We start from the raw sequence: 72089 nt of genomic DNA, 5'->3' as shown, positions 1-72089 counted from the left end.
CAATGCCTGCCTACAATAGGACAAAAAACAGGAGAAAAAGTGAATTCTTCAATGAGGGACGTGCAATGGTCAGATCATGTAAATACTGTTTATTGAAAAAATTCACTTTAAGCACCAATCCAAAAAAGATATACTGTAAAAACAGGTACCATCACCAATTTAAAAATGACAACTTAGTCATACACAGACGCAGATGGCCACCTAACACAGCCTACCAATCACACCACGCAAGTAGACTCATGCATAATAATTAAATGAAGATAGTTGAAAATGAAATTATATATACTGATTAGCTGGAGTCCTTAAATTCCAAGGAAAAGCAGCAGCAAGTAGCATTGAGTGTTCCCTGGATGATGGGTGTTGTGGTAACAGACGTAGTAGGCCCAACAAGGATCTCTGGGGAACAGGGAACCCAGAGCAAAACACTGGGAAGGAAGAGGGGAGGGGGAGGGAGAAAGAAAGGCCAGTGAAGTGGAAGACAGGGACAGAGGGACCAGGGGCTGACTCAGCAGCAGCTAGGTAGCATTTCAGGAATACACAGCTGTGTAATGAAAGTCTCTCTGGGTCAGTAATAGCTCACAGCACTAGAGGCCAAAATGTGGAGGAGCGGAAGATGAGAGTGCAGGGTGCAGGGGAGTGGTGTTGGTGAGTCCTGAAATGAGCTAAATGGCTCGCTGGGTGGACCGGGTATCCTGTGGTGGAACCAGGTGATCATAGGAAGTAACTGTCCCAAACTTGGAATAAAGACAGGTAAGATCTCACCCGGTGCTGGCTGCAATCCACGTCAGGAGCAGGGAATGAAGCTCTCACCATCTCCCACTTGTCAGATGCTTGGTTGCATGATGTTCCGTCCTCCAGAGGGTCATCCACGGTACACATCCATTGGCGATGTTATGGGGATGAAATTAGGGAAGGGTAGTCCCGGGAGAATACAGCGGGCAAAACAGAGTGTATTAGTTCTTTTTATCACCGTTTTTTTTCTGATTCTGCCTACAATAGGGGAGCTGGCAGTGATTTGTATATTTGGGTTAACAGAAACTTTAAAGGCTGCCTTAGAATTTACCCTTCAGGAATAGTATAATTTTTTGGATTATTTACTAAAGGAATAAATAAAAATAAAAATGCTGTGCTGCCAATTCATAGAAATGCTACCTTATAGCAAAAAATGCATCACCATTAATGAATAAGTGTAATATATAATGACCAATAAATAATAAATAGTACAATAAACATTCAAGTGATAATAGTTAATAAAAGTGAATGTAGCGCTGGTAGATTTTATCTACTGCTGATAGGAAAATTTAGTGGGTCGTTTATTATAGGAAGTTAGATTTGCCTCTGTTCCAGCTTGGCTGACGTTGCATGCAGTTCCACATTGTGCCGGTGGCTGTCGTTGTTACCATCGGCAGGTGTTGGAAAAGCAACGTGTTGAAGCGAATGGGTGCTCCCCTGAACCGGAGATAACTCGGTGGAGGTGGTCCTCCGAGTTGCATTCTGGGAGAGGGTATTTATGGGACAGGCGCCATGTTTTAGGGTTCGTTTTTCAGCCACCTGCTGGCCCTCCTGACCGATAGGTATGCACTAGGAATACCACCTCATGGTCCTCCGTTCCGGAGGCCCGCGCCGCTGCGGCGTGTGGGTGGGCCCAGAAGCCTGTCTGGGGCCTACCACAGCAGCGGAGGAATGGTCCTGAGCTGTCTATCCTGAGTGAAGAACCTGGACAACCAAGAAGATCCCAGGGGAGGACCCGTCATGGAAGGATCATGCAGAGTGCTGGTCTGGAGAGGGGCCTGGTGACTCGGTTGGAGGACGCATTCCGAAGTAATCTTACAGTATAGTACTGCCGGGTTGGCTTAAAGGTTCAAGTACTGTATCTGACATTCATCACAAACCAATACATCCTGTGGCAGAGGATCGTACGGGTTTTATTCCAGATAAGTCTGTGGCAGAGATTTGTGTTCACGCTACGTGCTGGCTGCTAGGCAAGTGAGAGATGTCTATCCAGGCAGGCAAAGATTGAATCCTACGAAAGGGGGACTATTTAATTACAAGTGTTCAATTACAAAGAATGTTCTGAAGAAAAACAACAGAAAGGTATTTGAGCTTCCCTGCAGTTTTCCTACTACCTCTTTCCTGCTACTTCTCTTGTTCGTTTTATTAAAGCATTGGAAAACCTACTCAAGTGTTTGGTGCTTATATCGTCCAGAGGTAAACGCAACGGAACCCTAGACCCGGTGGCGGTGAAACAGAGGTGTAGAGAGTGAAGGTAACAAGCCCGCTTAAACCAGCAGCTCCACCGAGAGCCATTGCTACATGAATAAATGTGACTTCCAGCTTTAATATTTCTTCAATCTTCTTCCCAATCACCTCAGTGCTCTGTGTCCTCACCTTAATGGTGTAGTATATATGCATGTGTAATCATATCCAGCTAGCTTTTTAGATTTGCATTCCGGGATCCCAGGTGTCTCTTTAGTATGTTCTCCCACTCACTAGCGTGTTCTTGTAGACTTAGAGAATCCTCCTTAGTAATGGAGTTGTGGTCCCTTTAAGAATGTTTGGCTTATGTGCTATTAGGTACTCGTATATCATGTGGGACAGAGGGGATAGCCCAATAGTGTAGTATGTTTAAAATGCACTTTATTACGCTCTAAAATATTGCTTACATGGGTAAAAAAATCAAGAAGCATAAACGGGGGTACCATTCTTCCTGGTATGACGTCATTTCCGGCCCACACTCCTACAGGCTCCTTCCTACGCGTTGTGTCACGAAGCATGTGAATCCATCAGGACAAAACGTGTTTCTCTGATTTGATACTAGAACACGATTGGTAGCACAGGAGTTACACAATCTCATACACATTTGATATATTATTTACTAAAGGAGTTGAAATTCTTCATTTAAAAATTGGAAAATTAGAGGATTGGTTAATTGAATTGAAAATCGATACATTATTTGGGTGAATATTCTCAGCTACTGTAAATCAGGCTTAATGTGATTCTGTCCCTACAGGGGGCCAGGGGCGGCCTGTCCATTAAGGGCACACAGGCGCCGCCCCCTCTCTCCAGCCACCCTTTCTATGACTAATGGATAGATTCATGCATAGCATGAATCTATCCATGGCTGCTGCTGCCACCCCCTATTCAGACGTCCAGCCCATTTTTGGACACTGGGTGCCTGAATTCCAGGGGCGGGTTTTTTTTTTTTTTGAGCACCTGATTAGAGCCACAGGCTCTAATAGGCTTCAAAAAAGGTGGACTCGGAACACAGAGAATTGCGTTCGCAGTCCACCCAGATATGTTAGAAAAGCAAATGAATATTTGCTTTTCTAACACTGAACCGCCTCTCCGCCAATCAGGTAGCGTGGGTCTAATACCCATTACCCGATTGGCTGAAGGCAGAGGCGCTCCGATTGGACATCTAGCAAAACGGAACAACAGAGGAGGGGGAAGCATGGAGGAGACAGGACCCATCCCACAGCTCACCGCCGTCACCTGCTTGCTGACCCGCCACTAAGATGGGGTAAGTGCCGGGCAGACAGCGGGCGGGTGAGGGTCACAGTGACGGCATTTGATGGGCACAGTGGCTGCATATGATGGGGCACAAGTGGCTGCATATGATGGGCACAAGTGGCTGCATTTGATGGGCACAGTGGCTGCATTTTTTGGGAACAATGGCTGCAATTGATGGCACATTTGCTGCATTTGATGGGCACAGTGAGGCTGCAATTGATGGTTTTTTTTTTTCAGTATTATTCAGTTTGTTTGAGCCCCCCCAAAAAAATTTTGAGCACCAGCCACTACTGCAGGGGGCACTTCCAAACAGAAGGCAGCCTATAAAAAGAGTAATTTTTTTAGCCTTTCTGGTGGCTCGTGTTTTTAAAAGCCACTGCGTCCCTTGTACCCAGCTGCTGCAGGAATTCGACCCTTTGTGTGGGTCAAATACATGTTTTCCCCCCTAGTGGTTCCTCCTTATAGCTCATATATCCTGGAGTGATGAACAAGCTAGAGGGAGGAAACACAATATGCAAGAGGGAAACTGACACTTTTTACCTGAAATGTGCTTTTTTGCTATATAATTACTTGTATTGATCTGTTTTTGTCATTGTTGTGTTTTAGTGCTGCTATTCTTCTGTAGCTACCTGTCTTTTTGCACTCACTTCAGCATTGGCTGCATATTACCAGCTTTCACATGGCAGCAATGCTGGATTATACCTATGAAATATGTAATAGAATAATCACTCATAACCACCAGTTTGGTGATAGGGTGACAAATACACAGTTGGGAGAAAGTTGTCACCCCATATCAGTTAGTGCCTGAACAAGGACTCGCATGGCAGGATCACCAGATATTCTTTTCACGAAAGTTGCAAATGTATGAAGATTGAAAGCGTCTTTAAAAAAAATGACAATAAAAATGTTAATGCTTATATGCTATTTTATTGACCTGCTTTAAATATGCTTTAAGGTAGATTGACCACCACTTATGTGAGCAAACATGACCACCACCACTAATGTCAGCAAACATTAGAACATTAATAACTTGATACAGTTCAATCAAAAACAGAAAAAAATACATATAGGCACAGAACAAAGTTCTTCTTTAAAGCAGGACTACACCCAAAAGTGGAAGCCCCTCCACTGCCACATTTGCCACTTTTTGGGGGGGAGCGGATACCTGTCAAAGCCAGGTACCCGCTCTCACTTCTGGGTAAGATTGCCGCACAACAATCTCGGCGATCTACAGAATAACCAGCCCCCCCCCCCCCGCAGGACCATTTAGAAAGTGCAGCGCAACACGCGCATGCGCAGTAGGAAACAGGCTGTGAAGCTGCAAGGCTGTTTCCCTTAGTAAGGATGCCAGCAGTCAGCAGCTACAATATTTGTATTTGTATGAATTCTGTATGGCAGTTCACTCTCTGCAGCATCTGATTCATTACACTATTGGTGGTGAGCACAGGCATCTCCATACACTCCGTACAGTGCAGAGATTGCCTTCATATTATTTCCTCTGCTGGTCAACTGTTCTTAGTCTATAACAGTTTTTCTCAATATTTTTTTAGTCAAGACACCCTTTAAAATTTTGTACAATCTCGAGGCACCCCATTATAAAATATACAAAAACTAAACTAATAGTTTTACGTAATGCAGCAACATCCACACATGCAGGAAACCAAACATTAGAGGTGATTAATTCTTCCAAAGCAAACACACCTTTGCACAGTAGTACCCACTAATATTGCAATATTTTTCTCCCTCACTCAGCTAATGTGACCCCAGTGCTAACAGAGAGGGGCAGTGGAGGGGCAAACAAGGATGCTGTGCAGGCGCCGAATGTGCTTCTTGTTAATTGAAGGCATTACTGGTTGTTGACACTGGCAGCTGGAAGATGTAATGGTGCTGTCAGAAAAGGCATGTCCGTGCAGGTGGAATTTCGCAATGCACGTGTATGCGCACTGGCGCACACATAGGCACGTGCACATACACGTGCGCACATATGTTACTAATGCTGGCACCAAGCAAGCTATTTAAACTGGCTGCAGTATGGACTCATTGATGTTTGGTCTGCAGCTTCTGTGCATTGTTCAGTTTCCTGTGCTGACCTCTGATCCTAATCCGGCTTGCTCCTGACTAACGTTTGTCTGCTTGATACCCCGACCTCGGCTTGTCTTGGATTTCGCTTCTGCCTCCTGTCCCTTTTAGATTGATCTTCCATTGCTGACTCGACTTGTGACACAACAATCCTGTTGTCTGCTATGCTTGATCTACCTGAACATTACCAGCCCGGCTCGTCTGACCCTGTACCTGCTCATCCAGTCTGCTACAGCTTTGACTCAGCAAGCCTCACCTGCTTCCTGCTTCAGCTGCTTACTACAGTCTGCCAAGTTCTGTGCCAGCTCACCTACCACCAGCCTGCCTGCTGTACATCCACCTGCTGACTGCTGCCATGCAGATTACCAGACTGATTACAGGTGCTCCTACATTACTGTGCTCCTGTGACTGCTGTCTCACTAAAGTGGTAATAAACCTCAGTTAAAGAAAAAAAATCCTCTGCAAGGCAATGTCATAATGTGCTAGTATGCATCACATAATAGCACTTTATGAGAGACCTACCTTAAAACGAAGCCCTCCAGCGTCGCTCTGTCAACGCTGAGAGGGCTTTTATCTTCACCTGGTCTTCCTTCCAGGTTCGCGGCCTCTGGTTACATGAGTAACACAATGGGGCACGATGATGTTACTCCACTGTTTACGGCACGGGCTTTGAAGGTCTGGCACGGAATGCCGGACCTTCAGAGCCCATGCGCCGTGACGTCACCGGCTGTATGTACTCTGAAAATCTCCTAAACAGTGAAAGTTTAAGAGATATTTACAGTACCTACAGGTAAGCCTTATACAGGCTTACCTGTAGGTAAAAGATGGAAAATTGGGTTTACTACCACTTTAAATGTTCCTAAGGCTTGTTTTCTCTTAGGATGGAATACTGCATTTGTTCTGTGAAATGCAATAAATAAAAAGTCACATTTCACACATATTACAAATATTATGGGTATTATTTGTGACTTTTACATGAATGCTGAGACATTTGCAAAGCAAAGATTTTATTAATTTTCTTGTGAAAAAAAAAAAGATTTTATTTAAAGACTTTATTGTTTTAACTACATCCAGTTATCAAATACAATATATTTTCTGCTCCTTTAAAGATTAGAATTGTGCAAAACTAACATGCGCACTCACATTCGCACTCGCACAAAAGCTAAACAGTGGTTTGGTACCTAACAAGGCAAACAGTGCCATGATGACCCAGAATATTTGCTTACTGAAAATACCATATACTTTACCTTTTAAATGCATATTTTATAAGCAATATGACTTCATTAGAAACCTACTGAACCAGATTATAGGCTCAAATATAACATGACTGCAGACTGACTTACAAAAATACAATTAAACCTTTTTGACCAAGGTGAGCCTTTTAATTATAGTATTACATCCTATGAACAATCTAGTGCCTTTGTCTTTGCAGAAGGTTGTGAACAAGTCAACTTTTCATATCAAGTACTTTAATTCTATCCTGTTGTGTTTTAATTGTTTTAAAACCATTCAAAAAATCCATGTAAGCTGACCCCTTTGTATGAGAGTGCTGGGCTACATCACTCAAAGTTTTACAACACAGAATAATTGCAGACACATTTATCAGCTAAAGATTTGCAATATGCTATATTCACATTTTTCCTTTTATTATTTTTTTTTTAATTGTTTTATACTGACCTCTTTGTATGAAAGTGCTGGGTCATATGACATAGAGTTTTAGAGGTTCTGCGGGCAAACTAGCATAAGCAAAGTATTGCACAACGCTTCATTCATATCTGTCCATTTATTTATTTTTTTACTACGCTCTTGCAGCCACAGGCTAAAGCCATACAGCTACAGTAAACTTCTCAGCACATCTAAAATGAATTATCATAACAGAGCTGTTTTTGGATAGAAGGTCGCTGTTCGTGGGGTATTTAAAAGCCCTGAGCTAGTACCAAAAAAACATGTATTACAGCCTCCCATTCACAATGTCTCCAAATGTTTGAGTACAATGACAGCAGAGAACAGGGTGCACAGCAAACTGAACCCATACACTGTATCTCCTTATTGCATCGGATTATTACAGATATCCAGAGAAAAGGGCATCCCTGACACTTACTGCTAGCCATTTTGCATTTGCTAAGCATTCATATAAATGTATAGTTGATGATGTTAACCAGTAATTACAAGGCAGGCTTTGCATCAACCTTTAACTGCAAGTATGCTGCCAAAAGATATAATAACCATAACGTTGCTGAGATTAATTTACTGTAAGTGCAAGTTGCTTTATGATAATTTACATCTGAATCTACCAGCTGATCTGCCCATAGTTTATTGTATATCCCAGGTGTTATCATTGTAAGGTTACAGCTGCCCACAATCATTCCACTACTCATCTTGGCAGCTATACATTTCTTAGTCTGTCTAATTTAATGGAGCTCATTGCCCCACATATCAGTTCTATATTGCAGCTAAACGTATTTGCGAACGCAGGATCATGATTTCCATAAACTTTGAAGCTTACACATTGTAAAGCGTCAGCATCCAACACACGAACACATCCATGTGCATTAACGGATGGAAAATACTTCTGGTGGAGGCAGATAAGCCAGTCAATTTAAGCAATTTATTTCCACCAGTTACATAAGTAAAAGCCATTTCAAATGTAGATTTAAATTAACCTCGATGTGTTGAATTCACAGATTACATTTTTTTACACCAAACTAATTTCTCTGTCATCACAATAATGGATTTCTTATCTTTATTTTTTATTAAACACAAGCCGTAATAGTCCTTGGAGCCAAAGATGCTATTTTCAGTCATGGCGGTAAAAGAATAGATATCATTTCTAATTGATCTGTTTATGAGCTCTGATGAAATTTGGCTTTTGTTTTAAACCATTGTTGAATATTTATAGACAGGACGGTGTCTGAATGATACAGGCTCAATCAGTTTCTTTATTTAATAGGGCCCACTGCTCTTCTTCTTGGTAAAGAAATAAGCCTCACTGAGGTCAAGTCAAAGCGCCGGTTATTATCATAACGGAAACCTATTGTTGCAACTGATTTTTATAAATTATACCAAAGGAAAATTCATTAGATTGCCTTTCATAGGCCTTTCTTAGGTTGCCTTTCATTTTCCAACCTCCTTTGAAAATATGAGAATTGGAAGCTTATTGGCTGCTTTAGTCAACACCTCCAAATTTACAATCCAGATTGTAAAGTATATATAAACCCAACTGTGTCAAGTAAAACAAAGTATAGATAAGAAGGTGAATCTTTCAAAGTAATTTCACATGAGCGGTGGGGGATCCATGGACAGATCCACTGCTGAATCGGAGCAGAATGGAACAGATATCACCTTTTTTGCGGTTTCATTTTTTTCATCCTTCCCGAACACAGAGCTTAATGGACCTGTGTTAACGCTGTAGGCAGGCAGTTATAAACAGACGTTCATTCATTTTCAACCTTTTACCTCTGAACTGTCAGATTTAGGTCTGAAAAACTTTAGGATTAAAGGGTTTTTTACCCTAAAAAACAAAAAAGATCGATCCTGTTCCCTTAAAACATGTTATACAGCACAATGCTTGTGCTGTGTAATTTGGTCCTATGTATCACCTAAAAAAACTGGCTGATCCTGCCTGGTTCTGCCCCTCCCTGTAAACTGACCACGGTTTATCATGGCCGCTGAGCCTTGACACCGTGGTCAGTTTTCATGCCTCCGTCATCCGCTGCCCTGCTCTGTGCTCAACCCCGTCCTCTCCCCCCTCCCTCCCTGCCTGTCTGCTCATGACTGTGCCTTCCCTTCCAGCTGCTTTAAAAACTATAATATATTCATGCCATCCCCTCTGTTATATAACAATATGTGTCCCAGTGCCTGAGCTATATAAAAAAATGATTGATTATACCTTATATCAGAGCATCTCCCGGTGCTCACTTGATTACTCGGCTCTCTCTCCTCTCTCCTCCTCCCCGGCTGACGTCAGCGGGAGTGCTCGGCCCTGCCCACTATAGTTCTCAGCCAGGCAGAGGAGAGAGTCAAGGAGTCACGTGAGCATCGGGAGACCCTCTGATATAAGGTATAATCTGCATTTTTTTAATATAGATCAGACACTGGGACACATATTGTTATATAACAGAGGGGATGGCATGAATAGATTATAGTGGCTTAACAACCACTTTAAGACTAGTGCACACAGGCTGAATGTTGGGCCGGCATTGGCTGGTTCACTAGAAAGCGGCCCATGTGTACTGCAACTGATCCGACAGAGGTCGGCTGTCTTCTGTCGAAGGGGCATGACCGAAAAAAGGTCTGCCGATTAGCTCCTCATCAGTACTCTCAGCCAGTGGCTGAGAGCGCTGACCACAGTGTTCTGGTGGGGGGCAGTAGAACAGCAGGGGAGATCACTTTACTAACATCGTATAGTTAGTACAGCAGCTTCGACCTAAGCTGTAAGTTTTTTTTCATTCAGCCCATTGGGTTGTATGAAAAAAAAATAGTAGTGTGTACCAGGCTTTAGATGGACTCAGAAGTAATTAAATGTAAATGTATGAAAGGGTCTTTAGAGATTTTATGTAGTAAAGCTGCTTACTGAATATCACACTATTCCTCAGTTCTGCATTCAGATTGACAGATCCATATCTTTTACAGTTGTTTATTAAAGTTGAACTCTATGCTTAAATAACATGCACAATTTGTTGCACTTGTTACTTGCACTATGTTATCACTAATATATCTTTAAAAGATAAGTTTGGGCTTAAAAAAATAAACCAAACATACATACCTCCATGCTGCAGCTATCACACGTTGAAATACTTCTTCTATATATGATGTTCAGCTACTGCTAAACAGGGGGTCAAACAGAGGGCCCAGGATCTGACTGAACCATTGGCTCAGCTCTAGTAATGATATCAGTGTGCAACCCAGTGGCGGCTGGTGATTTTTTTGGGGGGGAAAACAACCACCCCCCCTCGAGTGGCGGGCGGCATCTCCCCCTCCTCCCCCCACTGTCTGCCAGTCGGTCTTACCCCATCTAGGCAGGTAGCAAGTGGCGGGCAGCAGCTCTCTGTCCTCTCCTCCATCATGGCAGGTTCCAGCGTGCGGCTCCTCCCCTCCTCCTTGGCGTCCAATAGGATCGCCTGTCCTTTCAGCCGAACGGGTGACGGGTCTCAAAACCAGCTTTCTGATTGGCCTGGGAGGAGGATCAGTATTACAATAGCGAATATTCATTCACTGTTGTAACACACCTGGGTGGGCTCCATTCATATTCTCTGCGCCCTGAGCCCACCCTATTTTGAAGCCTATTAGAGCCTCTGGCTCTAATACGGTGCTTCAAAAGAACACCCCCGCCATTGTAATTCATGCATCCAGCATCCTGCAAGGGGCCGGACGCAAAGATAGGGAGGTGGCTATAGATAGGGGGGGCGTTGCCCGTTCGCTCTTAATGGACGGGCCACCCCTGGTGCAACCACCGGCATGAGCGCCTTAGGAAAAAGGCCATGAAGGACCAGACGCACAGCGTGGAGGAAGGCTGCTGGAGCAAGGAATAAGGTATCTTCCTGATACATTCCCATTAATGTTCCTGTACCTGATAAGAAAATCTGTGCAATGTCATGGTTAGTGATGGGCAAATCAGGTTACCCAAAGTAGGATTTGCAGCAAAATGTGCCTGTCTGTGGCAATCAGGTGTTTGTTGCAGTTTACCAGTTTGCTGGAAAATTATCCAGTCTGTCAACTGGTAAGGGTTCATTGGACTTGCAGTTCTCATCTAACCAACCAATCGTAATTTGCTCATCACCAGTCATGACATTTTATACACTGTGCAGAGAAGCATCCTGGTTAATTTACAACTTAAATTGTTCTTGAAAGCTATGTAATTAGGTAAAAGTAATGGTTGTTGCCCCTGTCCCTCCTGTTTAGTAACAGAATTAACTGTCCCTTTGCCAAATAAGAGAATGTGGCTGTATTGTTAAAAATCTCTTGGTGGTGCCCCCACTCAATTAGCCATGGTAGATAATAAGTGGGATCCACAGTTAACAAAATACATGCATCAACTTTTCCAGCATTAGTTACCTATAGTATGTCTAATAGACAAAGCATAAACTGCTCCATTACTTAAATCCTATTCAATTAGTTTATTGAAGCGTGGAATGAAGCAGCAGAAGGAAGGGTAGATGGTCTGAATACTCATTGTGCTTCTCATAACCAGCTTCCATACAGTCTGGCAAGGTAGCGATCCAAATGTAGAGGTTCCATTGTCTTCTCGACAATAAGGTTCTCTGTGGCTGTAGTCCTGGATAGACCTCAAAAAACACAGGCAGCGTTGTTTTACTTTTCAGGTAGCAGGGGTAGAACCTGCATAGTCCTGGGACTCTTTCAAAATGTTCCTCCAATTTTGAACACATCCCTGACCCTACTCGCCTGCCTTTCTCCTCTGGGTTTATCAGGCTGTCCGTCAAAAAAAAAGTGTTCAAGTGGTCAACATTCTTGCCTTGCAGGTCTGAGCTCTGGAGTCATCAATGACAGTATCTGCATGGAGCTTATATGCTCTGCCCATGTTTGTGTGGGTTTCCTTTGGGTTCTCAGATTTCCTAATACAATCCAAATGCATACTAGTGGTCTAATCAACTTACTCCCAAAATTGACCAATGTGTGTTTATATGAGTGTGGTAGGGACAGTAGATCGTAAGCTAATTTGGAGGACAAGACCTGATGTAAATGGTTTTATGTACTTAGTCAAGCACTATATAATATGTTATAAATATAGGAAATAAATATTCACGGCTCACATCATAGTCATACGATTGCATAGCCTACTGGAAAAAAATCCATCAATGCCTGGTAGATAATATGATAGATGAAGCTTCAAGATACAGCAAACCTGGAAGATCTCCTGAAGACAGTTCCACTAGCATATAGCATTAATCAGACAGTGTAAGCTTACTCCACACACATTTGTATACTGAGGGGTTGATTTGCCAAATGCATACAGGCTGTCCATTTTTCAAGGGAATTTTCACACTGCTGCGATGGTAGGGGTGAACAGTAACAGCTGGGAGTGTCCTAATAACATCTTACCAGAAACTGCCTATGCAGGTAAGGGGTGTTTGTAGATAAAGAAAAACTGTGCAGCTTTAACCAAAAGTAAACTAACCCTTTAAAATATTTCTACTCAAAACAGACAATTCAGACTTTAATTGACTATACATAAATCATCTAATACTTCCTATGTTTCTTAGGTTCCACTGGTGAGAACACAAGTATGTCATTATTATAACTGCCCAAATGCCCTTACCTTCATGGATTTTCATTCTATTTTACAGGATTAATGAAACGGGTTGGATAGGAACAACGGTTAATAGAAACAGGACCAGGAGCTATGGTGAGCAGATCCCAATGACTAAGAGATAGAAAAATCTGGAAGGTGACCCATTTATCCAGACACCAGCTATAACAGAAATGTCTTCTTTAGGAAAACTGTCCCTTTAATAACTTTTAAAGATTTAGCTTGGCCCTTCCCTCTCCTGCTTTCCATTGGGGGGGTTCTGACCCTTGAACCCAAAAGCTGATAGTTGCCCACTAGATTGCTCTGGGAACACAGGTTATATTTAAAGCATGCATTTATATAAAAAATAAAATATTGTGACTGATTTAAGCTTGACTATAACCCCTATATTTTATTTTAATAATTGTTCCAATTTGGTGTGACTGATTTGGCATGACCTGCTAAGAATTGTTACTGGAACCTGGAAGTCTCTAGGATAGGATTACCTGAGCACGGGCTTGGCAGCGTCTCAGTAAATAGTGAAATTCACTGCAGCCTATATACCTTTGTGCATGCCATTATATTATGCACTGCACCAATATTTGCATAAAAGCACACATTTGCACTTTTTTACGGCCATAACACCAGAAAAGTGTTGGAAATGCTTTATTGAATCTCCCCCACAGTGTTGGTCTGCTAGGCTTAAGAAAAGTAAGCCCAGGCACACAAATGTAAGCTTTTGCAATAAAAAGTCTGCTTTCAAGGGACCATTAAACCTAAAACATGAACATTACAATCTAAATATGTGAAAGAGTCACCAATAATATTACTAAACATATATACCAAAAAAATTTGAATTTTTTTAGTCTATGTTAGATACTCACTTTGACTTTTCTATGGTATTGCCGACAGTTAGCTGTGTAGATTGCATTCATCTAGACCCTATTTAAAAAGGAAAAACTGTACTGGGAACTATATGGATAAAGTTATAGGATCATTATATCAGCCAGGCAACTAGCATTTTCAGAAGAACAGTCAAGACAGCCTAGATATTTCTCTCTGTATGTGTCCTTTAAATGTAAATATATATATATATATATATATATATATATATATATATATATATATATATATATATATATATATATATAAAATCTCCTGAAATTATTTCAAATTTGCTTCTGAATGTCCTAAAACCTCTTTTTCATATGTAAATTTATGAGAATCATGTTCCTCCAATTATTCTTTTATGGTCCAAGTGGAGCACATTTTATGGGCTATAGACCATTATAGAGGCTGAATGCTGCAGCAGGTAGATAGATGGCAATTTTGCAAATGTCCAGATACAGATGTCATCTGTTTAACACTAGTAGTAAAATGCATTTTGATGGTGTGCCAACACATTTTTATTTCACTGGTAATGATTGTACAGGAATAACTTCTGTGGTTGGTAGGTTTCAGGATTCCATGAAATCTATGGAAAAATTGTAATGTCTTAAAAAAAATATTGATTTTTCCTGCATTTGAAAACAACTCCAGGCTTGCCAATTTTAACAAACAAAGGACAGTTCTTACAATCTTGGGCATCACTCTGATATTTGATACTTGCCTCCTTAAACATTGTTTCTACCACATATTAGGGCTTACTATCATTTTGAGCAGTCTGATAATGTTACGTGTTACATGTATTTTAGCCATCTTTAAAAAAAATATTTTTTTACTGGCAACTATTGAGTGCTGCGTAGGCCTTTGTTCATTTGTATAACATCTATGGACCCCTTTGATGAAACTAGGTATAGTGTTAAAATAAGAGTATTTACATTCAACAAATACAAAAAAGAAGATGTATACTTATTTGCCAAGTATACTATCCTTCCACAAAAACAGAAAAATATGAATAACATAGACAAAACAATAAAATCAACTACATCCAAATGCTTATTTTTATTTAGATTTATTACACTTGATGTTTTCAAAAGTTACCAGTTAAATGTTGTATTTTCATCAGCTGCTAGAAACTAAGGACAAAGTAATATAAAATCATAATAACATAATTTGGCAATATATATGACATGTGACTGAATTATGGAATATGTATTACCCACTACAAACTCTACTAATAAATATGGTGATTTGACCTTAGTAATAACAAATAACCATAGACAGATGCTTTTGCCATCTCATTAAACTTGAGAATCTTAGGTAATCTGTCTTTTCACTTTAAAAACAGCGCAAGATAGTAGTGGTGACTGCAATTTAAAAGCATGACCCAGTTTATTGTTAATTCTTCTTAAATGGTTAAAACAAAACAAATATATATATATATATATATATATATATATATATATATATATATATATATATAGCAAATCCTGATTTTATAAATCAATTATATAAGGGCCTTTCCTATGCAGTGGCAAATTGTAGTTGCTTATATGTGAATTGTGTCTTGAAACAGGTTCAGCCTGCTCCTTAATATAACTCTCATTAGTGCAGTTTACCAAACCCTTCTCCTTTTGTTTTGTTATTGTGTTTTCCAGCTCATAGCAAAACTAAAACAAGATAGCTGAAATAGTCAATTTCAAAACAGGAAATGGATATCAGTCAGCAGCTTGCACCTTTTCCAAGAGATAGTCGGTTTCGGGAGGAAAAAAATAATTGCAGCTTGGCTGAAAAAACTTTCAGATTTTAAATTTCACAAATTTTACATGAAGTTTTTCTAAAACCGATATGATGGTATAAGGGAAAAAAGCGTGATATATATTTTTTTTTACTTGAATGATGTTGAAGTCAACATCCAGAAATGTTTTAATTTTAGTGTCAACACCAAGGATTATACCTGTAATAAACAATACATCAATTTAAAATCAGATTTTTTTTTCTTTTGCTAAATTGGATTGGTTTATATAATTACATCATACAGCATTTTACTTTTCTCCACAAGAAAGATACAGGATGTAAGAGCTCCAGTCATTGACATAACATAAGTGGAATGAAATTAGTGAGGTCTCTTAATTGTTTCGCTGCCAGAAGTGTTACAACATACTGACCTGCCCTGACAGGTATATTTTCGGCTCCGGAAACACCTGCTACGTATTTTTCATTTCTTCATTGCACTTTCAAAGCACAAAGTATTTATTTTAACAACAGATGTCTTTATACAAATGTGGTGGAAGAATAAAATAATTCTACAGAATTCAGCAAATGTCTGCATGCATTGGTCTTGTTTTCGGAGGGTTTTCAAAAGTCTGATTTGTCAGAGAGCAATGAAATATGGATCAAAAACTTTGAAAAAGACTGAAGATGGAATTTCATTGTCATCACCACATTGGAGGGTCTTCATATCTGCAAAGACAAAATCACAGCACATTAAGAAGGTTGTTGTTGCAGGCAGATTGAAAATAAACTGTATTAGTATTTTATGCTTTATAATATAGAGAGTCAGATTTCTAGCTCAGGAGTATGCAGAAACAGGTCATCTGGAGCCCTAAAGGGGAAGTCCACCCTAACACTAAAATCTCCACATCTACAGGTTTCCACAATCTAAGACTAACCTATCTAGCCCTGTAAAGAAGAAATCACTATACATATCTTTTCTGAAACCGCTCCAGTCCAGTTGCAGAAGCTCTGCAGAGGAGACAGCCGACAATGGCTGGGAAATGAATGGGAAGTGACATCACCCATTGACTTACTATGGGGCTTCCGTTGTCGCTGCCTCCTCTGCACCTGCCTCCACAGCAAAGCTGTCAGTGTGGGACCAGACCAGATCGGCTTCAGAAAAGGTATATATTTTTTTTTTTTTAACAGTTACGTTTTTATTCATCTCCAAAGGAGAAATGTTTCAGTACAAAGATAAAAAAGACGTACATTCACAAATATATATATAAATATACATATACCTATACATAGAAATATAAAAGGGGCACAATAAGAGAGGATTACATAAAAGAGGCAAAGAAGAACCATTTCCAGAAGGAAAGTGACAATCTAAGTTAAATAGTCTCAAGTATTACATCAAAAAGCAAGCAAGATCAGTTCAGATCTTAGTTGCATGTATTCATATCACTACAAAGTTGTATTTTAGGAGCAATACCTCCTCCTCAAAGCAAAAAAAAAAAAAAAGGGGGGGGGGGGAGGTATATTTTAGTGGTAATTTAAAGTGTATTCTAAATATTTCTTAATCGATCTAGTGGTGTATAAGTTCAGCGATTTCTCCTGGGCTGATCCGCATCAGAGGCCATCACCTAGACACCCATGGACCCCAAATTTTTTCAAACTTTTTGGGACACTTCCGGCTCATAAATGTGAGCTTATATAGAGGGAGGGTCTTATCAATGAGTGTTTTCCATTGTCCCACTGTTGGGGGGTCTGTCTGTTTCCATTTAAATAAGATGGTTTTCCTTGCATAGAATAGAGCATAGAAAACGAATAGCCTCTTATGGGTGTTCGCGATGAGGGTATCACAGATCCCCAGGAGAAGGACCCGGGGATCCAGTGTAAGTGTCAGGTTCCCAATTAAGTTGATGTATTGCACCACCTCCCTCCAGAACTGTTGAAGAAGGGGGCACGACCACACCACATGTAAGAAAGTACCTATATCCGTATTGCATTTTGGGCACCTATCAGAGTGAGAGGGATATATTTTAGCAAGCCGTTGGGGTGTGTAGTATGCCTGGTGAAGGAATTTTAACTGGATGTACCTGTCCCTGGCGGATATCATCAAAGGAATATATTGTTGGACTCCCTCTTCCCAATCGTCATCCGTCAGGGAGGGCACAGCCAGCTTCCATTTGTTAAATAGCCTAGTCCCCTGGTTATCAGTTCCCAGGGTCACCCGGAGATACAAAGAGGAAAGGACACGGTCCACATGCTTGGAAATAAGGAAGCGCTCCACCATATGTGATTGTAGTTGAATTTCTGAAGGGAATTGAGCCTGAGTTGCGTGTAGAAAAGGTATATTTAGCGATTTTTTTTTTTACAGGGCAAGATAGGTTAGTCTTAGATCGTGGATGTCTGTAGATGTAGAGATTTTAGTGTTAGGGTGGACTTCCCCTTTAAAGTGAACCTGTACTATGCCTCTGAAAATTTAAGGATATAGCTGTTGTTTGTATTCGGGTAGAGGGGGCTTCATTGCACTCTTCAAAAGTTATTTAAAGAGACATCATGATAAGGTCCCAGAAATGACTTACAGCAATAGCCACATATTTAATATGCTAAATTGGAAATCGAGCCCTATTATACAAGTGCATTGCACATGAATGGTTACAAATGTAGGATCCTCAAAATGAAGCTATTCCATGTTATATTTTCCCCCTGAATTATACAACTGCAACCAGTGACACAACTTTGCACTTTTGCTTACCCACTGCTGCTACTGGCTCCCTATTGGCCACTAGATGTAATAGGTGGCCTCAGTGAGCAGTTACAAGGCAAGAGAGTAAGAGGGGTTAGATTTTTATGCAACTTAGCTGGCAGCACTGGTCTGTGCATACTGACAGAAGTCTCCTTGCTGTCAGAATACAATAGCTCAGTGGGGAGGATTCCCCCATCCACATTGAGTGTGTGGATGGGGGAATCAAGTAATTTTTTTCATTCAATCCACTGCTGACTCATCTAGGGACTGCTTTAGTTTAAAACCCTCCTTTTATGTGACTGTCTAAAAATAGTTTAGGTGCCTGTGTCAATGAGCTTTGGGCTTGTGCCAATGGGTACATGCAGTATAGACGTATTTAATTTCTAGCAGCGCACTTTTTTTGAGGATTTGCTAGGTTACTAGGTAGTTACTGTGTATAGTTACGCTTGTGATCCTAAAGCATATATGTTTTTTTTATTACACAACTCAAAAATTAGGCATGCAGTAAATCAAATATGGTTACAAAAGAATTACAGTTCAAGTGAGCAGGTGGGTTCATATGCCCTGCTTTTAATGTTCACTGTGTGCTATACTAGAGTGCAGTCATGTATATGCAGTGGAAAAGTGTACTGAAATCCAATGATGAATGAAAAGGGGTTAGAGGAGTTCAGAGGAAGTCACATGACTGTAAAAAAGTAGTAGGGAACAGATATATATTGCTATAAAGAGATTGACTACAGTTAAGTAGCTGTTGTGGCTTGAACTCCAGCTATGTATGATTTGTATGTATTATTATTTTTTAAGGGATTAGGTTAGATTAGGAATGAAGACAAACTGCCTGGCGACCAAATGGAAATGGCAGGATACAGGAATTCAAGGGACTCATCCTTTCTCTTTTATTTTTCCCATGCATTTAAGAACATTGTTCACTCACTCTAAACAAAATTCAAATTCCCCTAACAAGCTATATCACTAAGTCTTGAAAAGTCCTTAAATCTATATTAGAAGTAATAATAATAATATAAAAGTGCAGTGCAACAAATAAAATCAGCTTAATAAGTGTCCACAAATAGTCCTACAAACACTTAATAAAGACCAATGACGGTATAAAAAACTCCAGATGTCTTGGTACATATAGATAATCCACACCAGATCCTGACTGGTATTATCCTCACAAATGATGGTGAGGAGATGATGTATGAAAAGTATAAAAGAAAGACAAATAGTGCTTTTCTGTATACTAATAATTCAAGATACAATAAAAGATGTCAGACCACTCACATGTACAGTGGATTGACATAAAAAGGTCAAAAGCATAAATGTCCCACTAGTTGTACAGTCTCCAATGCATAGAGAAAGCAAAATGTTGTTCCCCACTCCTAACACAACCGGCCATTACCATGTGTTCAAGATTGGCCACTCACCTTATCCTATACGCCAATATTACCTCAGTCTAGCAGTGAGGTCATGTGAGAAGGTGAGCGGCCATTTTTGAGCACAAGGTGATTGCATGCCATAAGGACATATAATCTTGCTTTCTTTAAACATGGGAGACTGCATGGTTAATAGAGCACTGAAGCTTAAGACTCTTGTGTGCCTTTTCTATCCTATTTTATGGGAGTGGTTTTATTTTACTCTACTTTACTTTTATAAGTATACAGAGATCACTATTTGTCTTCCTTATATTTTGTATAGCATCACCCTGTATGAGGAGAACATCTGGGAAGATCAGATGTTATTCAAGTCCATTTAAAGAGAGGGGGTGTTATCTACTGTACATTATCTTTGTGTGCTAGTGTAGCTTCAATCTAACAGTGAGGCTATAGCATAAGGTGAGTGGCCAACCTTGAACACATGGTAATTGCGTCTCAGGAGTGGGGAACAACATCTTGCTTTCTCTATGCACTGGAGGCTGTATGACAAGTGGAACGTTTATGCTTTTGACCTTTTTATGTCAATCCACTGTGCATGTGAGTGATCTGACATCTTTTATTACAGCTTGAATTATTAGTATACAGAGAGCACTATTTGTCCTTCTTTTATACTTTTCAAACACCACCATAGTCTGTGTGGAGAACACCAGTGAGGATCTGATGTGGATTATCTAATTGTAACAAGACATCTAGAGTTTTCTATATTGTCATGGGTCTTTATTAAATGTGTTTGTACCTCTATCTAACAGAAAGGTCACGCAACGAGGTGAGCAGCGAATTTCTCTATATGTCTGGGTGATTTTGAGGAGGAGGATCCCACCACTGTTGTGCATTGAACACATGAGTTCTGTTGATAAGAAAGGGCTATTTAAGGACACGTATTAAGTTGAATTTATTTGTTGCACTGCACTTTTATATTATGAAGTGATATCACTGTGTGGTGTTATAGCTAGCTATAATGAGATAGATATTCACGTTATTTATTAAAGAGTGACTGCACTAATAATTCACGTTTTATTTTAGTTATATTGGAACTAATGTTTGATTGAGGCTGGGTTCACACTATTGTGAATTGGATGCAGGCTCCCTGCATCCAATTGGCAATAGCTGGAGTATTTGACCGGCTCTCTATGGAGCCAGTTCAAATATCTCCGCTGTGGCTCCGACGCAAATTTGCACAGGAGCCCTGTGCATCTTTTGGTTCATTTCAGGTCTGAATTCAGCCAAAAATTCGGGCTGAAATCGGACCTGAAATGGTGAATGAGGACGCATCGGACCCCTGCTGTAAGCTGCATGCGAAGATAGTGTGAACCCAGCCTAACATGGGGTAGGGAATTAAAACAATGTAAATGCATATAAAAAAATCTCCATGGTAAACTAATTGCTATCTGAACAAATGCTCTGCACAATATTTGTCTTCAATTGTAGAACAGTATCTGAACACTTTCAACTGATTTGGGTTCCTGGCAGGAGTGCCACTAGGTACACTGATAAGAATAGTGCTCCCACCCTATGTGAGTAAACTCCACCCATCATAACCGTGGCTAGGATTGCTGGTATTGACACCAGTGAAAAAAGTATAGAAATACAGGTTCTAGTTCCTGGTAGTTGTAGATACACATCTGATAATGTTCTACTGTTTGTTATGTGGATGAAGTTACAGTAAAATGCTTTTATTTTTTATGTCACATACAAACTATATGTATGCAAAGCAATAATATTGATAAAATGTTGAGAATTATCAAGAAAAAAATATATGGAACTAAGGTAAAGAACAGTAATAGTAGAGCCAAGGCTGAAATTAATAGTTTATATGGTTCTAATGTCTCTTGGGGACTTTGGTGCTGAGATTTCTGAACCTGATTAAAAGAGAAGTATGGCCAAAGCTTTTTAGGCCATAGTTCTCTTCTGGGTCACAAGAGTACACTTATGTCAGGATCCACCCAGATGCCTGACCGACAGCTGGCTCAGCCTCTCAGTCAATCGCTCCCTCCCCCTCCACAGCCTGGCCCTTCAGTGAGTGCTTGAGGGGCAGAGCAGTAAGCTGGTGACTTGCAGTCACCAACTCTCTGCTCAGTGAAGATCGAGAACTGAGTGGTCAGAGGTCATGTGATCAAACAGTTCTCTGTCCTACAGCCAGTGGGAGACAGCTGCAGCATCTAACCAATGCTGCAGCCACGTAGGTGAGTATCTATGCTTTTTTTTTTTACATCCTACACTTCTCCTTTAAGTCTGCATCACTGCAGCAGAACTTACAATTCATACCTTCCATACTAAATGTTTAATTTGATTGATATTATGGAGCACAGAGCACACAAAAGGAATAGTGGGGGAACCTGGAAAACACCCTTTCTGTAGTAAGAGCAGTAAGACATGGTGGGGGTTGAGAATAAGGTAAAAAAAATATGGTGAAGAGATCTTTCTGTATGAACCCTTAAGAGATATAGAAAACTAGAAGGTGTCCCCACCAGACTGATCTATTAGTGACTGTACTTGGAGCTATATTTAGAAGTCTCGATGCCCCAGGTAAACATTTATGATTACACTCATTGTATAAGCTCTTTTATCACGTGGCAATTCTTGCTGTCTTAGGCACAGTTCTACAAGTGCCTTATGGTAACCACAGCTCAAACCTTACTTTCTGTTCGTACAAAGGCAGATTAGGTCACCCTATGTCCCTTGTGGGCAGCCTGACCTGGAATAGATTTAGTAAGCCTTGGTTTTGGCCAGATCCCAGTAGTAATGGCATTTGAGTAAATTCTAAGAGCCCATTTTATATAGAGGACAATTTCATCACTCACAGAAGAACTACTTACAGAGCATTAAGCAGCGGTTGTATGATCACAGTTTACACAACAGCTATTTAATATTTGACTGGATATTTGTCAGCATCAGCCCACGCCTGATACAAAGATTATCATTTACAGAGATTATAAGGCAACTTTGGCTAATAAATAGCCATTTTACTGTCACCCAAAAATGTACCTGTGCTAAACTTAAAACATACTGACAGTGGGAGAATAGGAGGTTCAGGAGAACGCTCAGAATGGAAGTTTTTTGGCTAGGCTGTGGGGGTGCCGCAAATAGCCTTCAAGTTAGCCAGTAAAGGATATTACTTAAACTCCAAAATTTCTACATTAATCGATGGCTAACACTGTACAATATTCTACTACTGCTATAATCTGAATTAAAAAGAGAGATTGCTGTTACTGTATATAATACAAGATAAAAGGCTACAATTGTGAGTTTAAGGAAGGTCTTATATCAATTAACTTTGTTTACTTTTACTTTTTAAATCTAAATTATGCATATTTAAAATGAGATTATTTTACAAAAATCTGTGACTAATTAGAAAATGGATTTTACTGCACAAATGTCGATTAAACATCTACGTTATAGACACTGTCATGGAATGAAATACCTATTTTTCATAATCACATCATAACAAAGTAATATCTAATGTAACCTTTTCTCTTACAGTATCGACCTTTATTCTGTTTTATTAATTTTTCCTTCTTCCAGGAATAACACTGAGAAATACCATTCCAGAACAAGCAGAATACATTTATTTGCATAGTGTGAAGTAGGTATTCTAAAAGTGGCCTGCTTTCATTAGTAAAATTACATTCCTAGCTGTGATCTGAGATAGAAGATCACATGGGGTCTAGGAGTAATGATATGTGTAGGGTTACCAGAACTCTTTTGTCAACTCAACCCAATCAACTGAAGGATGGAATTTATCTTCATTTCAAAGTGACAGAAATAAATAAAAATAACTATCAAAAGAGGCAGTATAGTAAATGTACTTATACACATACACATTTTGTTCTTGAATGATCTCACAAACATAAATGACCGTTCCTCCAACCTACATCTATTTGCATGTCACACAAACCTCCTATAGGAGGACACATGCAACTTGAGTTTCTACTTGCTTAAGTAATAAAAAACATCCATGAGTGCAACAAAGAAAATCATTTGTAACTTGAAATATATTAAAGCTATGTGGTGGGTTCCTTATGATTTACATCTCAGCCTCAGACATGACATACTCCTTTTAAAAAAGAGTAAAACACATGCAACTATCACAGCCGATTATCCTATTTTAATCTACTGTACTATTAAGTGGCCCAGGTGTGCATGAAATCTATTTTCAGACAATTTTGAAAGCTGATCTCCAGCTTTACTGTCACTTTAAACAGTTTGCTTGGGCCACGCTGACCTAAATTAACTATTTCACACACTAACAAGTGCACCTACTGGGCAAGCTGTATAAACTATATGTAGCCTCAGCAAAATACAGTGTACAGCCCTGTGCTCTGGCTGTAGGATGAGACCTTCTCACCCCACGCCCAGAACCCAAAAATTCTAGTCTTTATACCATCACTGGGATTTTCATACAAAACAATTAATATACACTTATTGGGATTTTGTTACCAAAGACATGTAGCAGAATACATTTTGGACAAAATTCATGAAGAAAATATATATTTTTTGACTGATATGTTTTATAACAGAAAATAGAAAAAATCCAGTTTTTTTAATCTTCTGTCTTTTTTCCATTATATAATAAAATATAAAAAACCCAGTGGCGATCACATACCACCAAAAAAAAAAAAACTCTGTGTGAAAAAAATGATATACATTTTCATGCAGGTACAGCGTTGCAAAATCTTCCAGAGTGGTTAAAGTGACAGTAAGGTCACCTTTTACTGATGAGCCTCATCCTCTAGCTGTACATTTTAGTTGCTCAGACATATGGAACAAGTAAATAGGTTGTGAATTTCACTAGCTGGATCCTAGTCAGTAAATACTTTAAGGGTGTAAATAAGGTTCAAGAGGGCAGTATTTTCTAACATGAAGCTAAGATCTAAAACGCAGTGGCATGACCTCAAAGTAGTAGGAGGAAACAGATTGAAGCAGAGGTAGTGAGTCAGTCAAGTAAGTGAAATTATAAATGCTTCACCTAAACACAGGTCTATATTCAAACAAAAAGGTTAAAAACAAAAAAAATCCCTCCTTGATGAACCATTTGGTCTTTTTCTGCCATTATGCTTCTATGTTTCTATATTTTTTGTTTTTATACATGTATAGGGGGCAGCCATTGAAAATGAGTAACACCCCAAAACATTATATATTTTCTGAAAGCAGAGATCCTGGAAAATATAATGTTGGTAGTTGCAAATGTTCTGTTTCACAATATTAACACAAATATTTATTCCGGACACAGCAGCCGGGGAATGACAGCTCTGAAACTGGAAGTGACAAAATGCCTGTCACTTTCAGCTTTATTAACTGAAAAGGATGATCAGCAAATGGATTTTTACCGATCTCCTTCGGCTCTACCAGTCAATATCTGCCACACCAGGCCCCCAGGAGGGGCAGTGCAGCTTAGAATACAAGGTGCGGAAAATGGTCACGCAGGGAAGGTGGACACATTTCTGGGAAGTGATCACTTCCAGTGGAAACCTGAAAGTTGACTTACAGTAGAACTATAGGCATTTTTTTTTCCATTTTGGATAAAGCAAGGGAGGGTTATAAACCCTATCAGATTTTTTTTCCATCATCTGTTTCCCATTGCAGAGAATTACCTTTACTTATTGTCCCGTAGCCAAACAGGAAGTGAGAGGAAATCCCTGCAAATTAAAGGAATTCCTTGGGTCCCCCCAGGTCACCAAACTAGTGTCCCCACTGGAAGATTTCCCCTCCATTACTTTTCTGGGGACAACCCAAAATTTGGGATTATCTCTTATCTTTCACTTTCAATGATAATGGTAAACAGGACAAATAGAGAGGGTGAAACTCCTAAATGGGGACACAGACAGCAATAAAAACTGACAAGCATTCTTATCTCTCTCCACTTTATCCAAAAGAAAAACAATTGTTGCTTTTAGTTATATCTTAACACGTGTGAACAACACAGCCCTGGCTGCTTTAGCAGCAGCAGAAGTGTTAAAAACCTGTTCTGCTATCACTTTAGTCTTACGTCAGAGAAAGGGTTAAAGATATGTACCATGCCACAATAATTTCCTGTAGTAATATTTCATTTTTGAGTGATCAGTGCAGCCATTTAAGGTCTGATTTAATTTTTGCTGCATTATTAAAGTGAACCTGCGAGCAGGTTATGGACATGCAATTATTTCCACTTCACAGGCAGTAAATAAGCTTTATGACAATCTTGCACAAACTTTTGTATCTGCAGGTAGGCACTATGGAGTATTTTATCTTTAAAGCTTATGTCAATGAAAAAATTTAAAAAAAGAAAAACAAAAAAAATATTCCTTACATCACTGCAATACATGCTATTTTTTCCATGTTTTATTATACACACTGTAAGTACATACGCATTGATGTGCCAGAAATATAGTTCACACCTTTTTTTTTTTTACATGATAACACCGTGTATTTTTGGCTCTGATTTGTGTTGTCAGCCATGCCTACTTTATTTTTGATGCATTCCTAAGAACACAGAACTCCTTCTCCTCATCTCCATGTCCCTTCCTTGTGCACAGGTAGAGAGAAAGTTATTAGCTCACAAGATTTCTGGCAAAACCACCAGATATTTTTTGCACATACAATAAAACATCATCAATGGTATATTTAGCAGACCAGAATGGAGCAAATAAGAGAAGCTCATTGTTAGGGTTAACATACACTTTAAAGTTCACAGCAGAAACATTAGAGCAGAAGCACTGAAGTCATTGTCTAAGCTAACTCATCTCCCTCCTTCCTTCCTCACAGCTTTCTAAGCAGGGGTGCTGTTAGAAACCACAGGACCCCATACAGCCAACCTTGCAGGCCCCCCCAAATAAACACAGTTTACTATGCTTCAGTTATGACTGAACACAGTGAGTGATTGGCACCGATCACTCATTGTATTCATTCCAGGGGCAGATCCAGAGTCCAATCTCAGGAAGGGCACTGCCAAAATTTTTGCAGGCAATTTGTAGGGGAAATGGGAAATGGGAAATTAGCGCTTCAATCATCACGGCACCATGGTTAATATGGTGCCAGAATCATTGAAGCGCATTATTGCTCTTATTACATTGTAATATAAAATAAATTAGTTCAACTCACCATAATGCAGAATGGGAGCCCTGAGTGTGTCACTTGCCACCGTCACCTGCCTTCAGATGGGGCTTGTCACTTTCTACGTCGCCTGTTATCAGATGCAGATTGTCACTGCCAGTGGCCAGTGACAGTGTCCCTGTTGTCCCAGAGTGAGGCCTGCACAGTAATGGCAGTTTTTTAGATGCAGAAATGCGGCGATGCAGGGGGGCGGTGAGAGGACAGTGGTGTCTCCAGCTTTCATATTTAGGGGGGCACATGGGAGGACAGGGGCAAAAGTAGGGGGGCCAACTATAAAATGCAATTATATATACATACACACAAACACATATAAATACACAGCGTCTTGAAAAAATATTGGTGGTTGCAGCCAGGTGGAGGGGAGGACAGAGTGGGAGCAGCCAGGTGGAGGGGAGGACAGGGTGGGAGCAGCCAGGTGGAGGGGAGGACAGGGTGGATGCAGCCAGTTGGAGGGGAGGACAGGGTGGATGCAGTCAGGTGGAGGGGCGGACAGGGTGGATGCAGCCAGGTGGAGGGGAGGACAGGGTGGGAGCAGCCAGGCGGAGGGGAGGACAGGGTGGGAGCAGCCAGGTGGAGGGGAGGAAAGAGTGGATGCAGCCAGGTGGAGGGGAGGACAGGGTGGATGTAGCCAGGTAGAGGGGAGGACAAGGTGGGAGCAGCAAGGTGGAGGGGAGGACAGGGTGGGAGCAGCCAGGTGGAGGGGAGGAAAGGGTAGAGGCAGCCAGGTGGAGCGGAGGACAGGGTGGATGTAGCCAGGTGGAGGGGAGGACAGGGTGGGAGCAGCCAGGTGGAGGGGAGGAAAGGGTAGATGCAGCCAGGTGGAGGGGAGGACAGGGTGGATGTAGCCAGGTGGAGGGGAGGACAGGGTGGGAGCAGCCAGGTGGAGGGGAGGACAGGGTGGGAGCAGCCAGGTGGAGGGGAGGAAAGGGTAGATGTAGCCAGTGATAAGGTCCTGTACCTCTATGGAAGCCTGCATCCCACCCCCCCATCCCCCTCGCTCCCCCACCTGGAGGTAAGTTCTTATCTTGGAGGATAATAATAGAATCACTGGCTCCCTCCACCCGACAGCCTCATGGTCCCTCTTCTCCTCTCTTCCTCTTCCTCCTCCTGCTTGGCATGCTGGGGGCTGCAGTCCTCTCAGGGAATCATCCTGGGGCCTGTTGGTTTCCAGGACTTCATGTCCCATAATTCTCTAGCTGCTAGTTTCCCAGCCATTGGTCCTGAATGTAGCTAATAGGAGGGCATTGCCAGGTGAATGTTCGCCTCAAGGAGGTGAAGGAGGTGTGGAAATCCCCCACAGCTGCGGCTCTGCCTGTGTCACTCCCTTTACAGAGCCTGTCAGTTTCGACGCTGCTGCCCTGTGACAGCAACGGCTGATGGGGGGATCGACATCAACACAGCCTGCTCACTATTTTCTCGGGGGGGGGGGGGAATTGACCCATTGCCCCCCCTGGATCTGCCCCTGGTACATTCAGGAATGGAAGAGGCTGGTAAATATGACATATTTCCTGGGCCCTTCTCCCACTATCCATCCTGAAGGATCCTATTGTGTGCTTCAGCTGCTGGCAGGAAGGTGAGGAGGGAAGCCGGAAACACTGCAGGGGTAGGGGGGAAAAAAGGGGGGCCTGGGCAGCAGGGAGAATCTCATGGTGCAGAGTGAGGGTGATTGGTGCGGAGGGGGAAATTACTGGAACTGATCCCCTGTATGGCTCTCTCTGCAGTAGCGAAAGCCAGCGTGAGGGAGAGGAGAAGCCAATTTTCAGCTGCCAATCATTGTCCTTGCCCAAATATGATTTACCCTGCTGCCTGGGGCCCCCTTGCTGGTCTGGGAACATAACAGGAGGACTGGTGGTAGCCCCTTATCCTTGGCCCTGCTTCTAAGTACAGAGGGAAGAAGGAAGCAAAGTGAGCTGAGCTGCTAAAAGAATGAATTAAATCATTTCAATGTTTCTGCTGTAAACTTAGGAGATTAAACTGTTCCATGGTACCTGCAGCTAAAGAGGTTAATGAAGACTCGATTTAAAACTTATTTACAGCTTGTCAAAAATATCTAAATACTCGAAAGACCACACCCTATACATGGCTGCACCTAAACTGTCTTTTTATCAGTACAGTTTAGATTACAAATATTACATCGAATTCAATTAAATAAAACAGCAGGGTGGTCTTAATATTATTATTGTAATGCAATCCTGTATTAGTGTTCCAAGAGAACAAATTGGTAAATGTGAACACAGGAGCCAAACCGGCATTGCATGCTATTATATATTTATGGAGCTACAGTATATGATAAATGCATTAGTAAATAAAATATTAAAATTAAAATGTGCATGCAGATATAGCAGAGCAATCACATTATAAGGTTGTAACTAATCCGGATTCTTATTAAATATCTGTATCAGTATATTATAGCATAGCCTCATTAACGTTCATTTTATAATTGGAATAACATCATAAATTGGACGTTTCAGTTGATGAGCATGCTGTTCAGACAGCACGAATTACCCACTTGAAAAGTGGTTTTCCGTGTCTGTTATCTATTGATCATTTTGTCAAGTCTAATAAAATGCCTTACCCAGGGGGTAAACAGATCTGTTTTGACATCCAAGAAATTGAAGACACTGGGTGTCACTATAAACGCTAACACATTTCATTCTAGCTGTCTTATTATATTTTGGTGGTTTGCATCAATGTTATTACCATAGAATCTTCACCATTTAGTGGGAATTGCGGCTTTTAATAAATTGGTTTAGGAGTTCTTACCAGCCACTGGATGACTTAGATTAGAAGATTTTGCACAACGTAATCACAGTTTTTATTTGGGCCACACCCCTACTAAGGGCTTAACTCACACTATAACGTATTTTGGCTGGGGGGCACTACAACACGCCATACTCACAAGTGAAGTGCTCAGTAGGTATTGGAATTTGCATCCCAATGTGACTTGATTGGGATTCAGGGATGGCAAGAAATATATATACATTAAAATGTTTTAGTATGTTTTGCAAAAACCCCTTGATTCTGTCCAATGAAGACCTTAACAAACTTGTCTTCATTGCTAGGTAAAAAGCAGGAGAAATATGGGACATCAAAGCTATGTTTGTGCTGAGGTATTACTTTAAGATTCAGTAACTGAATGAACTTCCTTCAATGGCCTGGGCAGCTTAAGTCGGGTGCACATGGACCGAATGTTGGGAGACAACAGCCGGTTAAAAAAACGACATTCAGCCCGTGTGTATGTTGGTCTGTCTGACAGAAGCCGGCCATTTGTCGGACGAGCATCCTGGAAAACCAGCATCTAATGCCAATGCCAATGGCACGGAGCGCTGATTGGAGTGTTCTGGTGGAGGGGCTTCCCCCTGTCAGAACACAACAGCTCAGCGGGGGGAGATCACTGAATTAACTAACATGATTAATACAGTGTCTCCGACCGGAGCTGATATTTTTCTTTCGTTCAACCCGGGGGGGGGGGGGTTGTATATTGGTAGAAAATGGCTAAATTATCATTCTTGTATGGATATTGTTACAATGTCCCTTAAATTATACAAACGTATTAATGCCTGTTTTAGACCAAAGTCAACTAATTTACAAATTGAAAGTAACAAGAACATCAGAAAGAAAACCACACAATGAAAACCATAGTCATTATGCAGCTTAGGACTATAGGAAACAATGGTAGCAGAGGACAAGGGCGAGGTCTTTGGCACCTAAGTAATGTGGTTTCCAATCTTTGAATGGAGTATGGGTGGAGGAACTAAAGGTCCACCTCCTCATTCATAGTTCATGGAAGCTATAGTAGGGGGCAGTAATTGTAGGCATAATCGTCACTCTTGATGAGTCCCTCTGACAGCTCCAGCCAATCATATTAACCATCACAGCATCAGAGGATTGCGGCTGTGGGGGTATGGGGTGAGGGAGCAGAGAACTTTGGATTTAAAAAATGTACCTAAACTTGAGCCTCAAGTAATTGCCCTATATTAAGTATATGTTTAAATCAAATCTTCCACATATAAATCACATAAAAATGTAGAGAATAACTGCTACAATCAGACAATCAAAACAGAGGAAAGGTGAATCCCTAAAATTTTGCTCTGTATTGCAAGTTTTTTATTTATTTTAAATGCTAATACTGTATAATTATATTACCGTATATAATATACAGTATACTATATACAGCTATGCATATATTATAATACAGGATCATTAAAGGTTTGCCTTCAGTCCGAAAAATATTACAGTGGCTCAATTATGATGAAATTAAAGCATTTTTCTTTCAGGATGTTTTTTAAATAAAAAGATCTATTAGCACATTATGGCGTATCATGATAAAATATCAAACATGGTACCAAATGACATTTACTTTAAAGACTAACCAACATGAAACAGATATATTATCAGATGAATAAAATAAAGTATGGCTACAGATGAATTAGCTGGAAGATTATTTGCTGTGTTGGAATTTCATCTTTTTTTATGTTTTTATAATTAAAAAAAATCTTCTTAGCTTGATGTTTAAAAGACTTTCACTCTAAGGATGATAAAATATTTTACCTTTGGGGCCATTTTCCTGCATGGCTTTTTGGTTATCTCTTTTTGCAGCCTGATGAAAATTCATCCGTATGAGAAATAGTAAATAAAGCGCCTGAACATTCCATTAACGCTACAGCATGTCTGTAACCTCTGGCACTCCCCGTCCTAGTGTCATGCAATGTTATCACTATTACAGGCTCTTCTTAAGACTCTAGCTTGGTGCTGACCATGACTAACTATTTTTTACATAGCAGAGTACCAACACAAAAGACCTTCAACAAACCAAAAAGCCACATTGCTGTAGAGGCCAAGCAAGATTTGACAATTTAAACTGGAATTTTGATATACTGAAAAATTTGATATTTGGTTTTCATACAAATAAGATTACTTAAATCTTAAACTTAAAACCATCAGCAAATCAACCCCTATCACAAAAATTAAAGCGTAACTAAACCCTCCTATCTCATGAGAATGGTGCTAGCCTCTATTTAGATCTGCAGGTTCCATAGCACTGTACACATGACCAACTATGGCACCAGCCATTTGAGGGCTTGAAGATCAGTTGAGAGTACACATCAGCACACTATGAACTGTGGCAGTTATCAGAAGTATTCCTTGAATGCGGCATACATTGCACATGTGCTAACAATCAGAATGTGAATAACACTGCAGAAAACAATATTGGTACAGCGATGTGAAAAAGTATTTGCCCCCCCCCCTTCCTGATTTTTTTTGGGGGGATATTTGTCACACTTAATTGATTCAGATTATCAAACAAATTTTAATATTACACAAATATAACCTCAGTAAGTGCAAAATGCAGTTTTTAAATGATGATTTCATTTATTAAGGGGAAAAAAAGCTGTCCAAACCTGCCTGGCCCTCTTGCAGAATTGTTTTAATTAAGCCAGGGTTTTCGAGCATGAAAGGCCTGTTTAAGGTCATGCCACAGCACCTCAATCAGATTTAAGTCTGGACTTTGACTAGGCCACTCCAAAACCTTAATTTTGGCTCTTTTCAGCCATTCAGAGGTGGACTTTGGGTGTGTTTCAGATCATTGTGCTGCTGCATAACCCAAGTGCACTTGAGCTTGAGGTCACAAACTGATGGCCAGACATATTCCTTCAGGATTTTCTGGTAGAGAGAATTTATGGTTTCATCAGTTATGGCATGTCATCCAGGTCCTGAAGCTGCAAAGCAGCCCTAGACCATTACACTACCATGTTTGACTGTTAGTATGATGGTCTTTTTATGAAATGCTGTGTTAGTTTTATGGCAGATGTAATAGGGTGCACACCTTTCAAAAAGTTCAACTTTTGTCCCTTAGTTCAACTTAGGCCACAGAATATTTGCCCAAAAGTCCTAAGGATAATCAAGATTTTTTTTTTGCAAATGTGAGATGAGCCTTTTTGTTCTTTTTGGTCAGCAGTGGCTTTCGCCTTGGAACTCTACCATGGATACCATTTTGTTCAGTCTTTTTTGTATTGTTGAGTCATGAACACTGACCTTAACTGAGGCAGGTGAGACCTGCAGTTCTTTAGATGTTGTTTTTGGTTCTTTTATGATCTCTTAGATGTGTCGTCGTTGTGCTCTTGGAGTCATTTTGGTAGGCTGGCCACTCCTGGGAAAGTTCACCACTGTCCAATTTTTCTTCATTTGTGGATAATGGTTCGCTGGAGTTCCAAAGCCTTAGAAATCACTTTGTAGCCCTTTCCAGACTGATACATATCAATTACTTTTTGTTTCTTATCTGTTCTTGAATTTCTTTAGACTTTGTGACTTCTTGATTCAATAGGTCTGGCAGTATTCAGGCCTGGGTGTGGCAAGTGAAATTTAACTCAGCTTTCCAAAAAATCACAGTTCATTCATGATTTAGCAAGGGGGGGGATTACTTTTTCACACAGAGCCTGGCAAGTTTGGAGAGCTTTTTTCCCTCAATAAATTAAATCATAATTTAAAAACTGCATTTTGTATTTACTCAGGCTAGCTTTGTGTAATATTAAAATTAGTTTGATGATCTGAATGAAGTGTGACAAATATGCAAAAAAATTAAATAAATCAGGAAGGGGGCAAATAATTTTTCACAGCACTAAATGTTTGATTAAGGATTTAATAACATATTGAACATTTGAACATTGCTAACTTAAGCTTTCTTTCAGGAAACAGTTAAATTGGTAAGTTTAGTTCCACGTTAAATTTGTATTATGCCATATGAAAGCTGTTACAGTGGATTGGGAGATCACTGCCTTCTTTTACCTTTTACAGCAGTTTGTCAGATCCCAGTGCAATGGCTATGTGTCTCCTCTCTAGACATGAAAGGGTTGCTTCCACAAGCAGGCACCTCTCTCTTTCAGCTCAATAGACTCAGGTCACACCTGCGCACTACAACTGGAGTGACCAGTTTTAGATTAGCTGTAAAAAATGTGTAGAGCTCATTCCCGAAGGAGCCACTGTTTGTATTGGACCCTCCTGGCCTGTCTAGGGTTAAACAGTTCCATAGTTGCCTCTTAGCACTTACTGACCCACCAGTAGTGAGCAATAGACTGGCTTCCACAACATTGATCTTTTGCTTGCAGAGATGTTATTATGCAACATTTGAGGGAGAGAAGGTTAGGACACAGGACACCCCTGACATCACAGCGGACTCCAGCAACAATATAAAGTGCATACTCTCAGCCTACACAGGAAAATAACCTTTTACCCAACCCATTATCCTGTGAGTTAGTGCTCCTGGCTGTAAGTGAAGTAAGCTCTTGGACAAGGCATTATCTTTGTGGCGAACTCCCAGCTTCTCCCAGCCCAAGTTCCTTGTTCCAACACAGTTCCACTCCCCCTGGGAAGACCACATTCAACAAGGCAGGGGGAACCGAGGCTCTCAACTCTGGCCTTGTCTCCTGAGCACATGTTTGCCCCTTCCTAGGCAGTAGGCCTACAACCTCCCCCAGGCAAGATATGGGGAAGGGGGGCTTCACAAGGTCACACCCAAAGGCAAATGAAAACACTGGGTTTTGGAGAGACCAAGTAAATGTAGACCTATCACATTTAGTTAAGCGCATTACAACCAAGTAACACTAAATTTTAATAATCACTCCTGCTTAATGTAGGGTAGCAACAAGTGCCCAGCATAGTAGTTGGTTGAGCAATGGGGATGGGGAAGACATTGTCAGATGTTTTAAAGGTTCAGCTGTTTACAGTCATTCAGGGAATTTACTATTGTTTTTTGAGCAAAGAAAGATATCCACTGCAGAAAAAATGTTATGTATCTAGCAATAAGGAAACAAAATATGACAGCCCAGCCATTCCTCCCCATGGTAAATATTCCACCCACAGCAGAACACAATTCCTTTCTGCTTGAAATGGGCAATATATGCCTTCTGAACTTTTCTCTAGTCTCTAGGGTTAGCAAACATTAAACTAAACACCTCCTATCAAACTGCAATTCAAATATGACCCCAAGGTAGAAAACATAAAACACTGAACTTTTTCAATATAAATTCTTGAGCTGAAGGCCAACTTCATCCAAAATGCATGTCTCCTTTAATGATGGATGAATCAGCCCAGGTCCGATTTACAGAGGATTTGGCAAACCTTGTTTGAAACCTGGCTAACCCTCTGAAGTCTATGGGATAGCGGCACATTTTTTTGTTAATTCTAGTCATTTTTATGGGCTAATAGACAAACTCCTGTCAAAAAAGCATTGTAAGCTGGGCACTGCCATTGGCAAATGTACCAATGCAAAAACGTTTGAGGGTAAAAATGACAATACACAAAAGCAAATCAGAAAAAAAACAGTAACATTGTGTTGTCATCACTGCTTTTTAAAAAAACAAAATCAAGCCCCCAATAAAAAAGATGGTATGACATAGTGTGTCACAATAATGTCATCTGCCCCACTTCTAATAACCCCCCCACAGTAGTATCTTCTGCCCCCCCCCCACAGTAGTGTCCTTTGCCCCCTTTCACATCATCCCCCCAGCAATGTACCCAGTAATGTACTCTGCCCCCATGTACTGTTCTCTGCCCCCACACATTAGTGTCCTCTGCCCTCCCCCAAAGTAGTGCCCCCTGCCCCCCCACACACTAGTGTCCTCTGCCCCCACACAGTAGTGTCTTCCGACCCCCCCCCCACACACAGCAGTATCCTCTGCCCCTACCCCCTCCACACAGTAATGTCCTCTGCCCCCCCACAGTAGTGTCATCTGCCCCCACACACAGTAGTGTCCTCTGCCCCCCATAGCAGTGTCCTGTGCCCCCCAATGCAGTGTCCTCTGCCCCCACATAGCAGTTTCCTCTGCACCCCCCCAGTAGTGTCCTCTTCCCCCGCACACACAGTAGTGTCCTTTGCCCCACCATAGCAGTATCCTGTGCCCCCCCCCATAGTGTCCTCTGCTCCCCTATAGCACTCTCCTTTGCATCACCCCCCGATAGCAGTGTCATGTGCCCCCCCACACACAGTAGTGTCCTCTGCCCCCCATAGTAATGTGCTGTGCCCCCGATGCAGTGTCCTCTGTTCTCTGCCCCCACATAGCAGTTTCCTCTGCACCCCCCAGTAATGTCCTCTGCCCCTTCCACACACAGTAGTGTCCTCTTCCCCCCATAGCAGTGTCCTGTACCCCCCAATGCAGTCTCCTCTGTCCTCTGCCCCAACATAGCAGTTTCCTCTGCACCCCCCCAGTAGTGTCCTCTGCCCCTCCATTGCACTGCCCTTTGCATCCCCCCACCAAAGTAGTGTAATCTGCCCCCCCACATACAGACAGTAGTTTCCTTTGCCCCCGATAGCAGTGTCCTGTACCCCCCCCCCCAAGCAGTGTCCTCTGCCCCCCATAGCACTGTCCTCTGCATCCTACCACCACTGTAGTGTCCCCTGCCCCTCCACACACACAATTGTGTCCTCTGTCCACAGGAGCAGTGTCCTGTGCCCTCCCAAAACAGTGTCCTCTGCCCCCCCATAGCAGTGTCCTCTGCACCCCACCACAGTAGTGATGTTCTCTGAATCCCCCACAGTAGTGTCCTCTGAACCCCCCCACAGTAGTGTCCTCCGAACCCCCCCCACAGTAGTGTCCTCTGCCCCCACATAGCACTGTCCTCTGCATCCTCCCTACCACAGTAGTGTCCTCTTCCCCCTTCCTCCCACAGTAGACTTCTATGCCCACCCAAAGAAGTGTCCTCTTCATGACACACCGATGTTTGTAGGTAGCGCTTTCCTACCTAACATTGGCTGTACATCAGAGCGGAGTAAGAGGCACAGTGCTGGATGGAGGGCAGGAGTACAGGAGCTGCCAGAGTTAACTTTTCATGTTAACAAGCTGATGATTGGTTGCTAGGGCTGTCTAGCAACCAATCACCTGCTGGTTAACTTGCAAAGTTAACTAAAGCAACTCCTGTATTCCTGCCCTCTATCCAGCACTGTTTTGCCTCTCACTCTACTCTGCTATTAACCACTTCGGCTCTCACACCTGTTTACCCCCTATGGACCAGACCATATTTCACATTTCTGCTATGTGTCTGTTCATGAGTCTATAACTTTGTAATTACTTATGATAAAGAATTGATACATATATTGTTTTTTTTGGGGACAAACGGAGCTTCCTCGTGACTCTAAAGTCCTCTGAATTTCTTAAAAAATGTATTTGCATTTTAAGGGGAAAAGGAGTAAACATCTGAAAAACAATATTTTTTCAAGTTTGATCAGTAATGTTTTGTACACAAGTACCATTAATGTGAGGAAAACATTAATTCTATTCTGCTGCTTGTTCTATTTACTGCAATATTAAAATTACATTTTTGGTACAAAGCATGTTAAAGTTATTTACAAAAGAAATAATGTTGTTTTTTTTTGTATACATTTAATTTTTCTCATAATGCATCAGTAATTTAGGGCTCTTACTGATTTAAAATAAAACAGATATACCCTAAACCACATATTTTTAACGGTAAATCCTTAAAGATAACAATGTATATATATATATGTGCTTTTTAAAAAAAAATTTCCAGCAAATAATTTAAAATAAAAACACGGAACAGGAGATGAAACTGTTAAATAGTGATTATACAGATTTAAATAACAGGGTTATGTATTAATAAAAAAGAGCATGTCCTGGTTAATTAAGAGTTAATTCCCTGTGCACACAATAAAAACTTTCCTCTGTCAGCTGCAGATCTCTCACTCAAATCTGTATGACAGGGAATGCAGGAAATAAAATAACTATGTTATTTGTTTGTTTTTGTGTTGGCTTAAAATGTTACATTGAATTCTAACTGAGATTGTCTGTCAGAGTGATCTTTCAGTGAGGAAGGCATCTGACTAACTCCCAGTCATAGGATCTCACAGGCTGTGCACAGTAGCTGAACAGAAGGCGTAAGAAAAGATAAGATAGTGCAAGGCGTACAAGACACGTCCTGTGTACAGAGGAAAGGGTTTTATGGATGTTTGTAAGACACCCAAGGTAGGTAACTGGTTAAAAGGAGAGCGGTGGAGGCTGGGGGGAAGCATCGGCAAAGCTATGTTCGTGATCTACCTCTTAGCTTCCCATGATCGACAGAGAGATCGTGATCGATGGGTTGCCGACCCCAGACATAAGGAGTACCCCACGTCGGTACAATCATATAGAAATTGACCAGTAGTTTTCTGTGGCTGTCCATATTCTTGCTGATGCAAAACTATCCTGACACTGGACAATTTCTATCAAGCTTTTTTCAAGAATTAGGTGGCCACAGATGTAGCAGTGTGAAACTGGACATTTTTAATGAGACAGAATTGGTCAAAATATAATAGAGAGGTATTTTACCAATACTGATACTAAGAATTAAGGAACGCAAATGCCACAGCAGTGTAAAAATCCCCACCAGCGGAACAATTTCATATAGCAAGGCCTGGATTTACTTGATACAAGAAGCACAAGATGGGGCTAAAGCCCCATCTTGTGTTCTAAAGCCTTGAACACACGATCGGATTGTTGGCCAACAAAACCGTGGGCGTTGGCCCAAACTTGTCTTGCATACACATGGCACACAATTGTTGGCCAAAAATCACGAACGTAGTGACGTACTACATGGCTTTTCAGCTCTTTAGCGCCACCCTTTGGGCTCCTTCTGCTAATTTCATGTTAGTAGAAGTTTGGTGAGTGCTGATTCATTTCGCGCTTTTCATTTTGTGCTTTTCAGTTTGTTTCTGAATGGCCGTTTGTCAACCAGACATGTTGTGGAATCGGAGGAGATAACGTGTTATTTATTATTGGCCTTGGAGTTATTGCTTTGACCTTTTTTTGGTTGAATAATGATTTGATTTGGTATATTTTCTATATTTTTGGATGCATAGAATGCACTTTTTGGTTAAGTTCTATTGGCAGATAGCATATCTAATTTTATTTGTTTTCTTTTTTTAATAATAAAAAAATGTGGAGAATAATACTTGGCTATGTGTTTTACTTCAAAAGACAGTTTGGGAGTAGGCAGTTACTTTAAAAAAAATACAATGTAAAATTGGCAAGGGACACCAACATAGATGTATCGTTGATCTTAAAAAGTATGGGATAATGCTGTTGTGGTAACTTGCCCAAAAAAAAAAAAAAAATATTATTATTCTTGATATCATTAGAAAAAAAAAGCCTTTGAAAATTCCTTTGCAATAACTCCATCAGTATCACCAGCTTCATTATTATCCCATTAAAGAAGAAGAGAATGTGTGCTGCATTTCAAGATTTCATTTCCTTGCTTCTGAGCATGCGTGTTTGTACTTTGGACTTTTGTTGGACAGTTTTAATCACAGATAATAGGCCAAAATGTACTAAAGACGAAGGGCACAGGCAGGTAGTTTACTACAAGAATTAAGAGATCATTGATGATAGAGTAATGCAGAATTGCCTAGCTACAGGACAATTTTAAATAGCAAGGCTGGCCCCAAATTTACTAGAGACAAAGCACAGGCTGGGGTATCGCTGTAAGAATTAGGATATTGCAGGGGAAACATCAGTATACAATTGGCCAGCAACAGGACAGTTTGAATTAGGAATAACTGGCTTAACCAGTGTATGCCTAACTTTATTTATCAATGGGGATAAAGGCTTGTGGGGAATGTGATTGATATAAAGTGATGTGGTTTAGGCTCACATAGTTCTTGCATGTTTTTTTGATAATGCAACAGTGGACAGTGAACAAAAGACAGCTCGAAGAGGAGCTGATCAATAACAAGCGAATGTTTTGAAACTTAATAAAAGGCTCTATTAACATAAAATATAAAAGTAAAATAATTGAAAACCCGCCAAAAAATGCCACCACTAAAAAGAAAAGCCTGTAAAAAAATAATGAGAAAAAAAATTGTTTATCTTAAAATCAGGGTTCTTTCAACATACAATAAAAAACAATATACCCCAAAATAACTGAAAACTCCAAAAAGACACTGCTGAAACAAAAGCACATTTTTTAAAGGGAAGCCTTGCAGCAAAAGAAAAAAAAAACAGTAGCAGCGAACCCATGCCTCACTCATAGAAGAGGATTTACTAAAACTGGTGAACACAGAATCTTGTGCAGCTGCGCATAGTAACCAATCAGCATCCAGGTTTTATTGTCAAAGCTTATTTGAACAAGCTGAAGTTATAAGCTGATTGGTTACTATGCACAGCTGCACCCGATTCTGTTTGCACCTGTTTTAGTAGATCTCCCCCATAGCCTTTAATCTGGATGAAATGTGATAGGGTTTAAGGTGTATCCACAGTGCAAACATTTATTTAATTTTAAATATTATATATATAGAGAAGGGAAGTTTTGGAACCTCTATTAGGTTATTACTGCTGCCTTTGTTTCCACCCTTTTTATTTGTCCTGGTGATCATTCATTATGGCTGAGACAGGAAGTGCTGGGAAATCCAAAACGTACAATTTTCATCAGAAAAGGACGTGAGGGAGAATCGTCCAATAGGACAACTGTTTCTGTGAAAACTCCTGAAGAGAAAGTTTCCATTTACTTTGGATTGATATACTTTATTTCCCAAAAGCAATGAGCTTGTTATTACTGGACTCTTGAGTTTATACTAGGCTCAGCTCTTTTCAGGTTTTTTGACCCAGTCAGTAGAGCAGAAAATAATTCTACTGTTTCTGATAAAACAGAAACTTACAGTAAATAATAATTGATTTTACTTAGTAGAAAAGAAACATTGCACACAAGATTATCCTAAATTGCAACTTGTGGTTAAACAGCAGATATTTACAGTTTTATAACCACTTAAAGCTGAATAAAACCCAAAAAAACAAAAACGTATCATATTGCAGATTATTCATTTTTACAGAGAAACCAAAGTATCCAATAACAAAACTGCATACATGTAGGCTTTTTATTGCAGAAGAGACATGCAATGTCTCTTCTGCAATAAAATAAACCTACTTGCCAGCCTGCTTTCAGTCTTCTTTATAATATACACTGAGCTGCTCATGCACAGCTCCGTTTACATTCTAGTACAGATCCTGTGTGCCGGGATAACTGATCTCATGCACACATGCAGGAGTGACATCATCTTGTGCCAGCCAATGAAGACGACCACATCCCAGCACCCGGAAGAAGCAGGGTAGAAGATGCCAGTGTAGGCTAAAGGAGAGGTAAGTATTGTTAACTTTAGATCTGCTTGAAATGTGGTGGCTGCATTTGTTTTCTTTTTTAAGCTTCTTTTCACTATATGTTCACTTGTTGATCTGGCCAGGAAGTCTGTTGTTATTCAACTTTCATTAAACAGATCAAGCTATTCAGCAAAAGTGGCAGTTATAGGGTTAGCAAACTATTTAACACTGACAGGGGTACTTAGGATGGTTACATGTTATTAATTGATGTAAAACCTTTATTCCAAAAGGAACTAAAAAACTAAGCTCAATCTCAGTTTTTATGGGCGCCACAAAAATAAGCAGGGCAATAACTTACCATCAGGATATAGAAATTTTACAGAAAGATCTGAACAAAATAATGGAGTGGGCAACTACATGGCAAATGAGGTTTAATGTGGAGAAATGTAAAATAATACACTTGGCGGCTAAGAACATAAACACAAACTACCCACTGAGGTGAGAACCTCTGGGGGTCCTAGTAGAAGATAGATTGTGCAATATCATGCAATGTCAAGCTGCAGCTACCAAAGCCAGCAGAATATTAGCATGCATAAAAGGGGATATACTCCAGAGATAAAACTATAATCCTGCCACTTTATAAAACTTTGGTCCGGCCCCATCTCGAGTATTCCTTCCAGTTCTGGTCACCAGTCCTTAAAAAAGATGTGCTGGAGCTGGAGAAAGTGCAAAGAAGGGCAAAAAACTAATAAGGGCACTGGAGGACCTCAATTACGAGGAGCGACTACAAGCACTAAGTTTATTCTTGCTGGAGAAGAGTTGCTTGCGAGGGGACAAGATAGCCATTTACAAATACCTCAATGGTGATCCCAGCATAGGTAAAAAGCTATTAAGTCTCAGGGGGTGTCAGAAGAAGCAGTTTAACCATAAGCTGCGCAGGGGGTCATTCACTATCAGGGCGGTAAGAATGTGAAACTCTCTTCCACAATCGGTGGTGTCAGCGGGGAGTATTGATGTTTTTAAAAGACTCTTGGGCGTGCATCTTAACCACTTGCCGACTGGCTCACAGCGATATACATCGGCAGAATGGCATGGACAGGCATATTAATGTACCTGTATGTTGCCCTTTAAGATGCAGCATTGTGGGCGCATGCGTGCTGCGAGCTTCATGAGTGTGATCGTGGGTCCCGCGGACTCGCTGGCCGCGGGGATACCTGTGATTGTCTCACGGAGAGGAAGAAGCGGAAATGCTGATGTGAACAAGCATTTTCCTATTCCTCCCAGTGACACTGACACTGATCACAGCTCCCTGTGATCGGGAGTGGAGATCAGTGTCATGTCACACGTAGCCTATCCCCCCTACAGTTAGAACACATTTCTAGGACACACTTAACCCCTTCAGTGCCCCCTCCTGGTTAACCCCTTCACTGCCAGTCACATTTACACAGTAATCAATGCATTTTTAATTGCACTGATCACTGTATAAATGTGAATGGTCCCAAAATAGCGCCAAAAGTGTCCGATCTGTCCGCCATAATGTCGCAGTCACGATAAAAATCGCGGATCGCCGCCATTACTAGTAATAAAAAAAAATTGTTAATAAAAATGCAAAAAAACTATCCCCTATTTTGTAGACGCTATAACTTTTGCGCAAACCAATCAATAAACACTTATTGTGATTTTTTTTACCAAAAATATGTAGAAGAATACGTATCGGCCTAAACTGAGGAAAAAACATGTTTTTTTATATATTTTTTGGGAATATTTATTATAGCAAAAAGTAAAAAACAATGCGTTTTTTTTCTAAATTGTCGCTCTTTTTTTGTTTATAGCGCAAAAAATAAAAACCACAGAGGCGATCAAATACCACCAAAAGAAAGCTCTATTTGTGGGGAAAAAAATTTTGTTTGGGAGCCATGTCGCACGACCGTGCAATTGTCAGTTAAAGCGATGCAGTGCCGAATCGCAAAAATTGCTCTGGTCTTTGGCCAGCCAAATGGTCCGGGGCTGAAGTGGTTAAAGAACATAATATACAGGGATATGAGAAATGATTATCAACACAGACACTAGTACACCTACACAGGTTGAACTGGATGAACTATTGACTTTATTCAACCTTACCTAATATGTAACTATGTAACTATATACTGTACCGGCTTAAAAATTGTTAGCTGGAGTTCAATTTTAATTCATTAGTCAAGTCCATCTTAATCTTCTAGTAAACCTAACACTTCTCTCTCTCTCCAGATTGATGATGCTGCTATACAAAGGTGTCTCCATTGCTCCAGAAGGGAGACACCACCCTAAGACAGGAAGTGTGTCACTGGCTGAGTCACCAGGTGCAAATGAAGAAAATGTGCCTTAAAAAGTAAGCTAATGCAGCTGCCACATTTAAGGATTGGTAGGTTGCAATTACATTTTTGCATTTGGGTTTACTACCAGTTTAATGACAAAGGTAAAACAAGATTAAAAATGTGTATCTGTGTGAATTTTACCTTGTTTTTTTGGGGGTCAAAGTAGTCTTGATATGGTGGTAAATTTGGATATCTCCTTTTTTTTATTATCAAAAGTGACCCCAAAAAATGTATTTTTTTTTAAACTTTAGCTCTATATTTCTTGCCATTTCTTGCTATTACCATTGCCATGACCCACCACCATTCTGTCTGCAGAGAGGGCAATTAATCTGAATCCAGTTGTCAGGTATCACACATATATTACAGACAATTTACAGAGTGAAACTGCACTATAAACTCCACAATACCAACATAATAAATATCCATTTTTTATTAATTTTGTTTATAATCCTACCCAAAACACTGGCACCCAATAAACTGACAGATCACACATGCTGCACCCCACACACTACAAAGATAATAAATATTACACCTCTTTTATATCCTACCAAAAATTCACACTATCACTGGCATTGACATGAGCGCTGATACAAACGCCAACGCTATGGGGTTGATTTACTAAAGGCAAATCAACTGTGCACTTTGCAAAATGCAGTTGCATTCTGCAAGAGCAGTTGCTCCGGTGCTTAGTAAATGAACAGAAGCTCTGCTGACTTCCACTATCTAATCATATGCAAGCAAAAATGCATTTCTTTAAATTTTCCTTGCACGTGATTGGGTATTCTTGGCAAAGTGAAGTTTTACCTCATTTACTAAGCTCTGGAGCAACTGCACGTGCAGGGTGCAACTGCACTTTGCAAAGTGCACAGTCTATTTGCCTTTATTAAATCAACCCTTATAGGCACATGATTACACGCACATGAAACCCCTCTCACTAGCACGGAAATAAATACAACAATTTTTTTTTCTTAAAACACACTGACACTGACACTGATACTAATGTTGACACTGTTGGTACTAATACAAATTTAGAATAGGCACTGATCTAATAATTTTAACTTTATTATTATTTATTCATTTATCTAGTACTTTATTGTCATTTTTTACCACTTTATTTACTGTTTTGAGCCAGCCTCCTCCACTGAATTTCTAAAGGCTAGGTTCACAATGCTGTAATAAGATTTTGATATGACTTATAGTGCCATTATGTAGTGCTACTTGGATGCAACTTTGATAAGGTTTGTATATTCTATGTGGCCAAAATTGCACTGGAATCGCACCAAAGTAGTAGTGATGCTGAGTCACCGTTAAACAGGCACCATGGAAATTATGTGATTTCTGTTGTCATGCGATTCTGTGTGACTCAAGTTGCATCTGAAATCACACATGTGTAAACCAGGCCTTAGGGCTCATTCACACCATGTCAGTCAAGCTGCATTTATCTGTATAGAATAGATCAATGCTGGGGCAACACAAGGGCACATTGAAAATAAGTTTTTTGTGACTCTTCAATAATGTTAAAAAAAATCGGAAAAAGTAAAAAGGGCAATGCGTTGTAACAGCGCATTACAATGCCTCTTACTTTTCCAACGCAACTTACACCAGTGCGCACATCTTTTAGTGTATCAACTGGTGGGAACAAGCCCTTACACCTTCATCTGTGAGGAGAAAGAGATGTAATGGGGTTGATATGCTTGGCAAAGAATACCCAATAGCTTGCACGGAAAGTAAAAAAAAAAATGTTTTTGCTTGCAAATGACTGCATAATGGATGTCTACAAAGATTCAGCTTATTCACTAAACAAAGGGAAAACAACCTTACAAAGTGAAAATTTCCTTGCACAGTAAACAGCATTTTGCCTTTAGTAAATCAACCCCAATGCATCTGTTTCTCCTCACAGATAAGGGAGTAAGGCCCCGTTGACATCTAGTGTTTTGGAATCTCAGGCAGAATTGCTGCTGCAATCACGGCAGACTGCATCGTGCGAAGTTTGTTGTCCCAAAAGAAGCACAAGCTTCTTTTGGGCGACAAGCTTTGCACAATGCGGTTTGCCACAATTGCAGCATGATTTATTTCATGACAATCACAGCAAAACCGCACAGCGTTTAGGTGCCATTAAAAATGAATGGCATCCAAACACGCATGGTGTGTGTTTTGTCACTACTACTGAAGGGCAATTTAAGATCGCGGGTGGAATTGTAGCAATTCTGCCCGAGATCCCAAAACAGCAAATGTGAATCGGGCCTAGGGAATAGAGTGGAGGCTTCCTAAACAAGTGATCATTCTGAATGGCTATCATAGTGATCATGACATTGGGAGCCCCTCCTAACAGCTTCTGATCATTAGTCCGAGACCAAGAGCTGTCAGTGACAGCTTGGCTCAATGCTGGGTACGCATGATTTAGCCAAGAAAAACAGATATGCAAAAATGTGGCAGCAGAGCATATGGCCCAGCCTGTGCTGACACATATATGCGTACAGCCGTCAATAAAGTGTTAATGTATGTTAATGCTCCTAAACTGTAATAACAGTATTGCCCCCTCTCCCCTCTACATTAAAGGCCGTACAGCTGGGACAAGTGAGCTGGAGAAAGCAGCCAAGCAGCCACTGCAGAAAAAGATAAAAGCAAATGTATAAGGAAAGCAAAGAAATTTACAAAAACTGGGCTTGTTTCGTTTCGAGAAAAGGTGACTTTACAAATTAGGAAATGTCAAAGATGAACATAAAGATTTAGCAAATAAATGAAGATATCAGTTGCATATCGAGAAAAAAAGATTTTACTGTGTAAAGGTACTCTTTATGGATGAGTCAGGCTTTGGAAGGTCTTATTGCAGTACATGTTGTGCAAGTAACTTAATATATAAAATAAGCAGTGCAATTTAGCTGCCCAAGGCATTCATCATTGATGGGATTTCTGTACAGGTTTAGGAAACGACCTCCTTATGGCACCAGTGATGATAACATCAATAACAGTCATTAAAAATACTTTAGTGTTCCTACAAAGAGGGCACATACCTACATATCTTTTTATTCCTTTCTGGCAGGCTTTATTTACTATATATTATATGATGTGTATAGCTAACGTGGGATCCGCCCCTGAAGTGGCTCTCCTTTCCACGATCCCTAGGTCCATCTCGAAGATCAAAAAAGGTATCCTGAAACATTGTCTCATGGCTGCACATGTGGCCATTTCTTGGCACTGGAAAACATCAGCCCCACCACAAGTTTTAGAGTGGACCCAGATCCTTAATGACATAATAGTAACATAAGACATTAGTGGCTGAGGACAGTGTTGACCCTGAAAAGATTTGCTCGCTTTGAGCATGTTGGTGAACCCACAAGGAGATTGATTGTTTTCTTACCCTTACTTCATTGTGAGCTCCCTAACATCGCTGCACTCATTTAATCAGAGGATTACTGAGAACCATATTGAATCAAATGTGTTTTCTCTCTCTGTGATTGTTTCTCAAGATTTATCATCTTTACACTGCAGGGGACACTCCTTCTTACCCTTCCCCACTCTGTCCCACCTTCCTATAGACCTTACCCCCCATTCTTGTTTGTGATTGTAATTCTTGTGCTATATATTTGACATGTTTAAATGTTAAGCAAGACGCTTTTTGATCATACTTTATATTGTACTTGAACAAAACTTTGAATAAAAGATATTTGAATTAAAACTACCGAAGAGTTTTTTACCTAAGCATAGAATCATTATATTTTGATACCTGGAACTGATCTGACTTTTTTTTTTTTGGAGGTTTTGTCTATCCAGGGAATATCCAAATGCCTATTGGGGGGATCAGGAAGAAATGTTTTCCCCCCGCTGGATGCAAATTGGATCATGCTTTATTGAGGTTTTTTTTTTGCCTTCCTCTGGATCAACTGTGGGTATAGGATAGTAGAGGTGCGCATCTTCAGTGATCTCACGATTTGATTCGATTACGATTATCATAGGAACGATTCGATTCCATTCCATTCCGCGATGCATCACGATGCATCACGATTACTGCTGATAGTTTTCATCAACATATTCAAGCATTCAGAACTGAAGGATGGAAGGATGGAGGAGTCTGGGGATAGTGAAGGAGAAATTCATGAATAGGAAAGGAAGGATGGAGGAGTCTGGGGATAGGGAAGGAGAAATCCATGAATAGGAAGGATGGAGGAGTCTGGGGATAGGGAAGGAGGAATCCATGAATAGGAAAGGAAGGATGGAGGAGTCTGGAGATAGGAACTAAAGGATGGAAGTGTCCAGGGATAGAAAAAATGAAGGATGGAGGTCAAGGGATAAGAATTGAAAGACGGTGAAATCCATGGATAGAGGATGAAAGAGTCTGGAGATAGAGAAGGAGGAACCCATGAATAAGCAAGAAAGGATTGAAGAATTCCATGAATAGGAATGGAAGGCTGGAAGAGTCCAGGAATATTGTTCAATAGAGGAGTCTGGGGGGAGGGGTGATAGAAACTGAAGGATGGAGGGGTCCAGAGATGAGAATGGATGGGACCTCAGATTGTTCAGGGTTGCATGAATGGGGTAGGAGACTGAATGGAGGTGGGTGGTTGAGGGTGGTGGGAATTGGTTTGAATAGGGAGGTGGAAGAGGAATGGGCCAGGAGCCATGTCCATCTGATGTGGAGTTTCAGTGATCTGGGGTTAGTAATAGTGATCGGGAGCATTTTGAGACATATAGGGGGGTTGAGCGAGAGACAGTGGCAATTGAGGGAGGAGGAATAGGTTGTGGAGGACATCAGGCAGTTTGACAGCCAGCTGGGGAACATGCTGTCATATCTGCATTAAAAAATAAAATAAAGTAGGCACTGTATGATTAGTTAGCAGCTAGCACGCGGTGAATATACAACCAACTACCCAGGGCCCTCTCCTCCTCCCCAACCACCTTCTCCTTCTCCAAATGGCCACCCAGGGGCCCTCTCCTTCTCCAAATGACCACCCAGGGGCCCTCTCCTTCTCCAAATGGCCACCCAGGGGCCCTCTCCTTCTCCCTTAGCCACCCAGGGGCCCTCTCCTTCTCCCTTAGCCACCCAGGAGCCCTCTCCTTCTCTCCCAGCCACCCAGGGGCCCTCTCCCCTAGCCACACAGTGGCCCTCTCCTTCTCCCTTTAGCCACCCAGGGGTCCTCTCCTTCTCCCCCTGCCACCCAGGGGTCCTCTCCTTCTCCCCCTGCAACCCAGTTGTCCTCTTCTTCCCCCCTGCCACTCAGGGGTCCTCTCCTTCTCTCCCTGCCACTCAGGGGTCCTCTCTTTCTCCCCCTGCCACTCAGGGGTCCTCTCCTTCTCCACCTGCCACTCAGGGGTCCTCTCCTTCTCCCCCTCATTTCACTCAGGGGTCCTCTCCTTCTCCCCCTGCCACCCAGGGGTCCTCTCCTTCTCCCCCTGCCACCCAGGGGTCCTCTCCTCCCCCTGCCACTCAAGGGTCCTCTCCTTCTCCCCCTGCCACTCAGGGGTCCTCTCCTTCTCCCCCTGCCACTCTGGGGTCCTCTCCTTCCCCTGCCACCCAGGGGTCCTCTCCTTCTCCCCCTGCCACCCAGGGGTCCTCTCCTTCTCCCCCGCCACTCAAGGGTCCTCTCCTTCTCCCCCTGTCACTCAGGGGTCCTCTCCTTCTCCCCCTGCCACTCAAGAGTCCTCTCCTTCTCCCCCTGCCACTTAGGGGTCTTCTCCTTCTCCCCCTGCCACTCAGGGGTCATCTCTTCCTCCACCAACCATCCTGGGGCCCCTCACCACCTTTCCTCAGTATATGTGATCAGGCTGCAGTTAGGGGCATGGTTACCTGCATGTTCCCAGGCCAGTGCAGAGATCTCCTCCCGGGAGAAGGTGTACTGTGCACTTATCAGCCCCATGTCCTTGGATCAGAGCCAGCAGGATCCCGATCACTGCCACCAGTGTGGCGGCCCTCAAAGCCTAAGATTCCGAATAGCCCATCACGGCAGAGTGAGCTGACAGACCGAGCAGCTTCCTACTGATGCAGGGACACGCCCACCACCCGACTCCTTCACATCCTCAGTGTCCTCCCCGCGGCCCCCTCATCTGCCTCTGACGCTCTACCCGCCTATCCTCCAGCCATCCTCCACGGTCATACCTCTGGCTATGAAACCCGCGGCCGCCCTAAACACTTCTGGTGTCTTGGCTCTGCTCTCTTCCCCGGAGCTCCATGCTCCACAAGCCCGGCCGCCACCACTCTCATCAGTTGCAGCACCAGCATGGACAGGCTGAGCAGCCCTTCAGCTCTGGCCCTCCATGTACCCACAAACGTGTGCGCACAGTGCGGCTCCTCACAGCCAATACAATAAATGTGACAAGGGGAGGAGCCGCGATGACGTCAGCACACATCGCGATTCGGGTGCTCTCTGCATCGATGCAGAATCGTGCAAGGCCGAATCGCGATGCATTGATGCGCCGATTATATTCAGCAGCCCTATAGGATAGTGTATATGCAGGTTTTCTATGTGTTTATGTGTTTTTTTCTGTGTTGGTTGAACTGGATGGGCTTGTGTTTTTTTTTCAACCAGATTAACTATGCAACTATTAAAACTGGTAGTGTGTTTGAAAGGTTGAACTTGATGTCTACAGGTCTTTTATTGAAACTAGTTAAAGAATAATTAAATCCTCCCCAAACAAAACATTTAAATACACTGTGTCCCCATTAGATGCATTTCTAGGATAAATAAAAACAATTCAACTTAACTTTTGTTCTTCTAAACACCATGCATTGTGCAGATCCACTTCAGTCTCTTTGAAGGCTTCTACTATTTGCACCCATGCCATAGACACAGGTGCACTGCTCACCTCAATGACTTGGCCACCAAGTGTGCTTTTGGGAGCTTATGTCAATTACTGGGGCTGTGGGTGGTGCTGAAATTGTAAATGAGCTATCAGTCTGTACATGCTGGCTGTGTATCAGCACGTACAGCTTGTAGTCCACAGTACAACCTAAAGGGACAATGGGGGTTAATTACTAAAGGCAACTCCACTTTGCACTACAAGTGCAAACTACAAGTGCAAAGCACACTTGAAATTGCTCTGAAAGTGCACTTGGAAATGCAGTCACTTAAGTGCACTTGGAAATGCAGTCACTGTAGATCCGAGGGGGATATGCAATGAAAATAAAAAACAGCATTTTAGCTTGCACATGACTGGATAATAAAATCAGTATAGCTTCCCCTCATTTCAGATCTACCCCTCAGATTTACAGCGACTGCACTTCCAACTGCACTTTCAGTGCAATTTCAAGTGCACTTTGCACTTGTAGTTTGCGCTTGTAGTGCAAAGTGGATTTGCCTTTCGTAAATAACCCCCATTGTGTCAGTTCAGGATACATTGTCACCCTAGGTCAAGAAGTTACAGAACTGGCAGGAAAACCATGTAGAAAAAAAGGCAAATAGAAGGATTAAAATTAAAAGAATAACAATGCTGAAACAAGTGGAGGGTAAGCTATTATGTTATAAATATGTTTTTTTGAATGTTTAGGTGTACACGTAAACTAAACATTCCTATTGTACATATCCCAGAGGATGTTTGCTAGCCACACAATAGTTTCTTCTTTAACTGTATTTGCTTAAATTGTGTTACTAGTTCCAATATAACAAGAAAAGAGGCTTCAGTCTCTTTCAGACTTATTCAATAAGGCTGTGCAAAGAACAAATTAACAGGTGAAATTGCAGTAGCCTATAGAAACCAATATGAATCTAGTTAACTGTAATTGAAAATGATTTCTGAGCAGCTAGAGTTACTGAACTTTGTTCTCTGTACAGTCTATTGAAGTTTGAGGAACATAGAAATATAGCCAAAGCAGTTTCTACCTGCCAATGGAACAAACAGCCCAATAAAACTGTTCTCAGTAGACTTCATCATCCTTGTTTAACAAGCTTGTTCATGCTGCAGATCTGGCTACAGCTCACCAATCACAGTACTGAGTTCAATAGAGAAAATCTTGAAAAGATAGTAAATTCCCCAATATATTTGAGAGAAAAAATAAATATAGGTACAATATTTCAAAGTGCAAGGATTTAAATCTTCACTGATTCATTGTATAAAGTTTGTAGTTTAAGTTATACTTTTTACTGACTAACTTAAATTATTAAGGATACAAGCTTCTCCTTACATCCCTAGCTTTCTTTAGATCCCTTTCTTTAGTTTTATGCAATTCTCCCAAATTAAGGCTTCTAAGGGGTTCTGAAAGTTTGCAATTTAAATAAAGTGAGTTAGTCAATAAAAGGTATCTCTTAAAATACAAACTTTCTGTATTGTTCCATGGCTAACATAGTGCAAGCATCCCTTACTGTTAACTCATTGTACAAACACTCCTACCAAGCATTTACATTTTTTGCATTAAAACGAACTCTGAGAACATGACTCTGCGTAGTAACTTAAACGATCGCCATGGCATTAATTTTCCGCAGTTGGTTGTCTAATTAGCGAAATCATCAGTGGTCTCCAAACTGCGACCCTGGGGCCAGATGTGACTCTTTGACTGCCTTTTTTCGGCCTTGAGGCATTATTCGTGACACTGATGCCAACAATGGGACACTATTCCTTCCACTGACATCAATGATAGGGCATAATTACTTCCACTGTCAACAAAAACTGACACCAAATATTTCTCTCCCAACACCAAAGATGGGGTATTGTTTACTCCCACCGGGCACAGTCTGGCCCCCCTAAAGTCTGAAGGACTGAAACTGGCCCTTTCTTTAGAAAGTTTGAAGACTCCTGATCTAAATTCCTATATACCTAGATTTGGTTGCACCTTTATTTGTGGAATGGCAATTCATATGATGCTGAAAAAAGTTCAGTGGTTACCGCCTTTTTCCAACTCTACTAAAGCAGGTGGGGGGGGGGGGGGTGCACATCACAGGGTCATGTATAAGAAGCTGCAGTATAAGTAGAAAGCACTATAAAAGGCCCTATAAATGTAGCTGCTATGGATTTTTTTTTTTTTTTTTTATAAAACTCAGTTGTGGTTTTCACACAGCTGATAAAGTTGCTGGATTATAGCATTGGCTGTTAAATTATTTTTAATACATGTTGTCCTAGGGCCTTGGCTAAACCTTTGGCTAATAAACACACTCATTCAACCACTGACCCGCAAAGTAGATGTTGACATTAGATAGCTTATTATTGATTGATATATTATTAGACAATATATCAAACTATTGGACATCTTTGCCATCGCTGTGTTTTAAATAAAGTTGTGAACAGATTTTCTAGGTTTTCAAAAGGTGAAAAGAGTAAAAAGAAGCTTTTATTTATTTGGACTGAGTAATGTGAACACAATGTGAAATTCATTAAACTATATTCTTGCCTGAACTTATAAAATGGCTCAAGATTGAAGTTGAGTGACTTGAGTTAAATGTCTAAAATAAAACATTAGCCTATGACAACACAGTGCTGGTATTTGTATGTAAACTGTTTTACAATGTGATGAAATTGTAATTTGTGCACTTCTTTTCCTGGCTCTGAAAGCGAACATTATTTTTTAAGATTGCTGCTGAAATTACAGATGATGCCTTACTTTTCTATCTATCATGACCTAGAGATTTTTCTTCTAAATATCCTATTTGGTGCCAGTTATTTTGCTACCAGCACTGTGCCAGTATAAAAAAACTGCAATCCTATTCTACAAAGATTGGAATCTATGTATTACACATGTGTGTCCATAACAATTTTTGTTACAAGCACACAGCTGGAGGGTAGCATATAAACTTAAACATGCACAAGTTGCTGTGCCAGTTTCAAATAATAAATATGTATATGGATTTGAAAATTTTACAAATACATTTTTTATAGACCCCCACCAGACACACACGAAAACCCCTTTTCTTTTGTTCTCTATTTGGAGTTGCATTTTTTCATTTCCCATGATACAATACTGGAAACTTGTGTAAAAAAACATTTATAGGTAAAAAAGTTTGTAAAATATAAAATAATAATTTAAAGATCTTCCTACCGGGATCGAGGAATGTTTTCTGTGCTTTCTCTCCACCAAACATCTGACAGCATTGCTTCAGGATTTGATCTCTTTCCATATCTGATGAGCCAAAAACAGAACAATCACACTAAAGTAGTAATAAAAAACAAAACAAAAAAAAAACAATTGCAGGTATATAATCATGTTATGGTATTATTATTAAATTTTATTTGTAACCCTTGCAGTAATACAATAGAGAAGAAAAGCAGCTACAAAATGTCACACTCACTTATACGCATGCTGAGCTGCATTGTCTTAGCCATGTAATTAAATGGCAGTCATGTAGCTGAAGATAATAATTATAACATTTTGTCACACACTGAAGCCACAAATGAACCAACCTCCAAGAGAACTGCAAAAAATACAAGTTTCAGGCTATAATTTTTCACTCACATGAGAAAATGAATTATATAGAATAAAAAAAAAGAATTTGATGCAATAATGTCCATGGTTATAAAACAAGACATGCATACCTAACCTCACATAATTCATAGAATTAACTTGATTTTATCCAGAATCATGTAGAGGTCACATTAGCTTACATAACTCTTCACATTATTAAAGAAATACAATTGGGAATCAAGTGAATATGATCTATATGTGGTAATAATTATCAAATATTATTTATATTATTAATCTCCATATACAAAATAAAGTAGCTATGGTAAGTTTCATAGTTTTGTTGGAATTGGCACTAAAACATCATACAAAATGTGAACACGCTGTAGATAATCTATAAGACATGTGAAACATTTATAATATGCGTCATTTAAACTTTCTCATAACATAAGCTGTTAATCCAGATAATACCCAATGCAAGAATCGTATATCTTTCACAAAAGTAAATTATATAAACAATTTAATGTGAACTCTATTAAAAAATGCAATGGGGGAAAATGGAAGCCAGTACATTGTAGAGCATATAGCATGAAGAATCATGTTATAGTTTGTTACAGCAATAAGAAATAAAAAAGCAATAAGAAAGCCTTGCATGTCTATGTAAAAATAGTTGGGGAACAGTATGAATACTTGAACATTGATAGGGCTGATTTACTAAAAGAGCTGGAATGTCCAAACAAAAAAGAGTAAACATTCATTTTAATTACACAATCATGTAAAAGATAAAACTCTTGCATCTAATTCACCTGCACATGACTGACTTCAAGTGGATCTCTTGAAGTGTAAACATTCTCAACTCCTTTAGTAAATCAGCCTGTCTTCACTGATCTGGAGACCTCAGACCAAGACACTTAATTCACTTCAAAGCCTTTAAAGATTCATGTCACATCCTTCTCTTTGACAAGTCATTTTCTGACTAATGTTTCAAATTAAGACACAGACTTCTTAATAATATATGACATTTGTGTGTGCCATTTTCTTACTGGCTGATATCACGCGGATTGTTCATGGTTATGGTTGTGGATGATTAATTAATGCATTCATATTGTTGCTCTGTTTGCAGCAACACAGTTGTGTAAATTTTTTCTTTAAAAAGGCATTTTAACTATACCACATTATTTCTGGTTTCCACAAAATATTGCAAAGCAATTTGTGCATGCTAAAAGCATAACAAAAGACTATAAGCTTAATTTGCAAAGCTAACACATTAGGATAGGGATCCGTATTTTTTAAAAGTGACAGTTATTTTCAGCTGAGACCAATGAGATTTCAAGTTTGCAGTCACATGGCTAAAAAGAAAAACAAAAAGAAAAAGATTCTTATCATTGTGTTAAAGCTTTGTGAATTAAGCCTTGTGTGTTCAGAGAATATGTTTTCCTTAGTAAAGCTGCATTCACTTCAGTGCAGTGGATGTTTAAAATGATCACAGGTTCACCTGGATAATTGAAAAAATGTTTTCCTTTAGTAAGTCACCCCATATGTATCATCAGAACATTTACCTACACATGTCTGGCAAAAACATAATTTCAGAAGTTACATGGGGAACTCAGTTTATTTTCAGTGTGTGCATTTATTTAAGCCAAATAGCAAATTAAAAAAGATGTCTACCAATCAATAGTGATCAATATCTACATTGGACTATAGTCAACTGAAATCTGCTGGTTGTTATGGATTTCTTTCACTGGTACAAATTGTCACTTGCATTCATGCTGCAGGACCAAATAAATTGCCAACATACCCATCCATACTGTACCTGGAAGCATGGTGTGGTGTGCTTGGCAACTCTGTAGCGGTTATGTTCAAACACATTTCAAACACTATTTATAACAATACTGAACTAAAATATTTTGTTAAGAGGTCAACTGAATAAACTTTATTATGGTCAACTGCGTTATTTAGCTTCAAGCAAGAGTGCCAGGACACCACCATGTATGGTTGCTCTTGGTCAGCACTAACTTCACTTATAGGTTTTCTACGTTCACCTGTTATAATCTACTAAGGTGCTTTCAGTTTCTTAACTACCTTTCTGAATTATCCTTACTCAGATGTCTTTTGAGTTTGTGTCTGTAAATTCAACTGGGTGTTAAATGCCCTGGGGACCTATTACTGTCTATTAGAGTTGCTCTGTCATCCTCTTTCGCATTGTGATGGCTCTCTTGCATATTAGAAAAAAAAGGCTTAGTTTTAAGCTGGGTATGATTTTTTCTTACACGTTCAGTGCTCTCGGGCAGTTCTGACTTTCCACTGCATGCCATTTGCTTCTGAATATTTTTAATCAACTCCTCTAACAGCGTTCTTTGGGCACTGTGTCACAATGCATAAATCTCTGTTGCCTTGCCTCAACTCTTCACACTAATCAGTTTAGAATTCCCAAAAAACAAATCACAGTGAGAGTTGGTTCACTCACATGAACTGAGATTCTAGTCATAAAATCAAAAAACTTGCTATTGCCATCAGGTATTCAATCCAGTAAATTAAACAACTAAAGTGCATCTATTTGAGATATGTACAACTTATTAAGATGTTATTACATGGAAAGAAAGGAAAATTTGCACTAAATTTAAACAATTGGTTTGTCGGTTCATGGGATAACTGGCTGCTTTTAATTTGGACAACCTATTACATTTTTTTAGCATGGTTGGTTTCCTTTTTTTGGAATAAATTAAAAGGGTGCTGCAAAAACACAATACTGCACAAAGTGCAGTAGCCCATGGCCACCAATCATAGTTCACCTCTCCTCTGTACTTAGAACAATACATAGTAATTATATAGCAATTAGAACAATGAAAATGAGTTAATGAATGCATGCTGTGGGTAAGTACACATTGCTTTCTAACCTTTTTTTAAATAAGTCTGCCTATATTTGGAACTATGTTACTTATATATATTGGCTTTCTTTAATATTCATAATTGTAGAGGTTTTATATTACAAATACCCAACTATATCTGCTTGAGAATAAAAACTATCCTATTGATGACAAAATATTGCCTACTCTTTTGCTTGTCTGAGAAGGATTCCTAAAAGCCATGATTTTATCATTCCACATCTGTGAAACTGTGTTACCAAACTTTCCACAACTTAATTGCTGCAATAAAGATGGACCTCATGGTGGTTTTAATTAATATGCTTTACAATTAACTGATGAGCCAACTGAACTGCAGATTTGAAGGAGTTTTCTTTTTTTTTTTGTTAAAGCTTGACTCCAACATGCTCACCATGTTCAGAACATACTAGGTCATACTGAAGTACACAGTGCAAGGAGCTATGATGTGCAATAACCCATAGAAGCAAATCAGAAATCAGCTTTTTTCCCATTAATACTAAGGAAAGCTCATTGCTGTGAGTTTTTGCATATTTTGCATTATAAAATTAATTTGATATTGGTAAACCTAAAAAGAAAATGCTAGATATATTGTTGGGTATCAACAGAATACTTGGGGGTTGATTTACTAAAGCAAATAGGCTGTTTCCTTTGCCAGAGAAGTTGCATTTTGCATCTTCCCCAGAGCTTAGTGAATGTGGTGCAATTTCACTTTGCAAAGAATATCCAATTATGTGCAAGGAACATAAAATAAACAGCATTTTTGCTTGCATTTAATTGGATGGTAGACATCAGCAGAGTCTCACCTCATTCACTAAGCACTGATGAAAATTCCCTTGCAAAGTGCAACTTCCCTTGTAAAGTGATCTATTAAATCAACCCCTTGGACTCAACCTGAATTGACTTAAAATCACATGGTCTATCTCTCTATTCCAAAACTGAATGAACTTCAATCTCACCTTTGTCTTGTTATGAGGTTTATATAATGCCTCAGTGCTGAGTAGTATTTGGCCATATCTTCTGCTGGTGCATCCTCTCCTGGATTGTCTGGTTTTGATGGGTACGCCTCCGCAAATGTTCCCAAGCAGATCAGCAAGGATAGACATATAGTCAGCACAGACATCCACAATCGCATGCTTCCCTGCATCTGAATAAAAACAGCAGGAGCAGCATTAATATCTATAAAACAAAACAATCATTCATCTGCAGCAGTAAAAACTATTTTTGTTATATATAGTTATATGTTTTTTTATAAATCATATTTATACTGCTAAATTTCATTCATTAAGTATACTACCACTATATTCAACTCAAGAGTCCATGTTAAATGGACAGAATGTTCTCCTAAGACCATAAAATTACCAACATATCACATTTCAAGATACAGAAGCTACCCTATAGACGCAGGCCAAGGTAAGGATGCATTGGGATGGATTTATTAAAACTGGAGAGTGCAAAATCTGATGCAGCTCTGCCTAGAAACAATCAGCTTCCAGGTTTTATTGTAAAAGTTTAATTGAACAAGCTGAAGTTAGAAGCTGATTGGCTACCATGCACAGCTGCACCAGATTCTGAGTGCTCTGGTTTTAGTAAATCAACCCCTTAAAAAAAAAGAGGCAGTTAGTTTCAGTTAAAATAAATACGATTTCAAATTTACAGTCACATGCCTACAAATAAAGCTCATATTAAATCTTTGCAAATTGAGCCTTATGTGTGTTTTTATATACAAATAAACACATGTGTGTGTGTTTGTGTGTGTGTGTGTATTTGGTTGTGTGTGTGTGTTTGGGGTGGGGTGGGTGTTAATAATCTATTTGATGTACAGTATATACATGTATAATTATCTTTAAGTGCAGCTTACTTACTGTATTGCCAGATACTAAAAGTTCTTCTAAACCACTAAATACACTTTCAGGGTTTACTTTGGCACTTCTGGTTAGTGGGAATTTTGTCCTGACAACTTTGGCAATGCTTTACCTTAACAATACAAGCTTTCCATAAACACACCTATACAAACTTCACTTAAAAGCACTTAAAAAAATATTTAAGTTTAAAAAGCTGCACTGTACTATTGATAAAATTTTTGGCTGCTGAAATAATATACAATACAATAGCAATATTTTGTTGCATTTTGTCTATCTGGGTAAATATGCAGCAGCTTGGAGTATGCTTGGTGTATAGGGTTAAAGACTTCAGATTCACAAGCTGCAAGGATAACTCTATTTTTCCGATGAAAGTTAGTAGAAAAGGAATGAAATGGAACTGATGTGCGGGAGATGTTGAAGTAACGGAGTGTGGGATGCATTTCAGCACCAAGGACAGCTCCACAGCGCTGTATATTGCAATGCAGCTGAAAATCACTGAGCAGTGTACTTACATCGTCTGTAAATATCTTCTCTTTTCTTCTTAGTCTCCTTGCTTGCTTTCTCTGCCAACCTTCTTTTGTCTCAGTTAATTGAAAGTGGCGTTAGTCTTCTCTATTTCGTAGCCTCTGTACGCCGGCTTGTGCGGCTCTCTGCCATGCTGCGCCTTTTCTAGTCTTTCCCGTGTAGGCGGGGCTACAGCGCTGCTGTAATCGTGACTGCAAACCAGCGGTCTCCTCCCTCCTATGAGTAGCATCCGCGTCACCGACCTGGCAGACGCTGATGGTGTGGAAAAAAAGAAAAAAAGAATGGGCACGTAACATTTTTTTTGTATTGTTTTAGATTTTAATATAAGATAAGACCGTTAACTAGAACTATATTAAATAGACCCAATAGTGACACAAGAGACCTCAGCAGAAAGCATACCTCCTTGGTTAAAATTGCTTTAACTTTTTGTAACATAATTTTAATGGACGGCTAAAAGACTTTCAAGTCCCCCCCCCCCCCCCCCCTCCTGTTTTTGGTCATTAGCATATCATGCAGTCACAGAGGGTGAAAACCTATTATAGCTGCAAATCTCACACAAACTTACACATAGTGCATGACGACTCTCTGACTCATCAGACTGTAAGTGGAAGATTTTGACTTGGAAAATGATTAATTTTGAACTCTGTGGTGGAACAGGGGTAAGAATGTCTGAACCATTTATAGATTGCATCTAAAAGGCATTTGTTGTGTGGAGGTGTCTATGAGCCAAGCAGCCAGTTGGGATAAATGCTATATTCCACAAATAAACCTGCCTTGTAGTTTAAGTCTAAATGTAAATGTCGCAGTCAACAAACATTCCTTTGTGTTGGTTATCTTAAGCGAATGTATTTGATTTTCTACCCGGTGTCAGCAGGTGCAGGCTACCATGTAGATATACACGTATTTCAAAGTCTAGATAATATGTAAAAATAGTTAGTGGCAAAAATGAACATTTTCAAAAAATTGTTATAACTACATATTTTTCATAGGAATCTGTAACCTCTGCATGGACCTCACAACAAATTTAACTCTACTAATAAATAACATGCATGGATACATACACTATATTGTCAAAAGTATTGCGATGCCTGCCTTTACACGCACATGAACTTTAATAGCATCCCAGTCTTAGTCCGTAGGGTTCAATATTGAGTTGGCCCACCCTTTGCAGCTATAACAGCTTCAACTCTTCTGGGAAGGCTGTCCACAAGGTTTAGAAGTGTGAATGTTTGAGGATTCTTCCAGAAGTGCATTTGTGAGGTCAGGCACTGATGTTGGATGAGAAGGCTTGACTCGCAGTCTCTGCTCTAATTCATCCCAAAGGTGTTCTATGGGGTTGAGATTAGGACTCTGTGCAGGCCTGTCAAGTTTCTCCACTCAAAACCTGATCATCCATATCTTTATGGAGCTTACTTTGTGCACTGGTCCAAAGCATTTGGTGGACGGGGGATTATGGTGTGGGGTTTTTCAGGAGTTGGGCTTGGTCCCTTAGTTCCAGTGAAGGGAACTCTTTATGCTCCCAATATTGTGGTAACAGGTTGGGGGTGACCCCTTCCTGTTCCAACATGACTGCGCACCAGTGCACAAAGCAATGTCCATAAAGACGTGGATGAGCGAGTTTGGGGTGGATGTATGTGCATTGAGAACCAATTCTATTGAAAAAAAGGTGATCTTGTAGTAAGCAATTAGTGAAGGGAGAATCTGCTCGTGTTTTACCTATGGGCATGTTCGGCACACATGTCCAAAAATCCACAATCCACATTATCACACAAAGGGCATGGGGATCTGGGCACTGTCAGGGGACATGTACCATGGGTTTTTTGACCTTATGCACACTTTCACACATGCCTGCTATGCGGAGGAGATATTTGAAGAGCATCTTAAAGGGACAGTACAGATATAATAATAAAAAGGAGATTGATCAAATAAATTGATTACATTTGGGAACCAACAGCGAAGTATTTGATAATGAATAAATAATCAATGAACAAAAGCTTTTCTTGACTATATATGTTGTGTAAGGTCATAAAATCAAGCTGAGGCCACATCTGGTGGTGGTGACACAGGTTGGACATAAAATAAGATTGTTGGAACATTAAAACACCTTATTATGTGAGTAGTATTACAAGATTACAAGAGTGTGTGGCTTTTTTAACTGACGATAAAGCACTATGTAGAGTTTTTGTTTCCTTGAATGGTGTCTGAGCTGAGGAGAAAACTGGAGAGTGTCCTAAAGGGGACATCATTGTGATCAATCATATATAGAAAACTTCAGTTCGGAGTGTCATCACTGGAAAATTGAGTACTTATTTTAAAAGACAAAGATGATATGTAAGGTCATGGAGTCCAGGTGAGGGCACATCTGATACACATTTGGGGAAGATTGGAATGCATGATCAATGGTAGAAGCAAATACATGATAACATTTTTTGGAAAGACATTTATTTTTTATGAACATTAATGAATTTTTTATAGCACTTTTGGCAATGTTATGTTTCAGTTTTAGTTTTTGAATTTAGTTTGGTTTATTTTGCACTGAATACATAAGCGCTACACCAATATCGTTCATATTACTATTGGCATTTTCTACATAGTTACATTGGTCCAGCTAGGACCAATGTAGCTGCAGAATGTATATACCATACCTGGCCAATGCCACTGAAAGCTCCAAATCACTGAAGTAGACACCATTACTTCAATAATCTCCACTAGCTTCCAGGTCCCCTGCTGAACAGCTGGCCAGATGCCTTTGGACAATGGGAAACCAAACAAATAGATTTCTGTACAAATCAAAGCCAGTGTTTTATTAGATGCTCAGATGACCAGACTGACGCTGTCTTATTTTGAACATATTATGAGAAGATCCAGTTACTAGAAAAGACAGTTATGCTTGAAAAAGTTAAGGTTAAAAAAGGATTACCATCAATAAGGTGAACATGCAATTGTAAAGTGTGAAGACGCAAACAGATGACAGATCATTCTGGAGAAACACTGTCAATGTCATTGCCAGGAGTCGACATTGACTTGATGGCATGTAGTAATTATAATAAGGTGGATAAGGATCAGAACCTGACAGATTTTAAATGCTGTCTGAGCCTCCATTGAGGGGATTTTTTTGTCTGCTATATTTTAAATATCTTTGCCCCATGCATAAGATTAACCCTTAGTTCCTGTTCTGCCTGACACCCTTCACCTGGTCAGGAAGTGCAGGGTATTTTCCTAATGGGTATGTCGAGAGCAATACAATCCTCTATAAAAAAAAAAGTGTTTTTGTTGTCTCTGTTCCCATTTTGATGAATTTGTTTCACATCTTGTTTGTCTGATAGCTGTCAAATAAGTATGAGTGAGGAGATTTTCTATTGTTCTGTCTGACACCTATTAATTAGGAGGCAGTGAGGAGAAATCTCACAATTGGTGACACAGACAGTAATAAAACATTGCCTGAGGTTCTAACTCACCAAATCTATCATTTACAAAAAGGTTTATTGAATTTTTCATTTACATAGAGAAAGGGTAGAAATATAGCATATACAATCAAAGTCACAGAAAGCAGGGCATTAACATCTATGGTATGTAACCCTACACAGGTTAACATCACAGCAGAATAACTGTCTGAAGCATTTTGTGTCATTGAGTTTATATGTATACAGACTGAACAAAATATGTGTGTCACATAGTATTGGAAAGTGGTTGTGATCGTAGCCTAAAAGGCAGGAATTAAAGACAATATAACAGTTAGCAAGAGTACATTATGTTGAGCTTATGTAGCATGGCTATGGTGAAAGGGCGAAAGAGTGAAAAAGAGTAGGCATGTGAAAGAAGAGGCGGAAAGAATGAGAGAGAGGTTGCAATGAAGTACATGGGAAGATGGGGGGGGGGGAGGGGGATCTGGCAGGAAGGTGTATCCAGGATGGGAAGTGTTTAAGTGTGTTTAAGCCCATCAAGTCAAAGCTTTTCTGTCTAAGGGAACCATATTTTGTGAATACTTTACATTAGGATCATTAGTTATAGCTGTGAGCTCCTCATTGATCATTGTTCCAGTGATTCACTGTTTGATGTCCCCAAAATTTAGAGTGGATTGCCACCAGGACTTAGAATCTGTCTGCTTTGTGGCCAGAAAGATGAAAGTGTCCAACATTACTTAATATTTGGTTGGATGATACTCCTATTCAGTAATGCATTCCAAGAATGTTGTACTTGTGGGCAGGCAAGACCATAGTGTGGTTGTTGGTCACGCCCCTCATGTTTCCCCTTTAACTCGTTGGGCACCAAATACTGGGTCACATGTGAGGTCTGCCTCGCGTGGGATCTTCTGGGCTACGTTAGGCACTTTGCACAGGTTCTCTTTACACACACATGGGGTGTTTTTGCTCTGCATTCACCAATACCTTGGGGCAAGGCTGAAGCTGCCATGGGAGTATACTCAACCTTAAGATAGACCTCCTCCCTCAGAGATGAATATACACCATGTACACTAGCACTGCAACTGTTCTGTTAACCTCCCTGGCGGTTTTCCCGAGTGTGGCTCGGGGTTAAAATTCAGGACCATTAGCGGTAACCCCGAGCCACACTCAGGATTACATCGCAGGATCCTGGTGCCTCCTTACTTACCTTGTCCCTGGGATCCTGCGATGTCCCCCGCTGTGTCTGCGGGCTCTGTCCTCCTCCGAAGCCTCTCCGTGCCAGGCTCCGTTCCCTGCGAGCGGCGCGACGCACGGGGGCGGAGCCTGGCGGCAAATTCAAAAAAAGTGTAAAATCATAACACATACAGTACTGTAATCTTACAGATTACAGTACTGTATGAAATGATTTCACATCCCCTTTGTCCCCAGTGCTTTGGCCCATGCCCTGCATGCAGTTTTATATTGCATATACTGTTCTTTCTGCCTGGAAACTGGAGATTGTCCATAGCAACCAAAAAGTGTCCCTTTACGTCAAAATTGGCTTTAGACCAGCTAGAAAACACTGATAGTAAATTAGAACACTTGCAGAATTGAGCGATAGTGAATCGTGTGGAAATTAATTTTATTACTATTTATTTTATTTTTTTTTAATTATTTATTTATTTTTATTATATTATAATTTATGTTTTTGTGTTTCAAACTTTATCATACCCGGGATATCTACTAGACTCTTGTTTGGACAGATTTAAGTGTGTTATTGTTAAGAATTACAGACCTACAATATAAAGCGCCAAATTTCCATGCAAAATAATTGTACCGCTTTCAGCACCTTAAATCCAAAATAATCATACCGCCAGGGAGGTTAATGCTCAGTTCCCTGTGACAATGTCTGTTGCCTTTTGAAGGGACACGCTGAGCCAATACCACAACCACTTGTCCAGTGTTCTCCACTACTACTCCCTCCCTACAGTCTGTGCAGGCTCCACATGTACACTTAACTTAACTCTTGAGCCTTTGTACCTTTGTACAGGATGGGGAACATCTGTGGTGCAATCCGCTCCCATTGCTCTGGGAGACAGACCACTGGAGTTAGGGGTGCTAAAAAATCTTCCTCACTGCTAGAGGCCATGCCACCCATATCAGGTACACACTACCTGGGCTGCTTGTTACATTTCTGTTACTTTAGGTAACCACCTGTATCTGCATATTACTCCACTCTACGCTGACATCTTCATACCCCAATGTATCAAGACCCACTGGATAACTGTGTGTGCCAGCTACTAACGATACACCTCTTTAATAATTTCAGATCAGGCATTGACAAAGTTTCAAACGCTTTACTTAACAAAAGTGCAAAGGAGACATTTCACAGTCCAACTGGCAAAACATGATACTTCCCTACTACTAACTAAGACTGCAGGCTATTGTACTGCCCTGGCATACCTGCGAAAGTGCATTCCAGTGTCCATAGTCCTTTACAGGCTCTCTGGCATAAGTATAGGTCCTTCAGAAGCATATTCCGGTGCTGGTATCTTCAAGGCAAACCCCAAGTTATAAGCCTTAGACATGTGCATTCGTTTTCGTCCGAATTTCAGGTATTTTCGTTATCGTTTTAATAAACGATAACGGAAGTGCAGAATCCGAAAAACCAAAGATCCAACATAAACAAATGCTTTATTTTCGTTTTCATTGCTACAACAGTTCGAAATAGATAGGAGATTCGAAATGATGATGACAATAACAATCTGTGTCCATCAAACCTGTGGTCGAATGTGCCTAACCTTAACTCTATTAGTCCAAGATTATTCTACATAGAGAGAAAAGATTCGACATAGAGAGAAAAGATTCGACGTAGGGGAGAAAAGATTCGACATAGGGGAGAAAAGATTCGACGTAGGGGAAAAAAGATAAATAAAAATAATGATGATGATGACTGTTATTGGCTGATTGTAACCAAAGAGGAGGAGCAGTAAAATAGCTAGAACTAAGTACACACGTACTTTGGCTTATGGTGTCTGTTGAAAGTTCTAAGAAGATTTGACGGAGCAGGTAAACTATACGGCGTTGTACAGTTTAGCTGCTCCGCCGAATCTTCTTTGAACATTCGACAGACACCATAAGCCTTCAATGACAGATTCGACCTTAATTTGGATTTTCGGACTAATGCAATTTTTAACAAAAAACAAAATAAATAAAAAAGAATTTCAGGAGTAACTAAATACATTTATTTTTCGGACGAAAACGAAATTCCGATAAAAAATATTTCAGTGTGCACATGTCTAATAAGCCTCTGTTGCGCACCATGGCAAGCAAATCTCTCCTGCTCCTATTGGTCTCTTTTTCCCTATCCATTCCCTGCAGGACTCACACACAAGGCTGGGCCAAGATCACTAACTGTCTCCTGTCGAACCACTGATGCCTTCCCTGACTCCTTCAGGGGACTCCCCTCTCTCTTTCGCCTTGACCAGACCACTCCCCTATTCATATCACACAGGGCAAGTGGGCCAGACCCAGACAAGAAACCCGCCAAAAAGATCAAGATAGCAGGCAGAACATTAACCTCAACCCTCCCACCTGGGACAGCACCCACTGACCATTTCAACCTACACAACACACTAGTTGACAATAGAGTATAGATCGGATGAGATTATACACATAGTTTCACAGCTTCTGAACATTAGGGCAATATCACCAAATGTAGAGTATGGAGCCTTGGGAAGTACAGCCCTGTATCCCTGTGGAGATAATGTAGGAGACCAAATATTTCTAAAACTAAAAAAAATGTGTTAACTTGAGCTGGGCTTTCCATGTTTTTGCAGATGGGTATTGACCACAAGCTGTTCAATATTGTTTAGGGGATACTATTTGAATGTATAGCTGGACTCCAGGCAGAAATTCCCCTAATAAAATCATTTAAAGCATTTTGTGTGACAATGTAAGTAACTAAATTTGTCCAAATATCAGCAAGCCCCTATAAAGTAGAAGCCAGAATGGAAGAGGGGACAAAACTAGGAGCCAATCAGGTGGGTGCTTCTTTTTCATTGTACAGTCAGCAGGTTGGAGGTGGAGAAATGTTATTATTATACATTATTATACAGGTTTTATAAAGCGCCAACAGTTTGCGCAGCACTTTACAACTGTCAGGGCTGGCTCAGCCCTTCCTTCTCTGAGCTGGCCGCTCAGCTGTCGACTAATTGCCAGCTCTCATCTCGCTCCACAGTTAACCAGCTGTTGTGGATCTGCTTGTCAGTCCCGCCTACTTAAAGATCTCCAGCTCACTTCATTCCTGCCTTCGCCTTGGTCACATCACAAGAAACCATCTCCTGCGTTCCTGTTTAAAGACTGGCTTTGCTGACATCCCTTCTGGCTCCTTATCCTGCTTGCTGTTCCTCTACTTGGATCCCTGACTTCTGGCCTGGCTGATTACCCGATCTGGTTACTGAACTCTGGCTTGGCTGATTATCCGATCTGGTTACTGAACTCTGGCTTGGCTGATTACCAAATCTGGTTACTGAACTCTGGCTTGGCCGACTACACAATCCGGTTACTGGACTCTGGCCATGCTTTGACTACCCTTACTCTGTTTACCTTTTTATTTTTATTAATAAACAAGTGTGATTTTACTGTACTTCTGTCTCGGTCTGGTTCATGGTTTCTGATAGTAGGCGAAGGCCATGAATTCAGAAGATACAGTCAATCCACTTGTTGGTAATATATCTTCCAGATTGGATGACCAAGATCACTGCATGGATCAGTTTGCCATGGCGTTACAAACACTTCTGAGTTGCACGGCTCAACTGGAATCCCCCACTGTGGCTGCTCCAGTACAACCTGAGTTGCAGGCCGTCCCTGCTGCTGCGCCAGTCTCTGTGCAGTCACCCGCCTTGAGTATTACCTCTATAAGAGGTATGTTTTGTTCCACCCTGCTTCCCCAGTGATTTGGGGGCAATCCAGTTCAATGCAGAGGGTTTCTCAACCAAGTTCAGATATACTTTGAGATGCTGCCCCAGGCGTTTCCTGGGGGACAGAAGCAAAGTAGGGTTTGTGATATCTTTGCTTTCTGAGAGAGCCTTGGCCTGGGCTAACCCTCTATGGGAGACGCAAAAACCCATTGTCTTGAGTTACCCAGAGTTTGTGGCCTCCTTTAAAAGGGTATTTGACGTTCCCACACCCTCCGCTTCTGCTGCCAAGTGCCTCATGTCCATCAGAGTACGAGAACTGTTGCCAACTACGCCATTTTATACTTTGGCAGCAGAGGTTGCTTGGAACAATGAGGACCTCATGGCTGCTTTTTTTCATAGTTTCTCGGATTCCATCAAGGATGAGATAGCAGCCCGAGATATACCCACTGAGCTGGAAAGCTTGATCTCATTTGCCATCCTCATTGACTCCAGACTCAGAGAAAGACTTTCTTTTTAGGAGCTTTTGCGGAAGCCTCCTGTACGTTTGCCTCTGAGCTTTGCAATCCCACCCGTGCCTCCCTCACCTCCCATGCCTCCTGGTACCGAGTGCGAACAGGCAAAAAATTTGTTCGAACAAGCGAACACCATTAAAGTCTATGGGACACGAATAATCAATGAATAATCAAAGGTGCTCATTTTAAAGGCTTATATGCAAGTTATTGTCATAAAAAGTGTTTGGGGACCTGGGCCCTGCCGCAGGGGACATGTATCAATGCAAAAAGAAGTTTTAAAAATTGACTTTTTTTGGGAGTGTAACGAGCCCCTTTGCTCGCTCGGTTCCACTCTCCCGACACTCCTCTGCAGCTATTGAATCAGATTGCAACGTCTGATGGTTCGGTCATCCAATGCTCCGGGATTAAAACTACAGCTCTGTGCCGTTCTAACCCAGTTGTGATAGCTCAGAACAAACACCAGGCAGGCTGTATGTAAGTTCAAACAGGAATCTATCTTTATTGACAAAATACAGGCTTTTATACACTCAACGTGGAGGTGCAGACCTCCTGCTCATATTATTCTAACAATACAGCTGTAACCTAATTAACCTAATTAACATGAGCTAATTAACTAATCCCTTTAGACAGCCTAGATGACTCAGACATGACCATTAGGCCAGACTGTCCGTCTTGTAGTTAAGAAAATCCAATCAACATTATCACAATCAACATAGACTCTTCTTCACACAATAGCAGAGTTAATTAACACAAATAACAATGGGGATCTAATGACTCTTAGATCCCATAGTAGACTTATTTACAATACACATTTTAGCAGACAATAGACAGACAGGTGTTGGAATTTACATCAGCATCTCCTAACAGTATCTGTCCCAGCATTATGAATCAGCCACTATTCCAATATGGCAAATCCAGGGTCCCCAGACATACAACTCACAAAGAGCACCGTTCCCCCAAATGCAAGGGCCCCCGATCGATCGGCAAGAGGCTAGCATACAGTCCCCTCCAAAAGTCTCTTTCCCGGCTAGGTCTGTCACAGGGAGCAGTGATTTTAATAAAGCTTAAAGTGAAACAATAAAAGTGAAATATTCCTTTAAATTTCGTACCTGGGGGGTGCCTGTAAAGGGGCGCATGTTTCCCGTGTTTAGAACAGTCTGACAGCAAAATGACATTTCTAAAGGGAAAAAAAAGTCATGAAGTAATAACGGCTATAGTGAATTGCCGGCTATAGTGAATTGTATATGGGAGAAATCAAAAGTGCTAATTTTAATGGTCAAATATGCAAGTTATTGTCATAAAAAGTGTTTTGGGACCTGGGTCCTGCCCCAGGGGACATGTATCAGTGCAAAAAAAAGTTTTAAAACCGTCCGTTTTTTCGGGAGCAGTGATTTTAATAATGCTTAAAGTGAAACAATAAAAGTGCAATATTCCTTTAAATTTCGTACCTGGGGGGTGTCTATAGTATGCCTGTAAAGTGGCGCATGTTTCCCGAGTTTAGAACAGTCTGACAGCAGGAAAAAAAGTCATTTAAAACTACTCTCAGCTACAATGAATTGTCAATCCGACAATACACATAAAAGTTCATTGATAAAAACGGCATGGGATTTCCCCACAGGGGAACCCCGAACCAAAATTTAAAAAAAAAATGCGTGGGGGTCCCCCTAAATTCCACACCAGGCCCTTTATGTCTGGTATGAATATTAAGGGGAACCCTGCTCCAAAATGTTAAAAAAAATGGCATGGGGGTCCCCCTCAAAATCCATACCAGACCCCTCAGGTCTGGTATGGATTTTAAGGGGAACCCAGCACCAAAATTAAAAAAAAAATGGTGTGGGGTCCCCCCAAAAATCCATACCAGACACTTATCCGAGCATGCAACCTGGCAGGCCGCAGGAAAAGAGGGGGGGACGAGAGAGAGTGCCCCCCTCCTGAACTGTACCAGGCCACATGCCCTCAACATTGGGAGGGTGCTTTGGGGTAGCTCTCCAAAGCACTTTGTTCCCATGTTGATGGGGAGAAGGGCCTCATCCCCTTGCCCGGTGGTTGTGGGGGTCTGCGGGCGGGGGGCTTATCGGATTCTGGAAGCCCCCTTTAACAAGGGGACCCCCAGATCCCACCCCCTGTGTGAATTGGTAATGGGGTACAAATGTACCCCTACCATTTCACAAAAAAGTGTCAAAAAGGTTAAAAAACACAAGAGACGGTTCTTGACAAGTCCTTTATTAATTTCTTCTTCTTTCCGCTTCTTCTTCCTTCTGGTCTTCCTTCGGTGTTCTTCTTCCTCCATCTTCTTCTTCTCCATCTTCTTCTTCCTCCGCTCTTCTTGCCCTGCCTCTTCCTCTGGCTTCTTCTCCACTCCGTCCATCCCTGCCCCCCTCTGACAACATGGAGAATGCCATAGGGAAGTCCCCGTAAAGTCCCCGTGCGTCAGAGGAGGGCGGGGTCACCGGGTGGCCCCACCCTCCATTATATAAGAAGTGTCAGAAGAACCGAAGTGTCAAGCGGCAGAAGACTCCCACTGAGGCGGATCATGCAGATGGAGCGGAGAAGAAGCTGGAGGAAGATGCGGGACGAGAAGAGCGGAGGAAGAAGAAGATGGAGAAGAAGAAGATGGAGAAGAAGAAGATGGAGGAAGAAGAACACCGAAGGAAGCCCAGAAGAAAGAAGATGGAACAAGAAGCGGAAAGAAGAAGAAATGAATAATTAATAAAGGAATTGTCAAAAACTGTCTCTTGTGTTTTTTAACCTTTTTGACACTTTTTTGTGAAATGGTAGGGGTACATTTGTACCCCATTACCAATTCACACAGGGGGGGCCGGGTTATGGGGGTCCCCTTGTTAAAGGGGGCTTCCAGATTCCGATAAGCCCCCCGCCCGCAGACCCCCACAACCACCAGGGAAGGGTTGTGGGGATGAGGCCCTTCTCCCCATCAACATGGGGACAAGGTGCTTTGGGGGGCTACCCCAAAGCACCCTCCCAATGTTGAGGGCATGTGGCCTGGTACAGTTCAGGGGGGCCCCCCTCTTTTCCTGCGGCCTGCCGGGCTGCATGCTCAGATAGGGGTCTGGTATGGATTTTTGAGGGGACCCCACACTTTTTTTTAATCTTGGCGCGGGGTTCCCCTTAAAATTCATACCAGACCTGAAGGGTCTGGTATGGATTTTTAGGGGGACCCCCACGCCATTTTTTAAAAAATTTTGGTTCGGGGTTCCCCTGGGGGGAAATCCCATGCCGTTTTTATCAATGAACTTTTATGTGTATTGCCGAACTGACAATTCATTATAGCCGGCACTAGCGCTAGTACTTTTAAATTATTTTTTTTTCCTTTAGAAATGTCATTTTGCACTCGGACTGTTCTAAACACGGGAAACATGTGCCACTTTACAGGCATACTATAGACACCCCCCAGGTACAAAATTTAAAGAAATATTACACTTTTATTGTTTCACTTTAAGCATTATTAAAATCACTGCTCCCGAAAAAACAACCGTTTTTAAAACTTTTTTTTGCACTGATACATGTCCCCTGGGGCAGGACCCAGGTCCCCAAACACTTTTTATGACAATAACTTATTAAAGTGTAAGTAAACCCCCCTATCGTTTCCAGCCAAGGAAGCTGCCATCTTTGCTTCTGTTTCGTCTACAACTGCAATGATGCTGCACATGTGATCAGTTTAAACACCACCCATTGGATGGCTTGACAGTTCGGTTGAGAGCGCAACCATTGGTAGTGTTACATTTCCGGCACGTGCCGGAAATGAAACTGTTTTATGGATGGGTTTACTTCCGCTTTAACCCTTAAAATAAGCACTTTTGATTTCTCCCATAGACAATTCACTATAGCCGACAATTCACTATAGCCGCTATTACTTCATGACTTTTTTTTCCCTTTAGAAATGTCATTTTGCTGTCAGACTATTCTAAACACGGTAGCTATAAAGGAAATTTCTGCACTAAGTGAAAAAAGTGCAGCTGCTTGTGTAAGCCTAAATACAAAAAAGCTCAAAAACATATATCTCCGAAAAACAAGCGCACAACCATTCATTAATCAGTGAAAATGATTAAACACAACCATACAAACTCATATAAAGATATATATAGTATTGTGCAAAAGTGATACAATAAAGTAAAAAAATGCTACCAAAAAAATGCCCATGTGAACAGTGGTGTGCACCATCAACCTGTTACAAGGACCTAAAGCAAAAGTACCCTGATGTATACAAAATCCATTAAGGTGAGTGTATCTAAGTGATCAAAAATATATAAGCAAAGTACATAAAAATGACAATGTGAGTATGGAGAAACTCAGTAATCAGGAGAGATGGGAAAGAGATGTTCTTGCAGCCCAAAAACTTGTGATATTACTGCCGCTTACCAGATCAGTTGGACTTCAAATTATAGAGATCGTGGCACTGATGTGGGTGCTGATGGGTGGCACTGATGGGTGGTACTGATGGGTGGCACTGTGGGCACTGATGGGTGGCACTGTGGGCACTGATGGGTAGCACTGTGGGCACTGATGGGTGGCGCTGATT

General features: G+C 40.7%; 1 protein-coding gene across 3 annotated transcripts; it reads right to left on the bottom strand.

Moving 5' to 3' along the window:
• Nucleotides 1-14773: 14773 nt before the first annotated feature.
• Nucleotides 14774-58893, bottom strand: NPY (neuropeptide Y). 3 transcript variants are annotated; one of them, XM_073630108.1, is made up of 5 exons: nt 58723-58893; nt 57305-57492; nt 53104-53184; nt 26699-26848; nt 14774-16180 (listed from the first exon to the last, which is right to left on the bottom strand). In XM_073630108.1, exons 2-4 carry the CDS (start codon nt 57490-57492, stop codon nt 26728-26730), a joined length of 390 nt encoding a protein of 129 aa, XP_073486209.1. In that variant the 5' UTR covers nt 58723-58893; the 3' UTR covers nt 14774-16180; nt 26699-26727. The 3 variants fall into 3 exon arrangements, with proteins under 3 accessions (XP_073486209.1, XP_073486210.1, XP_073486211.1); XM_073630109.1 differs by lacking the exon at nt 26699-26848 and having other exon boundaries at nt 58723-58887; XM_073630110.1 differs by lacking the exons at nt 14774-16180; nt 26699-26848 and having other exon boundaries at nt 53100-53184; nt 58723-58886.
• Nucleotides 58894-72089: the final 13196 nt, after the last annotated feature.

This window comes from Aquarana catesbeiana, linkage group LG05, assembly GCF_042186555.1.
Source record: "Aquarana catesbeiana isolate 2022-GZ linkage group LG05, ASM4218655v1, whole genome shotgun sequence".
Lineage (NCBI taxonomy): Eukaryota > Metazoa > Chordata > Amphibia > Anura > Ranidae > Aquarana > Aquarana catesbeiana.
Note: the sequence above shows the minus strand (reverse complement) of the source record. Positions and strands in the feature narration are given on the sequence as shown.

What these genes read in the sequence shown, in the direction of transcription:
- NPY (XM_073630108.1), bottom strand. Translation starts at nt 57,492, where the DNA reads ATGCAGGGAAGCATGCGATTGTGGATGTCTGTGCTGACTATATGTCTA. An exon ending in AACCTCATAACAAGACAAAG is followed by an intron (nt 53,185 to 57,304) that starts GTGAGATTGAAG and finishes TTGGCTCATCAG; the next exon opens with ATATGGAAAGAGATCAAATC. An exon ending in GAAAACATTCCTCGATCCCG is followed by an intron (nt 26,849 to 53,103) that starts GTAGGAAGATCT and finishes ATTACTGTGCAG; the next exon opens with GCCTCACTCTGGGACAACAG.